The sequence below is a fragment of the Furipterus horrens genome, unplaced genomic scaffold, assembly GCF_987537825.1.
Source record: "Furipterus horrens unplaced genomic scaffold, mFurHor1.1.pri manual_scaffold_8, whole genome shotgun sequence".
Lineage (NCBI taxonomy): Eukaryota > Metazoa > Chordata > Mammalia > Chiroptera > Furipteridae > Furipterus > Furipterus horrens.
The window spans coordinates 31,847,424-31,917,663 of record NW_028327178.1 but is presented as its reverse complement, the minus strand read 5'-3'; the positions used below and the strand labels follow the sequence as shown (position 1 = coordinate 31,917,663).

At 36.5% G+C, this 70,240-nt stretch overlaps 1 protein-coding gene and 1 pseudogene across 1 annotated transcript; both read right to left on the bottom strand.

The window, feature by feature from the left end:
- Positions 1–12,674: 12,674 nt before the first annotated feature.
- LOC150002702 (pre-mRNA-splicing factor 38A pseudogene) lies at positions 12,675–13,764 on the bottom strand (annotated as a pseudogene).
- Positions 13,765–20,194: 6,430 nt separating this feature from the next.
- On the bottom strand, positions 20,195–50,703 carry DSC2 (desmocollin 2). Its single transcript, XM_090285683.1, has 16 exons — positions 50,327–50,703; positions 43,179–43,263; positions 42,140–42,339; positions 41,084–41,203; positions 39,434–39,589; positions 38,013–38,157; positions 36,710–36,876; positions 33,009–33,143; positions 32,574–32,759; positions 30,462–30,718; positions 30,196–30,338; positions 26,654–26,881; positions 24,740–24,976; positions 24,246–24,370; positions 23,108–23,398; positions 20,195–22,450 (listed from the first exon to the last, which is right to left on the bottom strand). Exons 1-16 carry the CDS (start codon positions 50,393–50,395, stop codon positions 22,253–22,255), a joined length of 2,742 nt encoding a protein of 913 aa, XP_090141809.1. The 5' UTR covers positions 50,396–50,703; the 3' UTR covers positions 20,195–22,252.
- Positions 50,704–70,240: the final 19,537 nt, after the last annotated feature.

Here is a 70,240-nt window from a genome sequence, read left to right as displayed (position 1 = left end):
GAATGTTAGTCTAAGTTTTAATAAAAAGCAATGAATTTTTATAATTTAGAGAATACTCTTTATAGGCAGTTATAATAATCACATAAATATAATTGGAGATAAATTTAAATTGCTTTTATTTTTCCTGTATAAATAATTATCTAAAATGAGTTTGTTGCAAATTTACTTAAAATATGAGCTTCAGTTTGAATATAGTTAAAACTGGAATTAATTTTAAATCATTATAAGACATTATACAGCATAAAAGGGTTTCTGAAATGTCTTTATTTTAATACTCTATCCCCCTGAACACTCCTTTGATGTCACTACTAATTATATTTAAAAAATTAGAAATAAAAACTTATTTTCATTTGTTATTTTCTTAGTTTGAAGGGTAACAGTAACAATAATAAAGGCTCAAAAATGGGAAATGATTTTAAGCAGAGATACAAGACTTCAGGAATCCACATGAATTGTAAAGTTCCAGTAGAAAGTGGACTTGACATCCTTAAGAAGAGTTTTCTGTCCCTAGGAGGAAGCTGTGGGCTAGGAAAGGGTAATGACCTGAGGCAGTAGTAGCTGACTCCTGCCCACTGAGCCACACGGGGCCTTGTGCGAATGAGTGCCAACAGGTGCTGGTCTCACCCACTTATTCACCTCCCAGGCTTGCATGCGCAGTGATGTGGCAAGTGTGAGTCTCCTCAAACACGCCTAATAAATACAACCAGAGCAACTAGATGATGTTTGAAACAGATTTTCTAGCAATGAGAAGAAGCTTAAAACCAAGTAAAAGATTGATTTCAATGGTCCTTCTTGTAACACAAAATGAGTTCTAGTATGAGAAGTTAATGCACAATCCCTTTTAGAATATTATTTATGATAAATGGAGTAATGAACAGTAATTGAACCCATTACTTGGATGAACAGAGAGGAATACCACACAAATGTGAAATCAGATGCCAAGAGCCCTTGCAGACTTTAGAAGTTAGTATCACTTAATGTTTGCACTTGCTCTTTTAGAGACAGCTCTTCCTTTAGGCTTGACGGTCAGTTCGCTCTTCCCCACTACAGTTTTCCTCCTCTTGTGACCTCCTCTGCTACTGCCACTCTAGCGTCCAGGAGAGGATGCTGCTCCTCCTATACCACCTTCCCAAACTGTGACAGAAGGCCTCCGCTCATTTCCCAGAGCACCCCTGAGAAGAGCCATGACTTTTTGGTCATTTTTAAAAGACCACTGAAAACTTGAGGATAACAGAAAGCTGAAGCCAAGAGTAACCTGTAACTTTGCATTCTTGCCCAGAACAAAAGCCACCCAGAATCCTTTCCTTTCTCCCCCACTTGTCTCCCCATGGGAAGCACCTCTCCTGGGTTTACTTCCATCCCCATGGAAATGATCCAGACAGCACAGAGAACCTCAAGTCTAGACCAAAATGACCCCTGGCCTCTCAGGGAAGAGAAGTTTCTCCTTCCTCTTTTTCTGCGCTGGGTCCTCAGTTCTCACCCCAGGATTAATTTCTGCCCAGAATGATTGACAGTGAGACCATCCATTCCTGTCAGGAGAAAACTCACTCCCATCCATGGAGGTGTGGCTTTTCACTGTAACCTTGGGAACAATCATACCAAATTCAGAGACTTGTACATTTCTCAAATTTAGAATTATTCAATTGAAGTAACTATGACAACAGTCTAATCCAGGTAGGGTGTGGTGTGTCAGGCTCAGAAAGGTTCCCTTTCAGTCTCTCCCTGTTAATTAATGATTTAAGAATTGTTACAGTGGTTTTCCTCTTCCTCCGCTAATGCCTTTACAATTATTGTCTCTTCTGCCAACAGACCTTTTACAGAGGGAGGAATGGTCTCCAATTGACTTCCCACAGGGCTGAAGGAAGAGTAATTTCCACACCCCAAACAAAAGGTTATTGTGTGAGTGATAACTTCTGAAAAGCTGTGTAACAAAACCCTGCCTGACACAGGGTGAAGTTTCAGTTCTTCCCATTCTGGAATCTTCTCATAATCCTTCACTTTGGTCTCCTTCAGAGGAACATCTCCTCCCAGTGGGCAGAGCTGTCTTGGATATTCTCATGTCCCCAGGAGCTCACTGGTTCATCTGTCTGTACAAAGGGCATTGCTCAAGCATGAAGGCTCCAGGTGTGAGTGGGCTGACGTCCTCATCTCAAGTGTCATTTATCCCCACGTCACTCTCTGATTCACTGCCTCATCAGCCTTCTTCCCAGAAGTTTATGAGGGCCTGCCTTCCCCATCAGTTTGGGAAACAGCATATCCTGCAGCTGAAATGCCTTTTGACTAGCTCAGTAGAGAAGCAGCTTTTCCCACAAGTCCCTCATGGGCACCAAGTTATTTAATTCAGTATTTATTAATTTATTTGTATTAATTATTTATTAACTTAGTTATATAGTCACAAATACCATTTATTCAAGATTTATTAATCTTGACTTTTCTTTTCAGCCTGCTCTGCTCCCAAGTCCTTCTCTTATTAAATGAGGAGTGGCTTTCCTCCAGTGAGCTATTGAGCAAGCCAGTGCCTCAACAATTGGTTCTTTTCTTGCATTGCTTCCAAGTATCACACTTGTGCTTGCCTTTTAGTGTTACAGCCAGCTATACGCTTCCCTGATTCATAAGCTGTGGTCTTGACTTGCACATACCTATATAAGGTTATATCAGATACCTGTCCCACTAAACAACCCTAATACAGGTGTCCTTCTTGAGCACATTTTTTAAATGAGGTGCTAATAGTATTCTTAGTAGGAATGTAGGCATGTACCAGAAAAGTTATTTCCCACTCAAGACAACATTAAGTAGCAACCAGATGTTATCTGGAGAAGCTTCTAAACTGTCTAATGATGAATTTTCTGATCTCAACTGCTGTACTGTTCCAAAAGTCCAGCAGAAACTGGAGACCACTGTCTGCCCCCACATCTCTCACCCGAGAATGGGTGGACAAAAAAAAAAAAAAAAAAAAAAAAAGAATGACAAGTGCCATGGTGCTTACCTTTCTGTAATAATCCCAGGATAATTGACACTGATGTCGCCCAGTCTCAACTTTTTCTTTCTCTTCTGGAACACTGAAAGTCAGGTCTTCTTGCTCCAGAGAAGTACTGAGAAGTGATAAGCATACACACATTCTTATGACATAAGGTAAGTCAAAGAGCATCTTATTTTCTGCCACATTTTCTTATTATACTATATAAATTATTCCCTGAGAATCGAGGTGGTCTGAGCCTTTCTCTTCCAGGCTCTCCCAGTGATAGTGTTCCAAACTCATCTGTTCACAGAAGAAGGAAGTCTGTATTATGGCAACTAGCCAGGAATATGCCAGGTTGGTCTCCAAGTTTGACCAATGACCTCTAACTTACTCTTCTCAATTCTTCCTAAGAGGTTCTTTACTCACCTTAAAATATGATTACAGAGATACTCTGTCGTCGTCGTCGGCAGCCGTCCGTCTCGAGAGACGATGGTGTAGCTTCTTAAGAGTCTATCTGCACCGCCGAGAATGGCTGTGCAGTCCGACTCGGGAGTGACACGGTATCTGTCTCCTCCCGTGTTGAATCGACATCTTGTGATGACGCTGGAGTGTCCTCTCCAGTGAAGCTGAAGCTACAGAGCCTGGGCAGGGTGATATGGAGGGTCTGCTGTTGCCCATGCAGCAGACCCCCCCTCTCTTCGCAGCTGAAGGGTCCAAGGGAAAGACGGAGTCAATACAGCTTGGCTTCAGGTGCGCCGCAGGAGTTGCCGGTGTTGACTACAACGTCAAACCGCCTTAGGGACTCCGGCTCCGGATTTTCTGTCGGGGTTTACTCCCTTAGCCTTTCCCCTGAAGAGGTATGCCGCAAGGCAGCGGAGGTTTTTTGGAGTCAGAGTTTTCCTTCTCTGATGTGCCCTGACTGGAAGATCGAACCAGCGACACTTAGCTCGCAGGCCGACGCTCAATCCACTGAGCCAAACCAGCCAGGGGAAACAGAGATACTAAAGCCATGAAATTATGAGACCAGTTTTAGAGGAATTCGGACCTTGGGGTTTTCCTAAGATGCAGGCTCTTAATTTTTTTTAATGTTTTATTTTGAGTTAGAAATAACATCTCCATCCCCCATTTCTTTAGCCTTTATTATAGCATCTGTGTAATCTGTAATTTAACAAGAAAGGCCTAAGGCTACTTACATGGTGAACATAATTAAATATACTATAGTTTCTGGCCCTATTATTGACTATTTTTATCTGGACTCTTTTATTCTTATTTTCAAAGTTTCTCCCTGGATTTAAGTAAACTTCAGTGGAAGCATATATCAAGGAAGTATTTCTCCCACATACCCATTCAAATCTAGATGTTGTCTGTCTTTGATGAAATATTCATGGCTAGCAAGCTCCCAATGGTTCTGCTTTCCCATCTCAAAGACAAGAATATTTATTTTAATTCTTGAGCTTGGTTTTTTAAATAATTTCCAGACAAACTATGTTATTCAGATTTTCCTCGGTTTACAATAGACACAGTTCTCACAATTTACTTTGATGTCCACAGCCATTGAAAAAAAGAAAAAAAGGTCCCCTATTATTTTGGTATTCTTTTCCCATTTGCCTTCATTCGAAACACTGCAGTGCAGTATCTTATTAATGAGGAATGTATGCCAGTGTTGGAACAAAGCCCTAATTGTCTTTGAGATAGCTCTGCTCACCTCTACTTGATGGTTACGGGTTTTGCTTTTGTTTTAGTTTTTGAATTGTTTCCTTTAGTTCACAATTTATCTACTTTTTGCCTTTCCATCCCACATTCTCAACTGAGACAATGCAAATGTTCTTATGCCAGAGTGGTGAAGGCATGATTCCTGAAGTCACAAGTTTCCTTTCATACCTCTTCTAGGGAAACCAAACAGTTCTGACACTCAAGCTAGTTTTCTTTTCTTTTTTTTAAAGATTTTATTTATTTATTTTTAGAGACAGGAAAAGGCAGGGAAAAAAAGAGGGAGAGAGATACCAATGTGTGGTTGCCTCTCCCGCACCCCAAACTGGGACCTGACCCGCAACCCAGGCATGTGGTCCTGACTGGGAATTGAACTGGCGACACTTTGGTTCACAGGCTGGTACTCAATCCACTGAGCCACAGCAGTCAGGGCCCAAGCTAGTTTAAATAGCCCAAGAAGTGAGTATTTATTTTATCAAGACTATGTGGGAAAATTTTCTTGAGTTATGAACTTTGGCTGGAGACCTGAATGACGGAGGGACCAATGATCTGGAGGAAAAGCATTCCAGCCTAAGGGAACAGCAAGTGCAGAAGCCTGAAAGTCAGAACAAGCTCGGTGTGTTCAGAGAACAGAGAGGAGCCAAGCAATGCTGGAATTGAGTAAGGAGAACTGGCACATGAAATGATAAAAAGAAGCAACAATAATAAAAAAAAAAAAAATCTCATAGCCCTTGTTAAAGAGTTTAGTTTTTATTTTAATCCCATTTGTTCATAGGAAGCCATTGAAGAATTTTGAGGAGGAAGGCAAGTCTGATTCATGGATTTTATAAATTACTTAGAAAACATATCAGAGAAGGCAATATTGGCAGGTGTAGTAGTTCAGGCCAAAGTTAATGGTGGTTTAACCTATAAATGTAGTGATAGAACTAGTGAAAAAAATTGGATTTGTGATATAACAGGATGAGCTGATAAATTGAAGATTAGGATGTAAGAGAAAGAGAAGACCCAAGGATTCCTGCAAAGGACTTTGGACTGAGCATTGGTGTGAACAGAGTAAATAAATGAATTATTGAATGAATGACGAATATTGGGAGAGGAATTGGTTTGGGTTAAGATACTAACAGTTTTTATTGGACATGTAAAGCTTGAGATGTCTATTATATATCCAAGTTAATGTATTTTTATTTAAAACTTTGAGACTAAAAGAGAAAATCTAGAAAATGAGTGAAGACAGATCCCTGATGTACCCCCAAAAAGTTCAGGAGGAAAAGAAGAACCAGATTCTCCTAAACTAAGGAAGAGTAGCCAGTGAGTGAAGAGGAACACTCTATGGACATGGTGTCCCATAAACCAAGGGAAGACAGTTTGTCAACAAGAAGGAAGTACTATATTTTTTGCTCTATAAGATGCACCTGACCATAAGATGCATGTAGGTTTAGAGGAAGAAAACAAGAAAAAATATATATACTGAACCCAATGGTGTACTAAAATATTTAATATTATAAAATATAACAGAATAATATTTCAACCATGTAAAGTGAACAGCAGTCAACAGCAGTATTAAGAACCATCATCACTATCATTAACAAATGAGGAGAGACTTTAAGGTTCAAGTACTCTTCTAGTTTTCTAGGAACCCCAGGTCAGGTAATACACATCACGGTCCATGATGCAATATTTGCTCCATGCACAGACACTTCCCCCCACTTTTGGGGGGAAAAAAGTGCATCTTATGGAGCGAAAATATAGTAATTAATTGTGGCATAGGCTTTTGAAAAATCACATAAGATTAGGGCTGAAAACTGACCATTGAATTGGATATGAAGAAGTCATTGGTGATGATGAAAAAGTGAGTTTTCTTGGCACAGTGGTGAAAAAGTCATGACTGCTGAGAGCCAAAGATAGACTAGGCAAGGTGATAAGGAAATAAATACAGTTGCAACTCTTTCTCAGGTCCTTTCTTCCTTGTACCTGTTGCATTTTGCTTTCCTTAACAGCAGAGCCTGAAACATGGATTTGAGAGAAGTCTATCAGGGAATAATCCTGGAGGCAGAATCAGAAAATAGGAAAAGTGAGAGTGGGAAAATATAAAAGTCAACGAAGGGTGTGCTGTTGAGTTGATTAGTATGATGGGCTCAATCCTGCTGGTGACCCTCTAAGAACTTCAGAGTTGCTTTCTGGGAAGACAGTATATAACCAAGTAATTCTAAGCTACCACAAACTTAGAGGCTCCAGGCAGCACGTGCTCACTATCCATCATGTTTGTGCATCAGATATCTGAACATGGCTTTAGATGGTGTTCAGTTTCAGTATAAGCAGGCTGCAATGGAGGTATTGGTTGGCTGCATTTTCACCTAGAGGCTGAACTGGGGAAAGATCCACTTCTAAGCCCAGTCAGACTCTTGGCAGATTTCTTTAGGCCTCTATAACTGAGGGCTTGCTTTTTGTTGGCTACTGCGTGGGGGCTACCTTTAAGCCACAGCCTCCTGCAGGTTCTAGAAGCCATTCCAGTTGTCACACAGACTTCCATAATATGGCTGCTAACTGCAACTTAGCAAGGAGAACCTGTTCCTCTAGTCTGCTAAAATGGAGTATCATATAACATAATCACAGGAGTGACATCCCATCACCTTTGTTATATTCTGTGGACTAGAAGCAACTCACCTGTCTGACCCTCACTCCAGAGGAGGAGATTACCCAATAATATGGATACCAAAAGGTGAGGAATTATTGGAGGGTCAACAGGAACTTGGTGGTCCTGTGGGTTGTCTGTAACACCATCATTTGGGTCTCTGTTATATCGGTTTTTCTATAAAGAGGGCCAGAGAAAAATGAGGCACTAGTTGAAGGATACCTTGAAGTCAGTAAATTTTATTCACATGAAAGAAGCAAATTGAGTAGTGGTTAAAAACATAAATTCTGGCATCAGATTGCCTAGTTCAAATACAGATTCTATCACATTCTTGTCCTGCTACTCTCAGCTAGTTATTTAACAGTTCTGTGCCTCAGTTTTCTCATCCATAAAATGGGAATGATAGTTTCTAATTTGAGTGAGAATAAAAATAATAAACATACATACAGTTTTTATAACAGGATATGACACATGATAACTACTATATACATGTTAACTATTATTTCCATTATACATTTCTGTTTATTACTGGGAATGATCCAGGTAAGAGAGGATAATTAATGATTTAAGAGATAGAAGTTTAATTTCATAAACAGAGATCTTGAGGAAGTAAAAGATCATGGAAACCAGTGTATTAATGGAGAGGTTGCCTTAAATAGGAGCAGAGAAAGTTCACCCATTATAAAGGATGGAAGTCAAAGTATATGGTATAGTTGTTGGTAGTCTGTTGTAGCGAGTGGTGGAAAGATTAAAAAGTTCCTTTCAGCTTTTATTTGTCACTGAAATCAGATGCAAAGTTATCTGCTAAGTGAAGGTGAATTAGACATTTAAGCAGAGAACAGGTGTAAAATTTTTAAATGATTATACCCATGTTTTGAATTGTTGACTCAAATGTACAATATATATTTTTAATGTTGTGAGCTGGTACACAATTCATGCATATAATCTGGAACAACAGTTTCACAAACAATCCTTAGGCTTTTTATGTGTAATATACATCCACTGTTTCTGTTCACTAATAATGCAGGCAGCCATCCTTCAAATTAATTGGTTGTGTCTCAACCGATTGGCTGTTTGAAAAACCCTTCACTTAGATATCAGGATAGAATTGTCTGTCAAGACTGAGAGTCAACATGGTTAAATGCTTTTCTCCTGAACCATGTTCAGAGCTCAAGTAAAAGTCATAAAATAAGTGGTAAATGGGGTATATTCAGTGACACGGTTTTGCCAAGTGATTACAAAGGAGAAGGGAAAGGAAGTTGGGGGCTCTGGTGATTCAAGCAATGAATAAATAAATTTAAGCTGAGAAAGTAAGGAAATGATGAGGTCAATGAGACTATGAAAAGGTGGTAGGGTAAGAAACTAAAAACTGCCAAAAATATTATGGGAAGCTTTTTTAAGGGAACTGGGGGCGGGGCGGGGGGCGAGAGCAAAAGGTAACTTCTTAAGTAATGGAGTTTGGGGTGTATATTCAGACATATGATACAAATAGAAGCATTTGCAGAGTCCTGGGTAGGAGACGGAGACCTGGGCATTTGTCCCTGAAGGTGTGTTATCAGGGCTGCTTACCAGTTCCAGGTAGGCATGGAGCTAACACCAAACCAATCCAGCTGTCCTTGTCCTGCCCTTCACTTACAATCCCAAATGCCTCTTGACTTGGAGAAAGTTTATTTTACTAATACTGAATGACCATTTCATTCATATTTAATTAACATAGAATGATTCAAAAATTATAACAAAGGGGCTAACGTCTGGCCTAACATCTCATTTCATTGAAGAAACATATACCAAAAAAGGAATTAGGTGATTTACCTGAAGACACAGAGCTGAATTCTAAGTTAAAATAAAAACCCAAAATTTTAAATGCTTATTTTTTTAAAAAAGTAAATAAATTAATCTGTTAACCAAACCAATAGTGATTTTTTTCCATACTTACACCTAAAAGGTATTGACAGGGTTTATATTATTATTATTATTATTATTATTATTATTATTAGAAGAAGAAGAAGAAATAGTGCACCCATTTATAATTATAGCAAGCAAAACTGTATCTGCAAGTTCAATCCTATTCTAGTTTCAGGAAACTATCCAAATCTTTTATTATTCAAGAACTTATATTCTGAAGCCTTGTGAAGAATTAGTGAACTATTAGAGAGTTTTAGAAATACTTTTATTTTATTATGTAGAAGTCTTTTAAATGACATACATTCTCATAAGATTTTTATTTGTGTTATGCACAAAAGAGGAATTTAAATTAAGGTTTATATAAAAACTTTGTGTGAAGTAAAGGAAACATCAAAATTAGAAAATGACTGCTATTTTTCATTAAAAATAAGGAAGTTCAGGCCCCAGATTAGACCACAATGCTACAATGTTTAAAAATTAATGGAGATAAGCATGGGATTCATTGTACAAAGATTAACTTTGTGTCTATGGCAGGAGAAGTAGAGAGAAGTTCAGTTTGTTACAAAATAAACAATTTACTTGGTTCACACTTGCATTCATGCAAATATTTATTCTTAGTCTGGACAGTAATGAAATTTTACTGATGACAAACTAATGTGTTAAAGTAAAATTGTAAGACCAGAAATATACAAGTGCACTCAGTTATAATAATATGAGATGATAAAATATTTTTCTGTTTTTTTCTTGCTTTAATTCAGTCATATTTCCTCTGAATATACTGTGTTCATTTTAGGCTTAATATAGTGAAACTAAGATAAGAAAGGATTTTTCTTTAAAGGTCTATAATCTTCAAAACACCTAAAGTCTATGACATTTTTTAGTTTGCTTTTTATTTCATTATGTTAATTTCCTCCTGATTTTATAAATAACATATGTTCATTGCAAAATGAAAACACATAATGAAAAAGTATTTCCATCACCCCTAGGTCACCACTTAGTATTTCACTATGTTATGCATAGTCTTATATTTATATAAATTTGGATTATACTATATTTTATGCTTTGTCTTATTTAATTAGCCTTCAAAATAAAGTGATTACATGATATTCCATTACCATTATCACAATAATAACTGCTACTTTTTATATAATGATGAGCCAATCATAAAGCTAAGATCCTTTATTCATCTTATTTATGCTAGTTTGTCCTCATTTTACATGTAAGAAATCTGAGGCTTCTGTGACTTACTAAGCAAGGTTCCTCCGGTAGTGAGAACAAAGTTGCAATTTGGATTCATGTCTTTCTGAATGTCCATGATCATTACATCCATTACCCTCAGTAATGGTGCATTATACGTCACTTACTTTCCTATCGTGGGACATTTAGTTTGTTTCCCATCACCCACTTATTTAATGCCACAGAAAGAAGTATCTTGACATATGTGTGAAATCTTTGCACCATCACTTTACTTCCTGAGGATAAATTCTTTACCTGATTTGACTGGTAATTTTGCATCAAAGCTTTGTATTTTGATCCCTCCTCTCATTTCTGGCTTTCTGAACTTACTTTTTACAGGTTCCCCTCCTGTCCTTGGTTTTTAGAAATTGTCCAGTTGGCTGCCTTTCATGTGGCAATATTCTTTACACTGAAGAGTCTTCGCTCTTACTCCATGCCACCCCACCCCATCCCCTACCATGCTTCATTGGCCCCTCTGAAGCTCCTGGCCTCCACAGTAACACAATGAACCTTTCCTGTCACCCTGCCTCACACAGGTTCCACACGGCAGCGCAGAACTGCCAAATAGCTGCCACCTCACAGAGTCTCCTGTGGCACTCAGTGCTGACCCTCCTAGTCCTATTTCTCTCTGGAGATTTGACAATCTTGATTTGGTTTTGGAATATATACAATGTAATTTGTATGTCTTATTGGCTGACTGCATTCATGTGGTAAAATTAGTGGGTTTTTTTGTTTGTTTGTTTGTTTGTTTTTTTAAATAGAGGTGCTTATATTTAATTTTTAAAGGCAGTCACATATAGTTGCACGATAGACCGTAACAGATCTGATGGACAACTTTTATTAGCCAAAGTATCAGCAGAGGAAGAATCACTGAAGAATTTGAAATCATGAACAAGATGCCCAAATACTTTAATATTGCTGCAAAAGTACTTCAGTTCAGTAGCAAGCAGTAGAATGTGAATCCTGCGACCAGATATGGCTTCCCAAGAAACTGGATCCATCCTGTGTGAGGCAATTGGTATTCACAATTCTTGCTGGGAACAGAGCTGCATGAAGTCATTCAATCACTGTTCCATTTTTAAAGGAGGAAAGGTAAGTAGAGGTGAACAGAACTTTTCTAACAAAGATCCTGATACTCTCTTGATTATCAATGCTCGTGAACATTTTTCAGTCCTTTGCTTCTGTGTCCTTAGACCTCTACAAATTCTTGATTCATTTTTCTATAGTGGTTGCAGTTCTTCCTCTCACCAGTGTAGCTCCTGCCTATGATTGTTACTGGCTTTTCCTACATACACACACAATTCCTGGGCATTCTGTTTAATTCTACACATTCATAATTACCTGAACGTTGTTAATTCATGGCCAGATCACTATGCTCAACTCTAGTCCCTATCTCCAACTGTCTGAGGTTTGTCTAAATATACCATAGCTGTCTCAAATTAAACTTCTAAGTTAAACTGAATGCATTATTCTCACTACCACAACTCTCACTAACTTCCCCTGTAAAACCTGGTCTCTTCCAGCTATATTTTCTGGCTTGTGAATGGCACTATTTTCCGACATTCAGGTCAGAACCCTGAGTGATATTACTCTTCTCTCCATCAAACCTTTCAATCTTGTTGCCCTACTGCTACTAACTAGACTGGGATGATTTCAGTTTTCTAGAATAAAGGCTAAACATCTTAACCTGGAATTCAAGGCCTGTGTGGAAGAAACAACGCTATAAGAATGCTGTATAAAAGGTGTTAAATTTTGCTGTTTAACTCTTCGATGCAACTGGGTTAAATGATCCTTAAGAAGTCTTACATTTGCATTCTTTTCTTACAAAACTGCTGCTAATGAGTAAGTTTTCATGTTTACTACCGCTTGCTACTGCTGGGGGAAATTTTGGCACTAATACATTTTACTAACTTGACTTTCGAATGTAAGAGTGGCTGTACAAATCTTAGGATTCTCAAGACAGTTCCAGTCATGGGGCAAACCAAAAACTAAACCAAAGAAAGATGGAAAATGGGTGTTTTAAGTTTAATAACAATAGGATCACTGGGTGGTCACATCCTCAAATCTCAATGTTGGCTGTACAAAGGGGTCAAAAGCAGCCCTTGGGGAACATTATCCATCAAACATGGAATCGTATTCAAAAAGAGATACAAAACTCAGCACCTCTTTCATTAAAAAGAAAAAACAAATTTTAGATTAAAAAAGAAAAAGCTAAAATATTCTCATAGCTGCCTTGGGAGTAGATCTTAATCCTTCTACATAGAGAGATACCTTCATATCTGCAGGATGCCATTTGGACTAAACCCAAACTGAGCCCATTACTCATTTCCTTTCCGGCTCTTCTTGTGGCTTTTCTTAGATCTTTCAGGAGATTTTGAGTGGCTCCTGTGTCTGTGACTCCGGTGATGACCTGGGGGCTTGGAGCGGGATCTGTGCCGTCTGTCTCGGGACCTGCTGCGGTGATGTCTTGGACTCTTGCTCGGATGCCTTTCTCAGCAAGGGGAGGGGCTTCTCCTTTTGGGAGACCGACTCCGCCTTCTGGGTGACCGGCTCCGCCTTCTGGGTGACCGGCTCCTACTCCTCCTATAGCTCAGTGTGGGAGAGCGGCGGGGCTTGTCCAGGTCTCGGTAGCTTCTCCGCCGATGATCAGGTGATGGTACTCTCTCCAGCTTCTCATCTTCCTCTTCTTCCTCTTCACTGGACTCTACATCATCCATGTCCTCTTCTAGAGCGCTAACCCGAGGCTCCAATTGCTCAGCTTCCTCTAGCACATAGCGTTTCTGTAGCCGGGGCAAAAATGATATCACAGACTCTCTCACTGTGCAGTAGTTCATCAATGAACTCATCTACATGCATCAGTTCAAACTCCCCATTACGATTCTGGCTCTTAATTTTCCTATAGTCGTTGTACAGAAGCTCCAGGTACTTGTAGCAATCAATTGCAGTGCCTGTCAGCCTCATGTAAAGTGCTCCCAACATACGGACATACTTGAAGTCTTCATTTTTAATAAACTCAACAATGATATTCTTTTCTGGTTGAATTTGAAGCATCTTCAAGGTCAGACACAGAAAGGGACTTGGCTTTATGTTGCCACCATAGACGCCACCCACAAACCTTAACTCCATGGCTTTATCGACTACAAGTTCAGCTGTAAGTCCAAAGCACTCCTCTTTCCAGTACTTGGACTCATGTATTAGAGTCCGAATGATCTTCTCCACCAAATACTGAGGGTTGGTGCCGTGGATGCTGTGCGCATCCTTCACCGTGCGGTTCGCCATTTTAGAACGCCTTCAGTTCTATTTCCGTCGAGTCCTTTAGTGCGTCATATCGAGGTTTAAAAACAAAACAAAACAGAAAAGGAGAAAGGTGCAGGTGTTTTCATCTGGCGACCATCTTGAAATCGGAAATGCTGCAGCGTGAAGAGATTCCTTCCGCAAACGGCAACGCTGATGGTCAATGATGGTGTAATGGGTCATTTTTACTCTTTGCCATTTTTGCGTTTTACCCCAGTGGCAGGTTATTTTTTGCTCACATATCCTAGCAACCTTGAGGCCCCCCTTTGCTAGCTGACCCTAGCTGTAGCCAAGGACATGAGTATAGTTCTTTTGCCTTTAAAAACCTTTTAGTCTGTAAGGCGGTGCGGCTCTCCCATCTTCTGCTTCTGAAGGTGGGAAGACCCATCCCTGGCCAGGTAAATAAACGCCATAAATTTATTTCTAAATTGCCTCGTGTCCTCTTTGCTCGCAAATGCTCCATAACAATGGCTGCTCAAAATTAGTGTTTTTTTTTTTTATTGCGTGTTTCCTAAGGGTCCTGGTCCCAAGGTCCCACCGTAATTCAGGCTGGGCTTCCAGTTCACTCACCTCTATGCAGTGAGTAGGAACTATGGGGCACAGCGTACATTCTGAAATGGCTAATTTACTGAAATTGTAGAATTTTACTAATCAATGTTTTAATTCTTTGGTACATGTCTATTATTTTGCTTCATGTATCTTATATGAAGAAGCGAACTTAAAACATTTCAGTTTCATAAACTTCCAAATAATCACATAAACCCAGTTATGAATCCCAATCAATGGTTCTCCAACTTTAGAGGATGTGGAAGTGACTAGGAAGTTTATGGAGAAGTGCAGATGTCCCTACTTCCTCTCACCAGCATGTGGTCCCAGTGATTCTGAGTGAAGAGAGGATCTTTACACCAGAGTGATTCTGATGCAGATGATCAATGAACCATACCCTAAAAAAATAGTGCAAGCAAATGTTTCAGCACGTTTACCCTAAAATCTGTCAACTATAAAAGAAACAGTATTCTACTTTGTCCTTATTCCTGCATCTTGACATAATAACAAAAAGAAAGTAGACAACTAGCAGAAACTCTAGGGTTCTAATCTCTTAGCTATGTCCAGATTTTCTGCAGGGGCAGGAAGGAACAGTCACAACGGAACTAAAAATTGGCACAAAACCAACCTTAACTTTTCTCTTCATCAGCTATCACTTCACAGGGGCCATCAGTGAGAACCTTCTCTTTAGTGTCATATGTATCTAGAATTTGAAATGTACCAAAGAGGTTTATAAGTAAAGAACAATACCAAAGCCGTGACATAGTATGACACAGTAATATTCACCTATTAAAAAAAAAAATGTGTTTTTGTTTCTTAAATAAAATAAGGTCAAAGTGCTCTGCTTATTCCAATAGTTTGCTACACCAGAGCATTAACTTATCTTTATTTTCTGTTTCTTTTTTTTAGCATTACTATATTATTTACATGAAGACTCTTTTGCTTATTTAATTTATATGTATAATATATATATACATAATCCTCACCTGAAAATGTTTATTAATTATTTTTTAAAGTGAGACAGAAAGGGAAAAACATCAATCAGTTGCCTCCCATACACACCCCAACAGGAGATGGAACCTGAAACCTAGGTATGTGCCCTGATCTGGAAATGAACCCCAAGCCTTTTGGTACACAAAATACCGCTCAACCAACTGAGCCACCCAGCCAAGGTTGCTGTTTGTTTATTTTAAAATACAGCCGTAACTGGTGTGGACCAGTGGATTGAGCACTGGCCTGCCTGCGAATCAAAGGTCTGCCAGTTCTATTCCCAGTCACAGGACATGCCTGGGTAGCAGGCCAGGTCCCCAGTTGGGGACATGCAAGAAGCAACCACACTTTGATGCTTCTCTACCTCTCTTTCACCATTCCTTCCCATCTCTAAAATTAAGTTAAAAAATTTGAAAACAAATAAATAAATATACAAATAAAATGCAGCTGAGTGGTGTATCTGTTTAATTTTTTTTTTTTTAAGTTTAAAAACAGTTTAAGTTGTTCCTTAGCTGGTGGAGTAAAAAACAGGGGGCAAAGTGAGGAGAGAATTTTCCTAAGAAAGAAGATCAGAATATCACTTTGTATGATTTCAGTCTTCAGACTGAGACCCAGACCTGAAGGAAAGGAAAAAAAAAACCCATCCAATTATCAAAAAATAAACAAACAAACAAAACCCTGTGAGTATACCCGTCTTGCTATTTACCAAGCCTTGCCTTCATTAGTTGGATAGCTGTCTGACACAAGTCTGGCAGAGAACAGCAGGAAAGGGCTTCCCATCTTGCATGTTACCTTCCAGGCAAAACGATCAGCTCACAGTACAACGCAGTCATAGCCTCCAGGGCTCAGAGCTGCCAGTTTCTTTTCCTCTGGTTTCCATCTGAAGTTTTTCGTCCCAGTGCATAGGAGCACCGTGGTGTCAGGGTACAGAAAGTTCTCCCAGTCTAATCTGAGGAAGCTTTTAGATCTGCACCGCCTTTCTTGCCTTCTAATTTCTCAAGACAGTTTTTGAGTCAAGACCTAACTTTCAACAGTTTATAATTAACGTGGCTTTAGCAAACCCTTAAGAATCATTTCTTGAATTCCTAAAACATAAGTGACTCTTAGTTGTTCTACATCAGGGAATTACTAGTAAGTGTCCCTTTAGCAAAAAAATTTTTTACTACACCGTTAAAAATTGTTGACAATGACACAACTGTCACGAATAAGATTTTCACAGTGGTCAATGAGTTTCATGTTGAAGAGTAAATGGTTCTTTAAGTAAAGCTACAGTCTAATTTTGATCAGGTACCTAATAAGTATGTGACTTCATTCACCTATTCATACAACAAACAAACTGAGAGTCTACTGTTCCGTGTGCTGGGTACACAATGGTGAAGGAGATGGACAAGTACCTTTGGGGTTTACATTTCATTGTGGTGCAGCTGGTTATGAGAAGGTCCTGCAATTAGTGGAGGTAAGGAGTGAACCACAAGATCCAATAGGGTCTGCCACTCCCATCACCCCAAGGGAGAAGTTTCTGCTGGTTGCCTCTTTTCTTTTAATGATTATGTTAGGATGCGGGAGAGAGGACTATTCGGGATCACACGACGTCACCACCTCACTTTCCTGCACTAAGTTGTGAATGCATATGTTTGATGTTCTATGAATTCAATGTCTCTGTTGAAAAAATAATTCAGTGTTGTATCTAACATACTAATTATATCTATCGACAATGAAGATTTTATGTCAAGGGAAAGAAATGTAGTGAGCTAAGGATCAAATAATGATGTTATTTTTTTTTTCCTCTTTGCAACCTATGCAATACAGTGCGACTCATCAAAATGTACTGATGGTTAGAACTGATGTGCAAATATGAACACCTTTCTTTGTCCTCAGTAAACTTCCCATATGAAAAGAAACACACACATACAGGCACACAGAAATGTACTCATATAGACACCTACACAAATACACATATAAATCTATAAGTAAAATTATACACCAATGTGCTCTAGACCAACAATTTTCAACCAGGTGCCACAGCAAGCACCCTGATGTGCTGTAAGAAGTTTTAAAACATGCAATACCTGAGTATTCAGTCAGGGGCACTGACCTTTTTTCCTTTAGACAGTTAAATAAAAAAATGACAACAGCCAATTCATTTGCCAGGGGTAAATGAGTCAAAATTATACCTATTTTTTGTTCAATCAGAAAAAATATAATATATATATATATTTTTTTTTGTGGTGCAGAATTTTAATAGTTCATGTGTACCATGAAATGAAAAAGGTTGAAAATCACTGCTCTAGATACATAAGTGTCTATCATTAGAGGATATAGTATTTGAACTACATCTTCCAAAATTCATATTTTCATAAAAGAAGAAGTAAATAACAAGTGAGCAAAGACATTGCAAATGGAGGCCTCATCAGGGGCAAGACACAATGTCTGTGGAGGGGTGGAGGAAGATCAGGATTTGTATGTAATTTTGCTTTTCAAATTTATTCTCTGAAACCATGGAAGGCCCTTAGGCAGGAAAATGCCATGTTCTTTGATGGCAGCTGGAAGGAGGGAAGAGACTGGAGGCATCAACACTGTGGCAGTTGAATGATGCTGGGGGTTTCAACTGGGATCCTGGCTACAGAAATATATGAAGAGAGGTGTGGAGGACAGTTGAAGTACGGGACTCTTCGTGGTCATGAACGCTTGGCTTGGGAGTTGCAGAAACATAACTTCACTCACTAGAATTTTCCAGTTCTTTGGTATTATCTGGAATTTTTTTTGACCACTTAACATGTGCCAGGTATCATGTGATGTGTTTTACAGGTGTTGGTTCATTGCATAATCACAGCCACTCAGAGCTACACTGTGTCTTGTCCTATATTAGTGTGTGGGTGGATGAGTAGCTGATTCATCTTGAACCTTCCCATACCAGCCTTATATGGCTGTACTGTGAAAGCATTAAATGACTATATGCAAAAAAATGAATAAACAAATGAAATTGTGTTTAAAATTCTGAGTGTGGGGGGCAGTTTGGAGCAACAAGTAGAACCTGATTTGATGTCGTAACTTGTCTTTTTGCACAAGTTTATAGTACTAGGAGATTAATGGGTCTGGCAAACTGAGTAAAAGCTATGGATCTAAATAGATACTGTGTAACCTCTAGGAACTTCACTTACTCAAGGAGGTAGAAAATATGATGGCTCTAGGCACACAGAGGGAGGATTCTGCTTTCAGGATGTTACTACCTAAGGAGTTGACCAGGGGATGAAAAAAGTAAAAGTAAAAATAAAGCAGAAAAGGATTACAGGGAGATCCCAGACACAGGCTGCACTGAACTAACAGCAGATCCCCCTTGATTTCCTCCTGTTGAAACAGCACCGTCCATTTCTTAGGGTAAGTCTCTAAGAGTTTGATCCTTATTTGCCTCCTGAGGCGATATATAGCTGATTAAGAATTTTACCTGCAGTTCTGTTAAGTCTCAAGGTCTATCATACTGATTTGTACGTGCTGTGGATAAGATGTAGCTCCCTGAGTGCCAAGAACAAGAGACCTGAAAACTATTATGAGCCATGAAGTTCCCAAAGGCCATCCCAGTAAAATAGTGGTCAAGCTTTTGGGAAAGATGAATGCAACGTCAGGGCAAGACGTCAGCTGTAAAGCAAAGTGGAGACTAGAGCTATGATGATTATTCCCAACTAATAACCTCTTCTCATAAAATAGTGGCAGCTAACTTACATACAAGGGGGGACTCCCTCCCCAAACAGAACTATCTCCTGGGCCTCTTGTAGTACAGGCTTCCCCCGCCGGGTGAGTGTTCTAGGAACCCATCTGTATCAGTGTACCAGCTGCCGTTGAGAGAGGCTGCTTTGGTTTCACTGAATTTTTTTGGAGACTCTTTCAATGCATTTGCCCATTTCATGATGGGTGACTTATGAGCTCACCAGCCCACACAGAGCTGAGTGTTTAGCAGTTTTTGACTAAAAACAGCAGGACCCCCATGCCCCACCCTCCTTATTCACCTGATCTCACCCTGAGTGACTCTTTGTTTTGTTTCCCTGGATGAAAAAAGTCCTCAAAGGGAAACATTTTGCCATGTGAAAGAGGTAAAACAAAAAACGGCAGTAGCACTAAAAGGTATCAAAATAGACAAGTTCAAAAACTGTTTTGAGCAGTGGAAAAAATATCTTATAGGTGTATTGCATCAAATAGAGTACTTTGAAGGTGACAGAAGTTTAAACATGTAAGAATAAATGCAATTTTTATAAATAAATTCCTGTGATTTGTGTCCCCCTCGTATATTGAGTGCTAACTCTGTGCCAACTCTTTTCATAAATTAACTCTGAACTCTGACAACAAAACTATGAGGTAGACTCCTCTAACTCCCTTAGGCATGTCATACGAGTGAAGAAACGAGACTCAAAATGTAAGTGACTTCTGAAATCCCACAGCTAGTATGGGTGGAGTGGGGAGTTAGCATCAAGGCACTCTCTTCAGAGTCTTTGCACTTAGAGTTACATCAGCGACTGCCTAAGAGACTTCAACTCCCTCAGAGACAAGCCCATTTCTGTAGAAGGACAGCTAGGAGAACAGCTCAGGAAGAGCTTGACGGAGGAATCGTAATGCACATATATTTTCATAGGGCTTTAGGATTTGTGCCCATTTTAAGAAGTGGAAGTGCTTCTTTCAATCTAATTAGTATCATAGTGTCTCAAACTAGGCAATCCATTGCAGATGTTTCAGCAGTCTTTGCAATGTTCAAACATATAATTCCCAGTCAAGTGAGCATTAGGATGAGATACATATTCAATTGACAAATATTCTAAAGTAAAAAAAACAAAAAACCTTCCAATTATCTTATATTTTAATTGATTTTTGTTGATATGGAATACGTTGTACGTGTGACTCATTTAAAATCATTTAGTATTACTGGGGGTGTCTTTTAGGTGGATCACTCTGTGTGACTTTCATGCTTAAAAATCCATTTTTTATTCACATGTCATAGTCACGCTAGGAAAGGCGTTCTATTATTATTCCCAATTTTATGATAAAATAAAAGCAGACACAAGAGAAATTATGCAACTTAACCAATATCCCATAGTATCACAGCCTTTAGAACAGAAAAATTATAACAATGGACCAAATAAAATTCTAGAATTCTAAAAAATATAGAACAGGATTCTAAAGAAGAGACTCATTTCTCTAAGAAAATAAAACTCCATAAGCTCTTATCACACCCATAATTAACAACCTCAAACTAACTTTTAAAAACTACTTGATTTACTTTATCATACCCACCAGTAATATACAAGAATTTTTTCATAATTTATTAAAAGTAACTGCGAAACAGCATATTTGACTGAGCAGTAATTAAACTATTGAAAAAATAAATTTATTATTGAATAATTACCCAATGTTAATCCTTAAAAGTAATTGTTATCAGCCAACCTTGTGAATTCAAGATAGGCATATTACTACTAATCATAAATATTAGAAATACATTTAAAATGTCCATATAGTTAGCATATATAGAAAATTAATTAACTGAAATCAGCTGTAAAACCTGACCTGGAATTTGGGTGACTATTAAGTTTAATTTTATCTAATTATCTCAAAATTTAAATAGCTTGCTCTATATTGTTAAAAACTGTAATCTTAACATATTAAAAAATAACTTTACAAACACATCGTATGACTAGCCTTGTCATAAAAAAGTTATAAAATAGCTGTTTCAGAGAGCTTTCACAATCCTTGTGTTTCAAAGCTTATTTTAAAAACCATCACTATGTTGTATTTATAAACTATATCCTTCCATTAAAGATATGAACTATAAATATTCTATTATATACAAAATAGCCACATCCCAATTTTAATTACACTATTCCTTTTGTTAACATGGAAAGTTGCACCTAGTTTAAAAAAAAATCACACATTTCTAAAATTTCAAAGGCAAAATTAAAGGTTCTTTGTTGAATGTATAATGAAGCAAACACCAGGATATCTGAAACAATAAAGTCAACATTACATTGATTTTTAAGGCAAACCAAGAATACATGCCCCAACATAAAACAGAAACAGAATAACTCACATTACAAGAGAAGAAAAAGAGATGGCTTTTAAAAATATTTAGATTTTCCAACCCAAGTAAGAAATTAAAAAAAAAAAAAAAAAGAGGAGAGGAGAGGAAGAGGGGGGAGAAATGAAAAGGAGAGGGAGAACAGAGAGAAAGAAAGGGAGGAAGAGGGAGGGAAGTAGGAAGGGGGAGAGAGATAGGAGCGAGAGAGAGCAAAACCTTGCAGGAGTAAAAATACATTCTTAAAAGCATTTTTTAAACTTAAACTTTGCTGACAAGGTAACAGAAAATGTAGATTCAGTGCAAGATTTTATATAGAACACAACCTAGAAACTCAATTCCATCAAAATGGAATTGTTCTAACAGTCAATTGTTCTAACAGTCAGTGCCTGGTTGGGAATCTCCCTTTGTGTTATGAAGAAAGGTCTTGTTATTTGAATAAAACAATATCAAGAATGTTTAGAGAACAACAGTCTTCAAGCACCTCACAAACAATTAATTAACTAGGTAATTAGAGATCATGTTAAAACAAAATCTCTACAATTTGCTATTAGGTTATACTTTAAGTAGTCTATGATATAGACTCAAATAAATTAATTTGATTGCACTATAGATTGGCCGTTTTCATCATACCTAAATGTAAACAATAATGCAGACTTCCATAATATTTCTAGTTCTTTTGGTATCCTTGGGTGAAAGACAAGTAATTGTAAACTATACCAAGAATCGGGAAATATGTGCACTTACTTACAGCAATTCTCAGTAAATGTGCATTTCCCTAAAGATATCCCATCAAAACAAGGGGGTAGTCCCAATATACTGTCTTCTTTTTTTTTTTTTTTTTTTTTTTTTTTTTTATGGCTTTTAATTAAGAAAAAAAAAAGGTGATAAAGCCACTGGCTTTCATAGACTTATTAAGATGCACTCATGTCTTTATGCATGCTTCTGCTAGTGTCCTAAATTTGGGTTCCAAATGATCCAAAAATTCAAGCCCATCTTCTTCTTGCCGTTCACTGCAACAGCCTACAGAGCCAGCCACAGATCCTTTTCCTTCATAGTTGTACGTAAGGGTGTAGTCTTGAGCATGTTCATGACTGTCATCCTGATTACACAACTGCACCTTCTGCCAAGGAGCGAAAACACAACATATCTTATTATGATGATTTTAAACACCAACACTTACTAACAAAAAAATAATGGCTTTGATTTACCTTTGATTGTTAAAATTTTAATCAGTGTGTCCTCTAATGGATTCCTACATATAAAAAATGCACATGATTGGTCTGTATCATAAATCACACTATAAATTCACTACATAGCATGTTTCTAAAAGCCACACATGTGACATAAGCACGCAAGTGTCACTTGAAATCATTACTTTCCCTTTCAAAATTATGGCTGATGTGAAATGCATCCCTTAAACTGATCTGAAATTGATGTGGGTTCAGATCTTCCCAGATATGCACAGTGACTGTACAGGCTGGAATTGTCTGGTATGACACTTTTGATTTATAAGATTCAACTTGTCAGGTGGAAAATATTAACAAAAAAAATCACAAGAAAAATACCTCACATTATTTCAGTAAGAATCTAAAAACCAAACAACTTGTGAGGAAAGTATCCACTTCACATCTGAATGTAGCTAAATCAAAATCAAAGAAAACAATTTTCCAATTAGTAGACTAATAATTAAAAATAAAGGTCAGACCATTAAATTATAATCATTTAGAAAGCTGAAAAGAGATGAAAATAGGTTTGCAGGACACTCAGGGAAACTCACTTCACCAAGGCGGGGCTGAGTGAAATTATGCCACTCGGAGTACTTGAATCTGCAGTTGTCCATCTCCAGGTGACCTCCCCTGCAGGGATTCAAGGTGTGCTGGCCACCGGCCTGACATGGCTGCAGCGTGTGATGAAGCCCCACCCCTTGGCATGATTCCAAGGTCTGCTGTCCTCCTTTCACCATTTCAATGGTCTCCTGCCCTCCATTTCTCACTCCTGATCCCACGGTGCCACAAATGCCCTGACCCGAACTGCCCACAGTATGGGTTGTGAAGCCATTTACAGAATACTGAAACAAAAACACTTTGTGTTAAGGAAATACAAAGGAGAACAAAAGAGAGAAAGAAGGAAGAAGGAGGAGGAAGGGGGAGGAGGAGGAGAAGGGAGGGAGGGGAAAAGGGAAGAGGGGGGAGGTGGAGGAGAGGGAGGAGAGGGAAGGGGAAGAGGGGGGAGGTGGATGAGGGGGAGGAGGGGGAGGAGGGAGACCTCCAAGTTTTTTTTTCCATTACCTCCCTCAATGCCAGCAACCTCTTGTTTTTTAAATCTTTTCTGCTCTAATCATCAATTATATTTTTTGTAGGGAATTGCTTGTTCTTCATTGACATATTAGGCTAGAAATCAAAGTTGGGTCAATGCAGTCACTTGCTGGCATTGCTGTTTCATATATTTGACCTAAGTCTCTTTTCTAACCCACATCAGAGTCAGAAAGACTCCATTAAAGTTCTTCTCACACTGATCAAAGCCTATAGTCATTTTACTGCTGTTGTCAGGAAAAAATTTAAAACAACTATGCTAGTCATCTGTGAATAATTAAATGAAACATTTTTATAACACAAACAGCAGTTTCAATATATAAAAAAGACTGGGCCTAAAGTTGAAATCATAAAACATTTGAAGTAGAAAATAATACTGACATGCTAAAGAAATTTTATTTTTAAGGAACACACAGTAAGGCTAAATTGAAATGCCATCTAGTACCATGGGAATCAATGTCATTTTACCTGTTCCATGGGACCGATGACATTTTATATATAGCAAGTTACCTGATTTCAAAAGAACTTTGTTCAGAAAAGATAATGATAGTTGGTTAGGCCAATTTATCCTTCATATTCATTTTTAAAAGACAAACTACTTACCACTTTGTCATCTCCAGGAGCTTCAGTGTTTGACACAATGAGATTTTGCTGGGCCAAATCCTCAGGAATTGCTTTTGGCTTTTTGGCTCCTCCAGTAGCCCCGCAGACTAAGGTAAATAGGATACCTGGAGGATGAGAGAGATTACTTGAGTTTACCATAAAACAATGTGAAGTTATAAATGTATGACCACTAATACAAAGACAGCTTTCCAGTAAGTGCATATATATTGGCTTGTGTCTAAGTAGCATACAATAGAAAAGACTGCCCTAACCAGATATGCCACAGAAGCACGTTAAATGTTGTATTTCTGTGTTAAATTTTATTTATGCTGAGATAACAAAACTATAAATAAATGCACTTTCAATATGTACATTTGTGTTATATAAGAACACAGGTATATATGAATGAAGAGTGATAGATAACAGTGCTGATCTAAGGATGTGTCTTTAAAGTTATTTTAAAGGCTATAATTTGAGTTCTTTTAGGTACTCACAAAATAGCAAGGCTATGCCCAATAATATTGCCAGAATGGCCCACTTTCCAAGTTTAATTTCGCCTCTGCCAGTCCTTTGACCCCCGCGAAGCGTGCAGTCATTTTCAGTAACACAGTCACATAGTAAAACGTTTAACTGCGTGACATGTGACAGGCCATGTTTATCTGTAACTCTGATAGGTACTGTATATGGTCCAAACGGAGGGTCATTTTGATACAAAAGACGTGCTGCTGTATCTGAAAGAAAATAAAACCAAGCATTATAGAACATCATTGATTCCTGAGCATAAATAACTAGTGATAAGACAGTCATCCAATTTCTCTACCAATGGGTATTCTGGATGGGATGGCACAACTTTCTAAGATTGTAAATGTGAATGGACTCAGTAGTTCTACAGCCACTGCAAACATATTGCATATAAAAGTTTATCTCTGAGGCCTCTTAAAAAAGGTCTTTTGGTTATTGTAATACTATATTTATTGGTCTGCAAATAAATTATTCCTATTCTAACTAATGAACTCGTTAAGAGATTGGTCTTTATCACACCTTTAAAATTTTAATGTAACACTTCAGTGTATATTCTCTTCTATACACGATTCATCAGAATATTATTTCATAATCATCTCATATTCTAGACACAGTGCCTTAACTTGCCACCACAGCTTCTATTTAGCCTTATTTTTCTTTCTCTATCTTGTTTTCATTCCCTTTATTCAAGAGCCCCTTTTCTTTTTCTCCTAATTTGCCATAATGGGAAATTGAGAAATATTCATTGACAGTCTGGGGTTGAAAATTATTCCAGGGCATTTTAAACACAAACTTCATTCAGCTTCATGGATCATGAATCCGGAAAGCTGGAGCACAGGGAGACCAGGACCTCATGGCCGGTGGGCAGTACAGTCAGGAGACAGAGAATGTGCTGAAGGGTTAAAAGCTGACAGAGGGACTGATGCAGCGGTGGTATGGAGCAAGGTCTCTTTTACTTTTGCCATTCTCATCACCATGGATATCATTGTGCTTAAAGTCAGAAGTATAGACTAGGAGCCAAATTGGGGGAGAATCCCAAGTAGAAAGCCATAGATAAGAAATGGCCAGAAGTCACTGCAGCAGAGAAAAGAGAAAGCACTGTGGACACCGTGACATATACCCAGATCCCCTTGTAATCAGGACTTACTGTCCTAGCTGCTTGGGAGACAATCAGCATATTTAGAGACTGTGCCTTCCTGCAAAAAGTCATGCCTCTCAGGGTAGCCCAGCCTACTGACCAAGCAAGGAGAAAGTAAAGAGCCAATTAGCTCACTCCACACTGGGTTAACTGAGACTGCCCTTAGGCCTGAGCTGCAGCTAGACCTCTTTTTTCCTAGTCCTGCTTCCCTTCCTGTCACAGTCATTGATGCCAAGCAAACGCTTAAATATATACTCTGTCAGAGAAACTCTGTCTCAGAGTTGCTTCCTGGAGAATAGACCATAGACCTCCAATATATGGGGACTCCATTACAGAAGCAATAGCACGCCAAGAATCTATGGAGGTGGGAGTTACACAAGTCAGGAAGTGTGTGTGTATGAGGAGCAAAGATGAAAATAAAAATTCACGTAACTCCTAAGGGAATCCTTAGCACCAGAGAGACCCACTTCCTACCACACCAAAACTGAGAAATCAGCCTTTTTTCATTAGTAGTTCCCACATCGTGAATTATTCTTTTATTTCATCAAGAAAGAAGTATGTTTGGGTTGGGGGAGGATGAGCAGGGTAAAGGGGGTCAAATATATTATGATAGGAGGAGATTAGACTTTTATTATTCACCTGTAATTTACATAATATTACCCCAAGAAATTTAATTTAAAAAATTAGAAAAATGTATTTTAGATGTCCAGATGTTGAAAAGGACAAAGTAATGGTTAGAAATACATACCATTAATTTTTGTCAGTCTCCACATTGTCTGTACATTTGAATCAGAATTACCCTCCAAACTGAAGCTAAAAGGTGGGCCATTTATAGGGTCATCAGGATCGAAAGCAACAAGCTCCGCGGACGACATGACAGGCTTGCAGATTACCACTGTCCTTTTTAGTATTAATGGGCCATTATCATTCACATCTGCAAGTATAATTCCCAGTGTCCCAGTGCATGTTCTTCCACCTAGAAAATTGAATATATAAATACAATTTTTAAAAAGATTTTATTAATTTATTTTTAGAGAGAGGGAAGGAAGGAGAAAGAAAGGGAGAAAAACATCAATGTGTGGTTGTCTCTCACACGCCCCCAACTGGGGACCTGGCCTGCAACCCAGGCATTTGCCCCGACTGGGAATCGAACTGGTGACCCCCTAGTCCACAGGATGGAGATCAATCCACTGAGCCACGTCAGCCAGGGCTAAATACAATTTTTTAATGTTTTGAGTTATCACTAGAAAATTGTGCATTAAAAAGTTTTTAAAAAATATTCATTAGGCACCTGTAACATATAAATGACAGTGACAAGCAGTCATGGGTTATGACTTTAGGAAATGTTAAAAGTAAAATATCACTTTCAAATGGGTTGTACAGACAATAACTGCTACTGCAATCAATTTGTCGTTCATTCACTAAATAGCCACAATAGACATGGAAACTATTATGGACATGAATTTTGACTAACTTTTAAAAGGAGAAAGGAAGAGAGTATGAACAAGGACATTTCTGGTATATTTAAAAGCCCAAGGAAATCTAAAAAGGTGGGAAAGCACAGGATGCACACCTATATTCTAGACATAATGAAGGGAAGTCAGGGAGATAAGTTTTATTGACCTGGCATACTTTCTATCAGGGCATAAAAATCTCACCTCTTAACCTCTCTTGCTCTCATGCTATGTGGTGCTTGTTCTCTCTGAGAATCGGGGCTGCTGGATGTCTTGTGCATTTCTTTTCATTTGGGTCCACACACACAGTTGAAAGGGCAAGTCTTACCAATCAAATCAGGTTAATTGCATTACTCCTACAGTGTTTGCTCTTCTACGTCTGTACTAAATGCTTCAATTTCCCCTCCATGAAATATTTAGAGTTGCTCATTAAACTACAGTCTTTTTGCACATTGTAATTAGTATTGTTATGGAATGTTAACCCTAAGATTTTAGGTATCTAGTTCAGTGTTTCACAGCTGTTTTTCATCTGTTGGTGAAATAAATAATACTCTCTTACACTGGAATGTAGGCATGCAATGCTTACCTTCTAATATCAACATTAATATCATTCTATATGAGTAAGTACTAATTCCAAATATAGTCATGTCAAGTGGATTCCCCATGGTCCCATGATTTATGTGCATGGAGCTCTCCTGTTAAATGTTTAAAAAAATTGGAAGTACATTCTTCCCCAAATTTTGAATACACAACAAATATTGAAACTTAAAACCCAGCTATACAGAGACGATACCTGGGTGAAATTGCCAAAAGTTCAGACTGAGAAAAAAAGCAAAATTGAACTCAAATTCGACTTTTTTTAGGTAGTTATCTTTAGGAGGGAAGAAGCTAGCAAAAGCAGAAAGCATTCAGTAAAAATGAATGTGTTGAAAAGTAAAGTCAGAGAAGTCTTGAGAGAGAGTTTTAAAAAGAAACAAGTGCTGTGGAGAAGTAGGAGGCTCGGAAGAGAGCATGGCTCAGTGGTCAGTGCTCCCGAGGAGAGAGCATCTTTCATTAGGAAGTAGCAGTAGCACCCAGGTGAAATTAGTCAGTACAGAGTTTAGAAAAACATAAAAAACAGGAAGGAACAAGATGTGTATTGTGTATGATCTCAGTTCATAAAATGAAAACATATTTCCCTACCTTCTTCAAAAAAGAGAAAGAAAAAAAAGAATGGGAAAGGCCTTATTACACATTTATTTTATACTACAATGATGATTAACAGGGCTTCTCAACTAAGTTCCATAAAGATGTTTGATCTCTCAATTATTTTAACTCCTCCGCAACAGTAAAGAATGTAGAAAAAATTTATATTCATAAATCTCTTAATATCAACCCCAGCTGGTGTGGTTTAGTTGGTTGGGAGTCTTCCCACAAACCAAAGGTCATGGGTTCAATTCCTGGACAGGGCACATGCCTGGGTTGCAGATTCAGTCCTCAGTCAGGGTGCATACAGAAGGAAGCCAATCAATGTTTCTCTTGCACATCGATGTACCTCTCCCTTATTTTTTCCTTCCCTTCCCCTCTCTCTAAAATCAAAAATAAAAATAAAATGAAAAAAGGCTTGGCTGGTGTGGCTCAGTGGATTGAGCGTCAGCCTGTGGCCCAAAGGATCGCTGGTTCAATTCCCAGCTGGGGCGCATGCCTGGGTTGTGGGCAAGGTCCCCGGTTAGGGGCGTGCAAAAGGCAACCACACATGATGTTTCTCTCCCTCTCTTTCTCCCTCCCTTCCCCTCTCTCTAAAAATAAATAAATAAAATATATAAAAATAAAAATCTCTTATTTCAACAATAACTTTTATGCCATCTATCAACAAACCATTTGCCCATTACTATCAAAATGTAAAACCAATGGGTTTGTGTTTCATATTATTTTTCTTCTTTGCATTTGACCAAAAAATATGCCTTACCAAAGGCACATGAGAAGCTGAGGTTTTAACAGTCTTTAATTGGTTGAAGTTAATTAATATTGATTACTTTACCAATTTAATCAACAAATATGAGGCATTTCCCATTAATTTAGAGGAAACTGGACTATCTAAAACATTTTCCAACATCACTTCTAAATTCTAATTTTGCAAGCTACAGTGTAATAATTTAATTATTATAGTTAGCATATTTATTTTTAAAAGGCATAAACTTCAAATATTGTAGTAAAATTATATTTTATGCACTCAATGAATCTCATACATAATCATTGTGCTCATATTTCTCTCAGTTATGTAGGACTCACAGAACATAATTTTACAGTTTATATGACTATATGGATTTGTATTGTTTGTCTTTCCAATTTTATAATATACTTTTAATCATGACTTATTTTTATATAATGCCCTTACTCAGAATTCTAACCCCCAAGTATACTGTTAGTTTCCTGTAAGGAGACAGAACTGTTTTCTAGTTCATGTGGGGCAATAAGTATGTTCTCTCTATAATATATTTTTCTGTCAAAGTACATGTTTTAACAGGTATGAGTAGATAAATTCAAGCTAATTTTACTGAAGTAATTGTCTCAGTTTTTAATGATTAGTTAAGCTTTATATATTGTTAAAGTTTCAAATATTTCTATGACTAAGTTATTTTATAATTACATCTAAAACTGCGGGTGCTATTAGAAAGCAGACCTGAGTTAATAAATTACAGCAAACTTCTCAATTACTCTATACTGCATGTCATCTCAGAAGAAATACATTTGGGAATGTACACAGCTGAGTTAAAAATGTATGTTGTTGGTTTAACAGCTGAGGATGCATGTAGTTGAGGATGTTTTGCAACTGGTTTAAAAACAAAGTTCTCACCTTTGTCTGATGCAAGGATTGTAACATTATATATACCATTCTGAAGGGACTCTGCCTCTCTATCCAAGCTTCTGAAAGTTGTGATTGATCCTGTATTATCATCAACAGTGACCCACCCTTTTGGATCATTTAATTTCTTATACCTGTTAATATGAATTAAAATAACAAAATGCATCAGAAGCCAAGTTAGGACACTGGTGTCAAAATAAATTATAAATTTAAAAAACATGTTAAATTTGGAGCTAATTAAATTGAATTATAAATACCTGATGCCGCTGCTACTTCTTGTTTCTGGGTCATACGCTTTATACCCACTGCTCTTTGTCCCCACTGGCGCATTTTCCTGAATTCGAACAGTTTGCAGTGGAGGGCGACACTCGGGGCCCTCATCCTGATCTTTGACATTAACAGTAACTGTAGCTGTACTCATGGCTGGTCTTGAACTAGCTTCTTTAAAATATGGAGCTTCATTAACAACACCAATTTGCAGGGTCAGCTGTTGTCTTTCTTCATAATTCAGTGGCTACAACAGCAAGTGTGTTAGAAATCAGTTCAAGACATTTACTATTTGGCAACACTAACTGGTGTATATAACCAGCTAAATTTGGAAATACGTCAGTGCTGTGTTGGGAATAATCATGAGAATACTCAACATGTACCCGGAAATGAGGTGGTCAGGGGAGGAGGGTAGTCCTTTAACTGACTTAATATTTGGGGAGCCAGCAAGACAAAACAAAAACACAGAAATAAAGAACCCATTCCCCAATTACAAATTTAACATAAATAACACAGGTCTTGATAACAATTTCAAGAAATATGTAATGAAAGTGCTTCAGAGTTAACACTTGAGATATGACTTAGGAGCTCCATACCCTAACCAAGAGTTGTTAGCTACTCCATTAATTTTGGGACAGCTTATCCTACCCTCCTGAGATGAATAAAGTTATTTGTACCTGGTTTAAGGTAGGAAACGTGTGTCAAAGTTCATAAAACATATTTGAGAGAGAAGAGATAAGAAAATAGAGAGCTAACGGACATTACACTTTCCTTTTTTCTCTTTCCCATCCTAGTTATTTTCCAAAAAACTGGTAGTACCAAGTTTAATGGAAGATTTTTATTTTGCTTAATATGTTGTTGCAATGAGAATGGGTGAAACCATTTCCTAGTAGATAGAATTGTGTCAAGTCTTAAAATAGCAAGGATTAGGGCAAGGGGTGGGTAAAGAAAGAGACAACACGTGAAAGACATTTCTTTGTTATTTGGAAACAAAGGGACCCCAGACTGCTGCTAATCATCATTGTAAGAAAAATGCATTCATCATTTTTGATCCATGCTCCCTGTGAATATGTACAAAAGGGAAACTCCACAGACCCAGGACTGAATCATGTTCTGGTTTAAAATGCAGCAGATAAACGCCTAGGACTCTTATCTGAAGCCGCTCACTTTGTGGACTAACTCTAGCTCCTGAATTAACAGCGAGTTCTTCTGAGATGCTGAAGAATAGTATGAAAAAGAAGTTTTAGACATATGTACAGGTTTGAATGGTGAAAGCTTCTCATTCTGAGCCAGGAAACTAAGGATGTAATATAGACTGAATGCAGAGGAACAGATCTACAAATAGCCTTCCCGTGGTGTTAACCAGGAGCAACTCATCATTTGGGAAATCAGGACATGGGGGCTCCTTGACCCAGCTACAGAAAGAATGGGCTAGGAACATCTGGCCTGTCCCACTGGCACTGCAGCCACACTAGTTTTTGATTTGTTAAGAGACTGGTTACAAAGTAAATACTATTATATTATTTGAACATAAAAAATTTTTTACATCATGCTTTTATATACAATTCCTCAAACTAGTAATTTTTAATTAATTTATGAAGGTAGAGTTGTTTCTGAAATTGGAAGTGCTACTTGTGGACTATTGAATCAACTGGCAAAAGGTACAAATCTCAGTTATAAAATAAATATGTCATGGGGATGTAATGTACAGCATGGCGATTATAGTTAATAATACTATATTGTTAGGAGAGTAGATCTTGAAAGTGCTCAACACAAGAAAAAAAGTCTTTTGTAAGTATGTGTGGTGATAGATATTAACTGGACTTTATTGTGGTGGTCATTTTGTAATATATAAAAGTATCAAATTATGTTGCACACCTGAAATTAATATACTGTTATGTCAATTATACCTCAATTTAAACAAAAAAGTTCCTAAAATGAATACATTCATTCCATTATATATAAAAAACACAGCATTTACATTTATCTATATATCTATTTTATTCCTACATTTACTAAAATTCCTTTCTTTTCATTAATTGTAGTATACTAAGTTATAACATTATAAGACACAAACAACTAGCTTACTAATTTATACTTACCTTAACCACACACAGAACTCCTTCATTGGTTTGGGGATCTGTTACAATTTTAAAATTTCCATTTTCGTTGCCTTTTAAAATGGTATAATTAGCTCTCCAATTAGGAGTATTAAATAAGTCCTTATCCTCAACGCTAACACGTAAGATTTCCACATCAACTTTATTTTCTTCCACTGATGTCACATACTGAAATAGTAAGAACAAAACAAAAACGTTTAATTAGTAACTCTCACAAAAATAGAACACTGTGTGAATGAAGTAAGCCTGCTTCTTCCAATTTCCAAAGTACTATGTTTACAAGATTTTAAACCCTAACTCCAAATTGCTGTCTAGGGGGATACTTCATTAGAAATCATGTGACATGGATGGAGATGTGCATATTTAGCAATTAACATTGGGTTGCACATTTTTCTTTCATTAATATCATGTACTTACAGAAGTGCGAGTAAAGGTTGGCAAGTGGTCATTCACATCTCCAATATGAATGATGCAAGTTGCAGTGGTCTGCAACCCAAAATATTGACCATTCATGTCTTGTACTTTTATTTTCAATTGGTATTTATCAATTAACTGCAAAAAAGTAAGAATTTAATTAGTGTGTGAAAGCAACATTATAACTGAAATCTTATTTTATACTCTACAATTTTCCTTGCATTATAAATTTAAGAGGTACACTCTTAAATGTTATAGCTTTCATGTGCTAGCAGAAGAATAATTTCCTCACTAATAATTTTTAATTAATTTTTGAAAATAGAGTAGTTTCTCAAGGTCAAAGTACTACTCATAGATTATGGAATCAATTGGTTTTAGCCTTACTCAACAGAAAGAAAAGATACAGCCCTGGCCACATTTAAAATTGCCTAGTAATTAATCAAAATCTTCATCTCCTATCCAAAACACATTCTCATGTTCAAAAATACATAGCAGTGACTTTTATACCAGCCTTGTAAGAAAACAATGAATATTATTCTGTAAAAAAAGATTGATTTTAAATATTTACATTGATAAAAAAGATAATTAAATTAGCATGAAAACAAGTGTCTAGGTTATGTCACTTTCTGTCCCCAAACAAAATAAAATCTGGCTCTTAAGATATTTCATTCATCAGAGATTGCAGAAGACTTATCACTAGTTTTAAAAAAATGTGTTTCTCCTCATAATGGTTTTATTTATCATAAGTAACTGAGATATAGAATGATTATAAACACTGATAATAATGCCTCTAGACTGAACATAAAGAGACTTGGGTTCTACTCCCAACTCCCAAAATAATAAATGTAATCTCAAGCAGTTGGAAAATTCTCCTTACATAGGTTTCCTCTTCTATAAAATGATGATAATAATACATTTCCTACAAAATACCTCTCTTTACATAAGACAAAATAATATGTAAAAAACTTACACAGCCACCTCCTTCCTTTAATTTCAGCACCTGTTAAACATTCTTGTTTTCATACATTTCCTAAAAACTGAAATTTCTCTCAGTCCCTATGCTTTTTATACACCACATTTTCTTATTACTCTTCTCTCATAACCAATCACCTATGTTGACTTGAAAGGTAACAGTCTTATTGCATTAAAAAATTTTAAAAACCTCATGCTAGTACACTTTCAGGAGGAAATACATATTTTGTTTGTAGTGAGTTAAGACATTGGAAATAACCAAGTAGTTAATAAAACAAAGAAATGAACTTTGTGGGCCTAAATATGAACTTGTGATATTTTCCAATAGAAGAAAAATTCTGACGTTTAAAGGGCTTAAAGGGTTGAAGATAACAGATGAAGACTGGAATCCTGGAGTCTAAAAATAGCTCCAGAGCACTCTTGGGGAAAAGCACTCCAAAACTCCTTCATTAGTTTTTCGCTGATTCTATCAGACAGATCTATTCAAGATGATGATAAAAGAAAAGAATTGGTTTATAATCTGCTGTACTTGTGCACATAAATCCAATGAAGAACCTGCATAATATGTAGGACTCTAACACTAATTCATTCATTTATCCAGAAAATAATATTCTATTCTTCACAGACACATACAATAAAAATTAATTAATTTATAAATAATAAGAAAAATAAGTGCCAATTTCATTAGAAATTTCTTCATGGATACAGTAAAAAATGTTTAATTTTATTGAATTGCAACCCATATCCATGTGAAGAAATGGGAGGCATGCATAGAGCTCTTCTGCTGGATAGCATTGGCTGGTATTCCTCTTCAGGAAAAGTACTTGTATGATTGTGTGATTTATGAGCTGATCTAGCTGTGACTGTGTTGTGTTGTTTTGTTTTGTTTATAATAAAATACAATCTTTATATGAAAGACATCTGACTATTCAGATTGGTACATTCAAAAAACTACATTTTGTCAAACATAATGTGAATGACACTTTAAAAGGAAAAAACTATTTATTACTAATAATAAACTGGGGTGTTTAAACAAAAATAAGAATTCTAGAACATTTTTATCAAGCCTCGTGAGATTAATGGAAGTAAAGAGTTGATTGTTCAACATTGTTTAATGAAATGTATTCTGCATAACTTAGCAAACCCATATGATGAATGTATGTTACAAAATCATACATGCATGAACTATCCACACAGTATGGATAGACCAATGGGTTTTAATGTAACAATGTATGAAAGTTCATTGATAAGACTTCAGAATGCACTTAGCAAAAAACATTTATGAAAATACCACTTGTCAAGTTTTGGTGTAGTATCAAAGATGAATATCCACAAAGATCTGAAATTACTATTAAAATATTTAATATTCTGCTCTTTTCTAACTTTGTATCTGTTGGGTTTTTTTTTTTTTTTAATGTACATTAGCTATTACTACCTATTATAGTAGACTCACTGCAGGAGATATGGGAATTCATCTGTCTTATATAAAGCCAAGTATTAAAAAGATTTGAGAAACTGCAAAATAATGCCACTATTCTCACTAAATTATTTATTATTTTGGAAAATGCAATTATTTCTCTTTATAAAAGTTTTATTTATGTTAACATGCAATATATCCATTATTATTTTAACTGGGTAATTAAATACATATTTTAAATTTTTATCCATTTTAAATACTAATGGGTAAATACTGATAAATATAACCCACATAAAATGTCCTTGGAATCTTCAAAAATACTTAATATTGCAAAGGGATTTTGAGATCAGAAAATTTAAACAGCATTGGTCTATTCCATGAAAGATAAAGAGAATAAGAAGAAATTAATCTAATATGAAGTTTTAGGAATCAAAGAAATACCTGATAAACATATAATACTATATTTTAAGATTAAGGATTACAAATATGGTAAGTAGGCCAGATAAACTGCTCTAAGAATTCAGCTGAATATATGTTTGATGAAGGAGGTAACAGTTGAATAACCAAGTGAATAAATTACTAAATTATGACAACTGCAGCAAAATGGACAGAATATAAAAGTGAAATACTCTTGAAGGTAATATCAACATGCTTTGGAAAGTGATTTTATCTAGGGGGCAAGAGGAGATACCAAATTTGGAGAACATGATTTCAAGGACATAATAGAAAAGTGATTAATAGGAAAAGAATGTATTAATGTAATTTTGACTAGAAAACATGAGAAGGAGGGCATTTTAGAAGGAAAGAAAAGTTCCATTTTAGATATAGTGCATTTTAGGTATCTCTAAAATATCCAAATAAGTACTTGTAGCAGTAAACCGAAAATGGTAAGCCAGACTAGAGAGATATAGTCTTTCATTTAACCTCTGCAAGGGGAAGAATGCAAAGAACTTTCTAAGGAAGACGTGATGCAGGCAGAAAAAGAAGCATTGTTATCCGTAGATAACAAATTTCTACACATTTTCCAAAAGTTTCACTTTTTATATCTGATATTTGTTTTTAATACTACAAATATTTATATCAGGAAATTCAATTTTATAAAACACAATTCAGGAGAAAACAAATTCGTTTCAAAATTAGTGCACTGCAAAGTTAAGGACCTCAATTAACATAACTTAAAATGCTAATTTTTCTAAAATTAGATTTGCAGCATACTTTTCAAAAACACATTTACAGGTGATATACAGACATATGCAGGTACTATTAAATAGCAATGTGGCAAGCAAATAATTTGTTAACATTGATGTTACTTTACCTCTCTGTCTAGCTGAGATGATGTTGTGGTAATGACACCTGTAGATGGATGCATAAAAAACAGGGTGGGTGACACTGGAAACTGCTCGAGGATGGAGTACTTCAGGAGCGTGTGAAGCGTGCCAGGTTCATCCTTGTCAGTTGCACATACCTGTCCCACGGTGGAACCTTCATATTGAAAAATCCTCTTTAATTTCCAAAACTTTCACATTTTCAACTTTCCCTTTATATCATTCCTTTCCATCTACTCTGAAAATGTTTTGGAACACTTATGTATCAGAGTAATGATAGTTTTTATAATAATAATAGTATGATAATAGTTTGTAGATTTTCATATATAGTATGGCTTTCTTTTAAATATTTCAGCAGCCTAGCATTTTTTGGTATATTTTTTTCTTTTTTAATGTATTGGGGTGACACTAGCTAATGAAATTATACAGGTTTCAGGTGCACAATTCTACAACACATCATCTGTACACTGTATTGAGTGCTCACCACCCCAAGTCAAGTCTCTGTCCATCACCATTTACCAGAAGCCTAACATTTTGGAATTTGGTGACAATATCCACATTTACTGTTTTTAATATATAATTTTATAAATGTTGATAATATCCCTACATGGTCTTTGTATTTCTACACTAAAGAGTTGTAATTTTTCTTTAACCTTTTTCTATTTGCAAGCTTGTACTTAAATTGACCATATGGGTAAGTTTTCTCTAAAAATTTTTGGTCTAGTTAGATCTTTCTAGAGGGAAACTAAAAAACTGCGTTCTGTCTTCCAGATGCAATGGTCCATTCTCACAAGATGAGAAAACATTTGTATTATTCTCAATGACCTTTTATGATTGATTATGTCCAGAATATTGTCAATCATTCAATCACTACAGAACATCAATGGATCTCTTAAAATGCTGAGACTTCAGTTGCTCAAAGCTTACTCTTTTTTGGAGTATATTCTCTGAAAAGTATTTATGTTATCTCAGACAGGAAGGCAAAGTAACATTTACTGAATAACTCCTATTTTTCAGGCACTGTGCTTGGCGTTATATGTGTATTATGCTTCATTTAATCTTCAATCTTGCATATTAATTCCCCATGTTACAGATAAGGCTTGTCAAAAATTTTTTAAATCACCCAAGGCCACAGTACAGAGTGAACTAGTGAAAGAAAGGGTAAAATTCCCCCCAGAGCAGCCTGACATGTAAGTCCTTTTTCCTTACAGCAGGATAACTGGATTTCATAGGAAAACTGAATTATCAAATTGAAACACCAAGTTGCCACACACTGTTAAAGTGGGTACTCACCAACTTTGCTATGTTCAGCAACTGTAAAAATGTAAGTTTCTTCTGTAAAAATTGGGTAATTATCATTTTCATCCTCAATTTTGATTACTAGGGGAAGTGGAAGTTCTGGAGTATATCCATCGGGAGTTGTTGCAAAGGCAACTATCTGTGAAAAGAGTAAAATACGAAGAGTAAAAATAATCTATCAAAATATTGTTCAAATTAGTGTTGGCTTTAAGGTGTAGACTGTTTAGCACTGCAGTATGAGGTTTACCATTTGTTATTGTATTTGGACATGGACATACCTTGATGCCACAAAAGGTGGTTAATTTCATGGTGTAGTATATAGCATTTTATGTTTAAATTTGTCTAATATAATAGCAGATAATTTTGGTCTCCTCACCATTGCTGTATTGTTATTCAAGAGTGTAATTTTTTAAAAATTATTTTCCAAAAACAGTCTTAAGGATTATTATGTTTTGTTTTGTTTGAAAGCTTTAGGTCCATGAATTTTAAATACACTTTTCTGGATGTTTTTTAACTTTGGCTTCTTCAGATTCCAAATATCCCATGTGCAGCTAACTGAGATGTTATCTTGCTTTCTAATACTAATGATGACTTTAGGCACATTGATGGTTATATTTAGATTACTGTCTTCATACAAATGTTTTTGTTTTAAAAAAGGAAAATCAGAAATAGAACAAATGAATGGCTGTAAATTATATGTGAAATAGAATTTATTTCTTTTGATTTTATAATAAATTTCAATTCCAGTTTTTCTCGGAACAACTATCATGGAAAGAACAGAGCTACACAGGTACTTAGAGGGCTATGTGGTAGCAAGTCTAACCCTAAATATTTAATTCAAAGTTTGTGTGTCTATTCAGTTAATTTGGTCTACTGGTAAATAATTAATAAACCCAAAACAGATGTAAAATAATTAATATTGAATGAAGCTAAATGACCAAGTTTTGTTGGAAAATCAATAAATCAGGTTAAATTCTTACATTATTTATCTCATTTCACCATGGGAGGTTACCCAGATGAAGAAAAGATTGAATAATCTTAGAGAAACACTGTCCGTAGTCCATACTTGCTCCCCACAAGTGAATTTTCTCCCATTGCAAAGGGAGAGTTAATTCTAAACTTCACTTAAGCTCCCACCTCTCTCTCTACCATAAAGAGATTCACAGTTCTTTTCTGTCAACTAAATAACTGTTTTTGAAGTGGTACTCTTTTTTCTTTGGAAAAAAAATAGTAAAACTATAATACTAAGAACCTTCTAATAGAATCTATGACATTCTTTTTGCCTCAAGCCAAGGCTGCACTATCAGGTGCACAGACAATGAAGTCAGCAAACAGAAAAAGGTAAATGAATTGAGAATCAGAAAAAAAGTCAAAGTGACTAATTACTAGTATAGTAAATAAACTTTAGACTTTACCTCAAAAGACTCATACTCCTCACGATCTACAGCACGTGTACAATACAGGTTTCCAGTATCTCTCTCTATATAAAATAAGTTTATGGGGTTTCGGTCCACTCCAGGCCCTCTTAAAGAATAGTAAATAGTGTAGTTTCGTGCTGTATCAGATTCAACCTAAAAGGTAAACATTGACACGAGACAAATTTTTGTTTCAGCAAAACTTTCATCTATTTCTATTGAAATAACTAACTGCCATCTTTATTTATTATTATGTATGTATAAAAAGCAACAATAAAATAAGATCATCTTATAATTGAGATATTTCAAGAGTAAGGCATGAAGAAAACATTGTAGTAGTATCTTAGTTTCCCAGAATAACTAACGAATAATTTAAAGGCTAAATGATACCTATATGGACCAAACCTCTAAGGTTTTTCCTGTCCTAGGAAACAAAGTATTCTGAGCATGAAAAATTATATTGTTGCCATTAGAAAGAAAGCAAACTTGAATTTTTACTTTCTACAGGGGTAGGAAAAGTAAATTTACAACTGTAATACAAATAAATAATATAATAATAAATATACAAGAATAAAGTCTGTGTTTCACATACTCACAACTGTAAACTGACTTTTGCCAATTCTGTTAATATAACAAGAATGTCTTGTATGACATCGATGTAAACTGGCAGCCAAGGAGAGTGGACTGGAATGTATATGTATGAACAATGGCAACTTCACTGTACGAGTCAATGGGGGTGATAGATGGCATTCAGTGAGCATGTGTATTGTGTGGCCGTTGCATTCAAGATAACTGAATAAGCAGAGCAATGAATCTGCATCAGGTTTTACATTAAGTTTGAACATTCCTCCATGAAAACTATTCGGATGATTCAGAAGGCCACAGCTATGGGCAACTGGTGATTGGCAGCTTCATCATAACAACATGCCCGCTCATGCATCATGTCTCATGCTGAGTTTTTTGGTGAAATATCAAATTACCCAGGTAACTCAGGCCCCCTACAGCCCGGAGTTGGTGCCCTATGACTTCTAGCTTTTCCTAAAACTCAAACCACCTTTGAAAGGGAAGAGATTTCAGACCTTCGATGAGATTCAGGAAAATACAACAGAGCAGCTGATGATGATTGGGAGAACTGTGAGGTCCCCAGGTGCCTACTTTGAAGGGGACTGAGGCATCATTGTCCTATGTACAATGTTTCTTGTACTTTGTATCTTCTTCAATAAATGTCTCCATTTTTCATATTACATGGCTGGATACCTTCTGGACAGACCTCATATGTGTCTTTCCCATCACAGCATTTGACCTTTTATCAGCAATTTTCTTTCTTTCTTTTTTTTACAGAAGGTGTTTAGGAGTTTTCTAGACTATACCCAGGCTCTGTAATACCCTTGCGGATATGAAAATTCATTAAGATTTGTTTGAGGTCATTAGATGCGTTGTACGATTTTCTTAATGACCTTTGCATGACTAAAACTGCAAACAATATATGCAGGTGTAAAGATATATATTTATATCCATATATTGAAGCATATGATATGCATACACATTCACTCATATATTCATACACTACTATCTTTTAAATAGTCATTGTCCAATTTTTTTTTTAATGGAAACCATAGACCTTCACAGTACAAAAAAAGTAAATTGTACCTGTTTAAGAAAAAGTGGGAAAGGGCCCAAGGAATTCTCCATCATTGAAGAAGGAATTGGAGCCCATCTTCTCTTGGCACGCCTTAGCACTGTTTCTTTATAATGATTTTGCTTTAGTACCTGAATTTAGAAAAAAAGAAAAAATATAATAAAGTCAACAAGCATTTTGTTCTCAAACATTAGAACATTGATACATCTTTCTCCTCTCATGAGGGTTAGCTGGGAACGTATATGACCAAGGAAGAGCTTGAAAATAAAACTAAATGTCAACCCTGCAAAAAGATAGTGAAGAAATAACTGCCCTGTTATCACAACAATCCCCATGAGACAATAACTTGATAAGCATATGGAAGAAAGAGAGGAAATTGGAAGCCTAGAAGAGAAACTGAAAAAGAAATTACTCTTGCCACATTGCCATGCAAAACATGGAAGGAGAGATATGCAAAGAAAATAAGTAGACTACATGCCCTTCTAAGTTTAGCATAAGCATCGACCACTCACCAAAAATTAGGAAGAGCCAGGGAACCAACAGAGAGATCTGTGTCAGAACAAGGAAAGAAAGATAGTGACAACTCTCAGATGGCTACAGTGAGTATTGGCCAATGATAAACGGAAGTTATTTCTCCCTGGGTGTCACAAAGTAATAACCATGGGTGAGGTTCAAACCTCAACCAAAAATAGTCATCTACTTTCTAAGACTAAAAATTATACTGTCTAAGATAATACAAAGCTTCCAGAGACTTTCAAAACTTGTCTTTAAAAAATCTATTCTATAGTAAAGATCAACAAATGTTTCCTTGTGTCTAACCTCAAGTTCTCATACTGTAGCAGATCTCAATTTCTCTTTTTATGTCCCAAATAAAAAGGAATTACAAACTCGAATTAATCCATGTTACAGAATCCTTTTTCCTTTGAACACTGTTAAATGCATCACGGTTTTCATTCATCTTCAAGCTAAATTATCCCATATCCTTTCTGATTCCACATGTTCCCTGGTAATGTTAGTTGCACCTGAAGAAAATACTTCATTATACTTCATTTTGTAGTTTGGCATACCTTTGTTTGATGCTCTAAAAGGACAAGTATTTTCTTTTCTTCTTGGTTTCCAGTGTTGGAAAGTGATATGGTAAAATTTCTCTTCTCGGACGACAAAAGAAGAGCCTTTGTTGTATAGACTGAACCATCTTCTAGAATTTGGAAATCAGGATCACTTGAGTGAATTAGATTTGCAGACTTAAAGCATTCCTTCAGGTTAACTGTAAAAAATACACAGCAATTATTTGAAAGGTAAAACATAACAATATATAGTTTTAACAGTAATATATGCCTGGGGGGACAAAAACTTAAAATTGACTATACTGACACTTGTAAGTTTTTTATTTTTAAAGAACCTATGAAACTCTATGGTTAATTAAATTGTGCTAAACACAAATAACACACATACATCACTTCTAATAATGTATGCTATATCCTTTTATAGAAGGGACATTTATTTTGAAATAAAGGCATGTAAACCCCATTATTTAACTATTTAAACCAACACCAAAAAGTTTTTCTTTATTAATTCTGATTAGGTAGAGAGCAACCTAAGTAAATCTGAAGTAAGTTATACAGAATCTAGAGGATTAAAATTGGCGGTTATTGAATTAAAATATTATTGAACTCTTTATGTCTAATATTAAATAGTCATCATATTCTGTGTTCACATTGGCCTGATCTTTTCTAATAGTTGAGTTATATAAAAGTTAATTGCTGAAAAAATAATATGTGAAATCAATGCAATAAAATGTCAAAATATTTTACGACAAAAATCCAAAAACAAAACCATTAGACTTAAGAAATAATTTCAAAACTATTTCTCAATTTCATAGAAGCGTGTTAAAACCTTCTATTAATGTAAATGTTGATAATTTTTTATTACTCAAGCTAAACCTTTTTATTTCATATAATCATGTTTTTCAATTAAAAAATATTCCTTTCATCGGAATCATACCACATGCATTATAAATGATAATGTACTATGTGAGTTCTAAAAGTTATACTATTTTTACAGATCATACAAATTTGGATTTCACGTATTTTGGCAGTTTCTTACCTCTACCAATAAATTTCTCAGCATCCAGTTTGGAGGGAACATGCAGTGTCACTTTTTTGCAGGCATCACAGGCAAATGTTAAGACCTAAAAAATCAATTAAATATTATGCATTAAAAAAAAGATATTTTTAGCCCTGGCTGGTGTGGCTCAGTGGATTGAGTGCCAGCTTGCTAACCAAAAGTTTGCCGGTTCAATTCCCAGTCAGGACACATGCCTGGGTTCCGGCCAGGTCCCCTGTTTGGGGTTTGCAAGAAGTAACTAATCATTGTATGTCTCTCACACTGATGTTTCTCACCCTCTCTTTCTCCCTCTGTTCCTTTCTCTCCAAAAATAAATAAATGTTTTTTTAAAAGATACTTTTTATGTATATATAGTTTACATAAACTATAAATTTGTATAATTATAAATCAGTTTATATAATTAACAAAATAACATAGAAAACATACACTGGCATAAAAAAGTCAGGAAAAAATTGTGTCAAGGGAAAAGAATAAAATAATAAACTAAAAATCATGACTCGCTCCTTCGCTGAGCATGTACATTCAGAGACTCTCTTACCTTACTAGGCTTTGTTTTGTATTCTGTAAAATAAACTTAATAGTAATTTCACAATCTGAGTAGGTATATTGAGGAACCAACAGCCTACACAAGAGAGTGCTGAAACTATTAGGCAAGCAGCCCAGGTGAATAAATAGGAAAGAGAAACAAAAACAAATTTAATGAGGCAACAAAATATGTCAATTAATTGTCAATTGCTTAAATGAGCTGTAATACCAAATCAGTAATAGCCTAAATAAAACCTTAATGCTTTTAAAGGGTAGCATTAACTTATTGCTGTGGATGATTTGTAAAGTATTTATTTAATACCCCACAGAAGCAAGCAGATAACTTTAAAATATAAACTTATTTTGAAGGGGCATCTTCTCATAAATGAGAGTCATTTTAGAAAATATTTCACTTAAAATTTTTCAATGAGTAGTGACTTATGGTGAACCAATTCCAATACAATATATATTTGAACACACTGGAATTTAATTTCATTTTTTCTGAAATTTTACAATTGATGTTTCCAAAATACTTACAATTTTTCTTTATAGTTTAACCAAATGCAGATTTTAGTAAAACTAACATCTACATCACTATTTACAAAGTCCATAAACATAAATTAAAAAAAACAAAATTTAGATAAAAATGTTTACTTCCAATATATATTAAAGAACCTTTAAAAAAAAGAAACTTTAATTATCTAATTTTAATTACATATGAAGAGTCAGGTAGAGTAGGAATTTTGTTTCACTTGGAACTTGGGGATGGACACAATGAAGAGAGTGTATTTGAACTAGAAATTAAAAGATGAGAGGGACTGTCACTAGTTGCATAGTGACATAGAAAACCGAAGTAGAGTCAGCTGACTGAGGATTCAAGTTGACTAAAAACATACATCCACTTACTCATTCAGCCAACATTTACAGATTGCTTACTAGGTGCTAGGCAGTGCTCAAAGGCTACAGCAATGAACAGAGCAAAGTCCTTGAATTTACTGAGATAACATCATGAGAGACAAAAAAAAAATTAATACACAAATGCACAAAGGTTACAAAATGGAGAGAGATAGATATTACGAGAAAAACAAGACAGGAAGAGAGGGTGACAGAGGGAAGAACAGAAGCTTGAATCAAATGAGGAAATAAACAAGTTCACCAACAGAAGAATCTTCCAGGTAGAGCAAAACCAAAACAAAGGCCCTAGAAGGGGACTTCACCTGTGTCTTGGAGGAACAAAACAGAGGTCATCATAGTAGAGCACAGTGAGAGAAGAATAATAGGAGATGATATTAAAGAGACAATGCAGAGGCATATCACGTAGGCTCTAAAAGGCCATAATAAGGAGTGCAGAGAGAAGCAGCATCAGGTTTAGAAGCGGTAGAGAGGCATAATCTGGCAAGTGTTTATATATAACCATTCTGGTGGCTATATGACAACAGATTCTGCAGAAGCAAGAGTGGAAGCAAGGAGACCAATTTGGACGCTACAGGAGGAATCCAAGAGAGGAAGGATGGCTACTTGGACTAAGGTAAAAACAGAGAAGACAAGAAAGGCTGGATTAAGACAATACTTTGACTAAGTGTCTTATACATCCATCCATTCATGCATTCAATAAATATTTATTGAATCTCTATGTTCAGACACAGAGAAGTAAACATGGTCTTCACAAAACACTCAATTCAAAGGTAAGGCATATTTGTAATTTTAATAAAGTAGGGAAGTATGGGGTGCTATGGGAGAGAAGGGAAAACTAGCCTTCTGTAAGAGCCAGATAATGGCACCTGAAGAGTGGTTACAAGTTCCCCATGTCATGAAGAGGCAGAGTTTGCATATTCTGAAGAGAGAAAAAATATGCAAAGGCCCAGAAATGACACAGACCTGAACAGGAAAATATGGAATAGCTGGTGCATGTAGCATGGGGAGAACAGAAGTTTAAAGTGTATTCAGAGAAGTAGGTGTGGTCAGATTCTGAATAGCATTAACAAAATATATGGATCTTACTTCCTAAAGAGAATAACACCAAGATTTGTTTTAAGCAGATAAATTACATAAGAAGCTTCTGATCTGAATAATGTAAGTCTGACCAGTATGGATAATGAACGGGAAACAATTTTCATTTCCAATAATGGCAGGTAGGTCATTCAGTCAAACCCTGATGCCCAAACTGAAAATGATGGATACTTTCTTTTGTAAGGAATTGTTAGGCAGAAACTGAGTATAAAGCAGGGACAAAGAGCAGTAACTAGAAATGACTTTTGATCTGAAAAGATTTTACTCTTGTTTTTTTTTTTTATTCCACAGAAAGGAGTGAAATCAAAGCACCGGCTTGTCTAAGATCTAAGACAAGAGTTGGCCACCTTAACCGGGGATTCCAATGCAAAGCCTTCATTGCAGGGGTGAGCTGGAAGTAAAATGGCCCTGGCGTGGATCTGTAATCAACATTCATATCACTTGGCTTGGTCTGGGAACCTCATGCCATTGACTAACAAAGTCCTGGCATGTGATCAAAACTCTAGATGCTAAAAGACATTTGACCAAATTCAAAAACCACTCTTAGATTTTCTTTTTAAAAGGCCCCAAGATAAGAATTGATAATTACTTTTTCAATATGATTTTTATATTACATTATAATCATGACATCAATGGGAAAGCACAAGCAACAGCCACAGTAAAGTCAGAAACAAGTCAGTATTTACAATTAACATCACATTAATGTATATCAGGCAAGAGAGATATTAGATGACATATGAATTAGAAAGGGGTGAAAAAAATCTTTTTTTGCACTTGATATGACTATTTATTTGGAAAACCCCAGCAAATCAACCAATATATTATTTTAAAACAATAAGAGAATTTCAGTAAAGGAGCAGCAATTACAATTAAAATATAGAAATCATTAGTATTCATACACATAAATAAAAGCAGTTAAATAATATAATGGGAGAGAAAAAATCATTTTCAAAAGCAATAAAATAGAATGTCAAGAAGTAAATGTAACAAGAAATATGTAAAACCTATTTGATAAAAATCTGAAAATATTTCTGAAGAACACAAAAATAGACTTCTACAAAGATATGCCTTTATTTTGAAAAAGGAAAATAAACATAAATATATTAATTTTTACTATATTATAAATTTTATGGTCCTAATAAAAATCCCAGTAGTATTTTTTTCTGGAACTAGACAAGTTGACATAAAAGATAAAAACAAAATATCAATAATTAAGAATAGACCAGAAAATTATGAAAAAGAAAAGCAATGAAAGGATATTAGCCCTAGCACATATTAAAGGATACTATAAAATCTCAATAATAAAAATAATGCAACATTGGTACATAAAAAACTGAAAGATATTAGATGCATACAAATTGGGAAGGATTAAGTAAAAGTTTCTATTTTCATTTGTTATAACTGTATACAGTCCATAAAGGTAGTAACTTTTTGTTAACATTCGTCAACTGTGTATGAGTTTCTATTTCTTCACACTCCTGGCTACACAGCATGCTGTCAAACTTTTGGATGTTTGTCAAATAAGAAATGACATTTCAATGTAGTTTTAAATTCATCTTTTCTTATTATGAATGAGGCTGGAATATTTTCATGGGCCATATTTATTAACTTGTGAAATTTTTCATATGTTCTTATTACACTTCTTGATTTAGAAGAGGACTTTACATATTAGATTAACTTTTTAAAATATGATCTATAAATATTTTTTCCACCTTGTCAGTTATCTTTGACTTTGCTTATGATGTTTTTGTTTCATCTGATATAGTTTCTGGCCATGGATAAGTGTTTTTGTGTGTGTTTCAATATAATTGATTTTCTTGATTTTAATAAATGGCTTTTGAAATCTGAGCCATAAGTAGGCCTTCTTGACTCCAAATTTAAATAGAAATGTATCATGTTTTCTTGTTATCTATCTGGTAACATATGTTATATTTAAATCTTTCACATGTTTGAAATTTTCTGTGGTGTTCTGCACGAGTCACTTGCCAAATGACTGCCTAGATCAAGTACTATAGTCTCATACCACATATACATAGTATAGCATTATATATATACATATATCTCCTTAATGAAGTAATATGACATTTATCATAAAAAAGCTTTCTATCTAGTTATATACAACCTTTATTGAGGGAAAAGAGAGCTTGTGACCAAATTTACAGTCACTTAAACTTTTATCTGGCAACCCCATTTCTGGTATTCTATTCTATTGATACACCTGCCCATATATGAAATAACATATATACAGGTATATTCATTGTGACATTATTTGTAATAGCAAAGAGCAATAGCAGAGGTGATGGATAGCAATAAAGATATTCATGAGATATTTCTGAATGTAGATTTAATGGGACTGAATGATGGTTTAAGGGAGGGGAACAGTGAGGAAGGAAAAACAAACAGCTTCAGGACTTTTTACTTGAGGGACAAGGTGCATTGCAGTGTCATTTATTCAAATACAGGACACTAGAAGAAAAGCAACATTGTTTGGAAAGATAAATGTTGTGTCACACATCATTGTAGGCAGAGAGATATAAAGGCCTATTGTTCAAAATAAATTTAGTATATGGAGGCACCTGGATGATATCTTAGGGACAAGACCTAGAATAGGGAGTTCGATTCTGAATGGTCAGGAATAACAAAAGAAAAGAGGAGTGAATTTCAAGAAAAGGCTCAATCTACAAGGTAGAATTGTATAAGGAGTGATTTGGATTTAGCAATAAAGATGTCTGATTATCTGAGAGAGAAAAATTTCATTAGATGTTTAGACAGAAGCTAAAGTTCAAGTGGTTAAGACACATGTGAGGTGAGGCAATATTAGGAAGTGGGGATAAGCTGATGTGTGGAATGGTGAAGGATTCCTTGGTTGTATTCGGAGCATGAAATGTAAAGGGTGTCCCCCAAAGCCACGCTTATTTAATAATAGCTACTCAAATAGTCTTTATGCATCTATCCCACAAGACTCACAGCCACAACTACCAGCTGAGGCTGGCAGAGCTCTGCAGGAATACATGGAAAGCATCAGAACACTAGGCCTTCCTTCCAGTTTGAATGTAGGAGAACAAGGGGTGCAATAAGAGCCCATGCTCTTTTTGTCTCCACCCCTCTTCTGGTCTTTCCTGCTTTGAAGCTAAGGAAGGCCACAAAAATGGGGATTATTCTATGTATTTATTCACTTACAATCACTTTCTTCTAAAGAGGATCTGAGATTAACGCAGAAAGTTCTGTTGTAAATATATACAGAGCAATGCTATTTGGTGGCTGTGACTAATCACCCCTTTTTCCTTCAAAGAACAATGACCAGTGGTGTAAACAGAACTGGCAACTTTATTAGGAATCTAACCAAAGTTCATTCCTGGTCATTGACCACATATTTCGTGACTGTTACTCAGTTTGTTCTTGGTTTCTTCAACAGTAAAGTGTTAACTGCTGTGCATGTGGCCTTTTCTATTTTATTAATGTGCCCCAGGGATTTAGTTAACAGTTTTGGGGTCCAAGGAGTTCTAAGGACTTTCTAAGAATAGAAACAACTACAATTTCATTGTTTACAAATTAAAGGAATTTGCTTTCAAATGAGAGCTATAGAGAAGGGCAAACAATCCAACTATTTCAGCCCTTCAGTTCCACCACAACCAGAAGGAATCTTCCCTTGTGTGCGGTAGTCCTTGAGATTTCACAGGAGTCTCAATGTCACAAGACACCAGCGACCTGAGCACTTTCTCATATCCGGTCTACTTAATGTTCCTCCTTTCAGGAGACCCAGGAAGTCCAGGATGAGCACCTCTGATCCCACACTCTCTCAGGGACTGCTCCCCCGCACTGGATTTCTGCGCCTTCTAGTCTCCAAATGAGATTCCAGTCTCTTCTTCCAGGGAGGGTGGAAAGAAGGCTGTCCTGCCTCAAATAAGGCCACCCCCTTATACCCTCAGCTCTGGGTGCGTAGGGTCTTCGCTCTTGTGTTTTGTAAAGTGGGAAGGAAGTGAGAGGGCAGGGGGGCAGAAGAATCCAAATGCCTCCGGGTACAACAGATCTAGATGACCAATTTCTCCAACGTTAAGGGGAAGGTAACCTCACAGGGTGAGAAAAAAATAAATAAACTACAAATGACCACCTAGAGCCCCCCCCAAACCCCCCAAAGCGCGTAGTTCTCTTTCACCCAAAGACCGTACTTCACGTCGCGTCCGCCCAGAGGGTGCCCTCTTTAGTTGTCTGAACCTGCACCAAGGCAGAAGCTACAGAACCTTTCCAGGAAAGTCGAGAGGCGCACAGGTGCAACACTGGCACACGGCGCTTCTTCCTCGTACCCAGAGGCCACTCTTTCGGATGGGCGTTTGCAGCTGCTACCTTCGTCTCTACCTGCCTGCTCTGATTTTATCTACAGGATACACCCTTCTCTTCCCCTTCGGGATCGCGGCACCGGGGCACCATCCTTCCTGTCTGCCCTCCCCCACCGCAACCAACTCCATTTTTTTAGAGATCCCAAGGCCCACGAACTCCACTTTGCCCACCACCCCTGCTCCCAGAGTGTCCCCCTTGGTCCCTAATTGATTGGAGCCCTCTCTAGGTAGCCGGTGGCGCGGGCAGCCACTCACCGTGAGGGTCAGCAGGAGCTGCCGGCAGAGAGCTGCGCTCCAGGAGCGCGAGGCTGCGGCTGCCGCCATGGGAGGACTCTGGGCGGGTCGCGGCCAAGACACCCGGAGGCCCGGGTGGGAGGGATCCGCGGGGCAGAAGGCCACGGCCGGGGCGCGAGCTGGGCCCGCTGCGCAGGAGTGGTAGGCGGTGCGCGGGGAAAGACGCTTTTCTTCTAGGTTTCTCTGAAGCCTCCACTTCTTACTCAAGGGGCCGAAGGTGGGGCCCCAGACGCGTCGGAAACACACCGATCGGCCCCTCCTTAGTATTTTCTTAAGTCTTTATTTAAGAGCGCACCGGGTGGGAACTCCCTCTCGCCGCCACCCTTTTACCTGCGCTAGGTGTTTCTCACCAGCGGACGTCACCTATATGCCCCATCTGCCCCCCGCCCCGTGTCCGCCTGGAGGATTAGTAGGTAGCCCTGCCCAGCAGAAGCCCTGACTCTACAAAGACTCACTCCCGGACCGAGTCTGCCCCAGGTAAAAGGCGAGGGTCCAGCGCGTTCGGGCCGAGGCTCCGCCTCTCCGACCGCAGCTGGTCAGGGGTCGCTGCACACCGTCAAAGACCGCCTGCCAGCCGCAGACGCCTGGTTTCTTCCTGTCACAGCTGCCGGGCTCGCCGGTTAGAGGGCTGACTCCAGGAAGACTATTTTACAAACTCTTCGCTGAAGCAGATTTACTGCAGACATCCACGTGTAGTTCAGACAAGGTTTTCAACTGTAACACACATCTTTTTTTGAGGTCTTGGAGGTTTTTATTAAAAATTTCATGGCCAATATGACAGTGATACAAGAAAATTACCACAAGTTACAGGCAAATATATACATCTTCAGGCTACAAGAAAATAACAAAATCAAGGATAAGTTAGTACGGAAAATGCATTGCTCAAGGTCCTAGATGTTGGCTAAATGTGGGCTACTACTGATTTTCTCTAAAATCATCTCTTGTCTCAATTAAACCCACCACCAGCCTTCTTATAACTTATTTCCTAAACCAGACCCCTGGACATCTAGTGGAAATATCTCCCTTCCTTTCCTGCTACCAAAACCAGAGTTTGTAGGGTAAATAATAGTAATAATGGGACAAAATTTGCATTTTGACTTGAAGCATACTTAAACCAGATGAATTACTGCAGCACTTAACTTGGAAGATTAAAACATAAAAGCAATATGCTTTCAGCTTTTCAAAAAGCAATGACAGCACATTCTGACTCATCCTTCTGCATTTGTTTTCAGTTACTGACTTAAACCAGGAAATTCTGACCACAAAGGAGAAACTTGTCTGTTCCATTTCATTTAGTTTGTCTCCTCAAGGATGTTTGGAGAAACCTGTTTGAAAAGCCAACCATGACACACCATTTCAGTTCTTGAAAACCTGTACCATCCCAATATCATTATACACAAAGCCAAAATGTCAAACTACACAGACCTTACATTCTATATATTAGTCCCATGTTCTCTTTAATCAGTGAATAACCACATAATGAGCTGTTTTATTACCTTCATATTTATAAACTTTACCACTGAATCTTTGCTAACAACATAAGCCTGGATCACCAGCATGAGACTATGGTTGACATCCTTCTGTTTCTCTAATTTTTAACCCTCATGTTTTCCAGCAATGATTTCATAAATGCACATCATCCTATTCATGATGATATCATGATCTCTAGCATGAAGCTTTCCAAAGGATAAAGAAGCGAGCTAGTTTTTTCAGGTTCTAGAAATTGACTCAGGCTATCATCATAGTCGTTGACAATAGGACAGTTCCAAACTCTTGCCTCCCCTTTAACTTCTAATGCCTTTAAGGGTGGCTCATGTTTTCCTCATTCCAAAACAGAGTGGAAGGGCAATTAGGAAACAATTCATCTTAGATATTCATTTTCATCTTTCACACTAGATAAGTGATTGAGGCTATTAAAATGGTGATTATATTTTCATTGTTTCATTATGACACTTTTTTAAACAAAGGTGTGAAATGTATACTATTTACTCAAAACAAGTGGCCCAATTTTTTAAATATATTTATGTTAGACTATATGGTCACTGAAATGAATTTCTCTACACAATTTTGAAACAAGGGGTACAAATGTGAAGAAACAATGAAATGTGGGTAAAGGATTTGTCTTTTTTTTTTTTTTAATGTCTTTTGACTGTGAAGGTGATTCTGCTGACTTGAAATGGTTTTTATTGTGCTATAATACAGGACACATTAGACCCAAAGTCAGGAGCAACATCCTCGATGTCTTGGGCTGCTCAAGTAACCTTTCAGGACTCAGCATACCCATTTGTTAAGTAAGATAATCAAAGTAAATTAAACTAGTTTAATTTCTGAAATTAAACTAGTTTAGACTTTTCATGGTTGACTCTGGGAAAGTCAAAACTAGAATTGTCCATAAAGAAAGGAACAAACAGCAACTGAAGGCCCTTGGGGCACATCTGTGTAGCCTAGTATCACAATTTCCTAATTTTGGAAACTGCAAACTAAACATATTAATGGCAGCAAAAAATCCCACCCAGTCACTGATGTGTACATAGAGACAGCTCTCCCTGAGCTCCCACTGCTGGAGGGAGGTGGGGGGAGGACCCGCACAGGTGCTTGATCTTTAGGGTTAATCTATCTTGGAATGGTATATGACAAAGAATAGAACCCAAAAGCAAAGGAAACACAGTCCAAGGAGGGAATAAAACAAGATTAAAGAGCATTGTCTTGTTACTTTTAGGCAAGAGTACACAGGGAAATGTCTGATAACCACAATAAAATGAGCACAATAAGATTATTTGATATGATGCATGATAAGCATACAGAATAAAGCCTGGCATATTCTAAGTGCTCTGTAAGTGTTAGATTGGATAACTAACTTTCTCCCTTGTCCACCGTGTCTCTACAAGGTACTCATGTTCCCAACTCCATCTCATCTCTATGACAGCTCCCTAGTATTGATCTTCCAGTACCTATATTCAGGTTCTGGTCTAGGGCTGAACTCCAGTATTAATTCACTGACTACATTCGAGTCCTTCAATTTTCTTCCCCTCAACACAACCCCAGACCTTCTCTGACACAAGTAGATAAACTATGTAACACTAAGATGAGAGGCCACAGTTTGTGCTAGTTGTGCACTTTCTGCAAACTTGGACCATTTTTAAAATTATATTTTATTGATTATGCTAATACAGTTCTCCTGATTTTCCCCCCTTTGCCCCCTTCCTACCCAGCACTCCCACTCCCTCAGGCAATCCCCCACCATTGTTCATGTCCATGAGTCATGCATATAAGTCCTTTGGCTACTCCATTTCCTATACTGTACTTTATTTTACATCCCCATGGCTATTCTGTAACTACCTATCTATACTTCTTAACCCCCTCACCCCTTCACCCATTCCCCCACACCTCTGACCCATCTGGCATCCATCAAAATGCTTTCTGTATCCATGATTCTGTCTCTGCTCTTCTTGTTTGCTTAGCTTGTTTTTTTACATTCAAATCATTGATTTGATATATATGTATTTTTGCCATTTTATTGTTCATAGTTTTTATTTTCTTCTTTTTCTTAAATAAGTCCCTTTAACATTTCATATAATAGTTGCTTGGTGATGATGAACTCCTTTAGCTTTACCTTGTCTGGGAAGCTCTTTGTCTGCTCTTCCATTCCAAATGATAGCTTTGCTGGGTAGGGCAATCTCAGCTGTAGGTCCCTCCTTTTCATGACTTAGAATATTTCTTGCCAATCCCTTCCAGCCTGAAAGTTTCTTTTGAGAAATCAGTTGACAGACTTATGGGAACTCCCCTATAGGTAACCAACTTCTTTTTTCTTGCTGCTTTTTAAGAATCTCTCCTTATCTTTAACCTTTGACATTTTAATTATGATGTGGGTCTTGAAGTGGACCTCTGCATCCATCTTCTTTGAGTCTCTCTGTGCTTCCTGGACTTGCATGCCTATTTCATTCACCAAATTAGGGAACTTTTCTTTCACTATATTTTCAAGTAGATTTCCAATTTCTTGTTCTTTCTCTTCCCTTTCTGGCACCTCTTTGATATGAATGTTGAACTGCCTGAAGTTATCCCAGAGGCTGCTTATACTACCTTCATTTTTTTTAAATTTTTTTTTCTCTCTGTTATCCTGATTGGTTTTTTTTTTTTTTTTTTGTTCCTTATGTTCCATGTCATTGATTTGATTCTTGGCTTCATCTGCTCAACTGTTGTTTCCCTACAAATTGTTTTTATTTCAATTTCTGATTGGATCATTTTTATGTTGCTGAGGTCATCATTAAGTTCCCTGAGTAAGTATCCTTATAACCAGTGTTTTGAACTCTGCATCTGACAGGTTGTTTATCTCCATTTTGTTTAGCTCATTTTCTGGAATTTTGATTTTATTTTCATTTAGGTCATGTTTCTCTGTCTACTCATTTTGGCAGCTTCCCTGTGATTGTTTCTATGTGTTAAGTAGAGCTTCTTTGACTCTGTGTCTTGGTAGTGTGGCCTAACATAGTAGGTGTCCTGTATGGTCCAGTGGCACAGCCTCACCTATCACCCAAGCTGGGTACTTGAGATGCGCTCTTCACGTGGGCTGAGTATACCCTCCTCTTGAAGTTGAGATTTGGTTGCTGTTAGCAAATGAATGGGAGGGATTTACTCAGACCAGTCAGCTGCAAGGGCTGTCTGTGACCACTGACCACCAAACTCCACCCTCCATGGAGGATCAGCTGTTCAGGGACAAGGTGGTGGTGCTCAGACATGGCCTGTTGCTGTGCACTGGGTACGCTGGCCCTGGAGCTTCCCTCATGGTGCAGACCAAAGTCAGCCCTCCTGGGGCCACCGTGCCTGAGCTATAAAGCAATCTGAGATGGCTGCTACTTGTGCTAGGCTTGAAGATTCCCAGGTGAAGGCAAGCTGTGAATCTGGGCTGCTTGCTGCTAGTGCCAGGCCTGGAGTTCACTGAGGCCAGCTGTTGCTTGTTTGAGAGGATTTAGGAAGTTGTGAAGCATGAGACAAGACCAGCTATTCATAGGGAAAAGCAGCTGGGGTGGGCCCATAAGTTGGGTAGGGCAGAGGCTCTGGGGATCTCCAAGGCAGGCCAAACAGTGTTAGCAAGGTTGATTGAGTCCTAGAGATAGCACCAGTGCTGGCTCTGTGGGGGAAGGGTTTAGAAAAGGGACAATGGCCTCTGCAGGCCTTGATACCAGATATTTCAGCTTCTCCTTCTATGCCTCTGGTGCCTTTCAAGCTGCTACCCTGGTGCTGGATCTCAGAGGGAGTGAGTATGAGTAGGTGAATCTGTGTGTGGGTTCTTTTAGAGGAACTGCCTGGAGATCCAGCAGTTTCTGCCACTGACTTAATCCCCAGTGGTTTCTGCAGCCAGAAGCCTTGGGGACTTACCTTTCTCACACTGGAACTCTGGGCTGGGAAGCCTGGTATGGGGCAGGGACTCCTTGCTCCTGACATATCCCTCCTGAATTTTTATCCACAACACATGGGTGAGGGACCAGCCCGTTCTGCACCTGTGCCCTGCCTACCAGTTTGAATGGATGTGGTTTCTTTAATTCCATAGTTTTCAGATTTCATTCAACTCAATTTCTGATGGTTCTGAGTGATGGTTATTCTGTATTTTAGTTGAAACTTTGATGTGGTTGTGCGAGGAGGTGAGCCATGTCTTCCTATGCTGGCATCTTGACTGGAGTCCTGGACCATTATTTTTAAAATAATCATTTTATAATGGGAGAAAATAAATTTAATTGCTGCCTTTATTAAAAATAAAATATTTATTGTTTAATGCTGTCTATATTTCTTTGAAGTTCTCCTTTCAAAGTTAGCCTCAATAAAACATAGTATACTAAATCAATTTTTGTTACTTTTCAAAATATGTATTTGAAATACATGAGGAGTAGTATATAAAATAAACTGTAAATCAATTCTTATTATAGTACTTTTCACTTAGACCCTCAATAAAAACAAGTCAGTGAATGAATTCTTAGGCAAATGTGCGGAACATTACCAGAGATGGTTTACAAAGTCAGGTTTACCTTTAATAGGTTTTATTGATATAAGTCCCTCAGGAGTGCTATGAATGAATAGGTCCTTAAAATTACAAATTTTTCAATTGTTTTCTCTACTAATGAACTGATTCAACATTTATGAGCACCTATTACGTCTCAGGTGTTGTTCTCTGCATTGGGAATGCTGTGGTGACAAGACAGAAAGGGCACTTGCTCAAGGGAAACACCTAAGGAAATATTTTAAAAATGGGTAGGACAAGCCTCTCCACCTGAGATTTACATCATGCTGATGCCTTTCTAAAAGAAAAGAGAAGATTAATCTCAAGTTAAGTGCAAAATGATGTATAAGCAACATTCTGTAAAGGATAAAAAATGGCCAATATAAAAATCATTTGTTGATACCTTTTCATAGATTATGAAATGTTACCTTCTTAAATGGACCTAGAGGCAAGAAACCCACTTTTCTGTGAGCTAACCTAGTCTAGAATGTAGTTTTTCTTGGCTTCTTTGACAGCAGTGTCTCCTGTTTTCTTCTTCCCTTGTCGTCTGTGTCTAGGCATTCTTGCTATCTGGCTTCTAAACATGGCTACACACAAACATATCTGTATTTTTTTCAGACTCCTGTCCAGGCTCCTTATCATAGGTGCTTTAGGTACATGCTCTGTTCTCTGCCTGGAATTTTCTTCCATCCCTGTTCTGGTTAACTCCCATCCATCCTATAAATATCAACTTTTATTTTCTCTCTATCTGGTCAAATCCTCTCTAATAAGGTCAAATTTTCATTAAACAGCTTCCTCTTCATTGGAGCACTTTCTACAATTGTAATGCTAAATTTGTTTAATTAATTATTTGTTTAATTAATTATTTGATTAATACTTGTTTTTCATCAGAGACTCTACCTTTTCATGACCTCAGTGACCCATCCTTTTTGGTAACCCTTGTATCCCCAGCACTATACATCATGAATCCTGGCATGTTGTAGAAATCTAATAAGTATTTGCTGAATGAGTGAGCAAATTAATAAATGAAGCATTGTGGGGCAAGTAATTATTTACTTTTCTTTTTCTATTTTTAATGTTATTTTTAATGATTAGTAAAATGATGTCTTGGGTCAGATTTGACAGGGTGGAAGTTCCAGCCAGATCTCAAACATGATGGGCATGTATGAGTATATCTGTTAAAATGTGAGATGGGATTACCAAGAATTTCTAGTGTGTGTTTGCGCAAGAACAGAAAATATAAGATAATGGATTTTTAACTCAAAACCCAGAGATAAACCATTTAATAAATGGAAACTTAATAGCTGGTAAAATTTGCAGTAGCACACAGCACTGAGAAAAGAAGAAATTATTTAGTAGTGGAATTGGGAAAACTGACTAATTATTAAAGAAAAATAAGACTGGTCCCATACTTAACACCACATCCAAAGTGACCTCCAGATGAGTTAAACTTTCCTGTGATGACAAAGACATAAAGTTAAGTAAAGACAATATAGAATAACATCCATGTGATCCAGGAGTAGACAGAGATTTTTTAAATAAAACCCAAAAGAGCATAAACCATAAAGAAATAAAAAGATACATTTGGTTACATTAGAATTCAGGCTTTCTATTCAACAAAGTACACTATGAATAAAACTCATAGACAGATGAAAGATTGGAAGAATAGTTTAGATATTACAAACTGACAAGTGAATAATATCTATAACATACAAGCAACAGGTCCTACACATCAGTAAGAACATGACAGGAACCTGAACAGAAAAATATTGGGTAAAGACTATCACGAGACATTGTACAATAGAGGAATCTCAAAGCTTTAAGTATATTTTAAGAAATCAGAAAGTGCATGCTAAAATCATAAAATATCCCTTAACACCTATTGGGCTGACAAAAATAGGAAGCTATTTCTCCCTTGTCAAAGTTATTCCCTGGTTAAATCTAACTCTCCACCTTCCCAGCTGCTACACACTTATAGTTGATTGTGGCTAGAGATAAACTCATGTCCAAGATCAGAAGTTTCACTTTAAAGTCATGATCAATATCTTAAATAGACCTCAATACTGCCCTGCAATCATACTCTATTTGCCAAGTCCATTCGCTCCTCCATTCTCCTTGGCGATATTTTCATACCTTCTTATCTCTGCTCAAAGTTCATGTCCATCCTCTTCTATCCTTACTTTCCATTGCTGACTTAGCTTTCTATATCACAGAGAAAATAAAAACTATCAAGGAGAACTTTTACAAGCTTCCCCACATCTATCCACCTGCCTACAACTCTACCATATACATGGTCTTTTCTTTGCTACTATGGAAGAACTGCCTCTGTTTATGGCTAAGGTCAACTGCTCCACTTGGGCATTCAGTCCCATCTCCTACCAGCTCAAGGACATTGTTCTAGAAATTGTGCTCCTTCTTTCCCATATCATCAATTTCATCCATATCTATCTTTTGCAATGATATAGAAACTAAACTAAACTTAAAAAAAAAAAAAAAACAGAAGTCACTACCTCCCTATATCCTATTTTTCTCTCCAGATATGACACCCTGTTTCTCTGCTCTCCATACAGAAAAAGTTCTGGGAAAAGCTGTTCTATATGTACTGTCTTCAGTTTATTTCCTCTTTAGCTCCCAAACTCCTTCTAGTAAGGTTTTCTCTCCTAGCAGTTAACCAAAAGTATTCTTAGAAAGTTTGCAGTGATGTTCATATTGCTAAATCTAATGGTCATTTCTCAACATCCTATTTTCTTAATTGCAGAGAGTTGTTACAACATCCCTGAAACACATTCTTCCATTGGTTTCTGTTTTTCTTTTTTTCCCTTGTCCTCATCAATTGATTCACTGCTCCAGGACTCAGTCATTGGGTCTTAATTCTGGTCCTATCTACCCCTCATCTCCTTGTTGATCTCAGCTTTCAGATTTTAAACACTATTTCCGTGCTGATGATTGGCAAATCTAAAGCTCTATCCCAGACCTCTCCCTGAACTCCAGGCTCCACCCATCTATATGAAATCTTAGCATACGTGTCTAACAGGCATTACAAAATTAATCTTTCCACTTGTAAGCTCTTGATCTGCTCCATTAAAATGCCCACCCTATAGTCTTTTCCCTTCCATTTAATGGCAACTCCATCCTTCTGATTGTTTAGGCCAGAATATCTTGAGATTTCCCTGGCTCTTCTTTTCCTCTTATGCTCTAAATCCCATCTGTCAGTAAATCTTATAAACTTCACCTTTAAGAGATACTTGGAATCCACTTCCTTTTCACTATTTTCATCCAGTTCAACCCACTGTCATCTCTCACTGTTAGTCAAAAAAACCTCCTAATTTCTCTTTCTATTGCAAACACTACTTACTTCAGTCTATTTTCAACCCAGAACCCTGATAGTCCCTGGTAATAAATAACTTGGAGCACGATATTTGTCTACCCAAACTCTTCCAGAACTATTCCAAAAAATATATTTTAAAGTATGTCCTCCAGATGTTTCTCATCCCACTTAGATCAAATCCAAAGTATTTCCAATAGTCCCCAGAGCCTTACACACTCCACCTGTGTCTCTCTGACCCTGGCTTTTACTATCCTACCCCCCTACACTGTGCCACAGCCACGTTGGACCCTTGCTCTTCCTTGAACACGCTGCACATGGTCCTCCCAAGAGGGAGGAATGCTCTTTCCTCAGATGGCCAGTGTGCTCTCTCACCTGTGGGTTTTGACTCTTGTGTCTCCTTTTCAGTGAGGCCTTTCCTGAGCACCCGAATTAAAATGTCAATCATCTGGTTTACTTTCTAAGGATTTTAACTAAGACACTGGTGAGTTTACTGTGGTTCTTCTCCTAAAAGGTCTTTGTTTCCTGCACCATGAGGCTCTGAAAAGGCCTCTCTATTTATCACAGGGTGTTGCCCTTTTTTGTTACTTCCTGCCTCATGAAGGTTTAGGATTCATTGAATGTGTTGAAGGGACAACTGGAAGTACGTAAAACCCCTTGAGTCTCTACTTTTGTCTCTCCAGCAATACACATATGCTACAAGACCCACCACTTTCTCTCTTCCCAAGAGGAGGCCTTCTGCTTTCGCCCAGACTGGATTCTCAGCAGCCAGCTTGTGTCCAGTGTCTTCAAATGCTCCCTGAGTAAAGTGTGAACTTTTCTTACAAAAGATAAACTCACCTTTCTCTGGTGTACACCTCTCTGGAATAGTAGCCTCTCTAGCTCTTGCTGATTCTGCAACTTTCTGATAGCTCAAAACAGATAAATTCTGTATTTCATCCAGGTTTTCTAGTTGGGTTGGTGAGAGCATTGGTCTTCCACAAACTACTTCATCCTACCTCCTATCTGTCATAGTTTATGTATTTTCCTTTCTTAATCTGTCTATATTAAAACGCAATTTTCATGAGGTTTTACATTGGTCTCTCCATTCAGTGCCTATAGCCATATCTGTCACAATGTGGACCCTCAGTAAATAGCCACTGAATATAATTCATAAACTAGTTATTAACAAATTTGATGGTTATTTTGAGATAATCATATGTAAAACATTGGCTATAAGCAAAACAGAAATTTATTCTAGGGTCTCTGAGAAGGAACCCCACATAAAGGCTTTTATCCTTCAGAGCAACTACAAATAAAGCATGTCAGTTTTATGTAATTTCAAGTTGCAGGAAGCATATGAAAATCATTAATAAACAGGGGTCATATACATGAGGCTCAAACTGAAAATAATGAGCCCCATAATTCTTAATTACAAGCACTGATTTGCAATTAAGCTGCATTTTATGTAGACAATCCTACAGAGCTTGCTCCAGAGAAAGTAATGGCAGGGATCATTTCCATTTTGGAGAAGCCAGGTGTGTGTGTGTGTGTGTGTGTGTGTGTGTCTTCCTGCTTTACAACCCCTCCAAGCCATCCTCTGTAACAGCGCTTTCCTAATTGTGTTTCTTGGAACTCTCATAGTTCATGTTTCTTGCTTGTTTGTTGATGATGTTGTTTGCTAGTTTTTGGTTTTTTTACCTCTGTTATTTGCGATCTGACCAAAGTGGTGTCATTATTCAATTCATAAATCTGTCTCTTCTGTAGTGTATTAGTTTTCTATTCTTTGTATGCTCAGGTAATTGCAGAATTCTGGGTTTGATATATGCTTGAAAAAATAACGGATAATACTATTAGTAACAAAAATAGGGGCAGCAAGAAAGTGCTAGCTTATGAAGGAGTTAAATAATTTGCTTTCAAAGATACTGAATTTGAGATTTCTGTGAGCCATCAAGCTGGAAATAATTAGTAAACAATATGAATGCGAAGTTCAGAAGGAACATCCAAACTGGATTATTATCAGAATATGGATACTTAGGGTAACTAAAAATGGAAGCAATCCACCTACTGAACCTACCAATTCTGATGTGAGACAGACCATTTTGTGCCTTCCTCTTTCCCACAGAAATTTACCAGCTGAAGATTAAATTTTAAATGAAAATTTAAATATAGAAGGATCTAAATATGTAATATATTTAACACAACTTTATAGAAAGCATATTTTTCTTTTAGGATTAAGAAGCTATAAACATTTTTCTATTGTATTATGGAAGGCCATTTCAAAAGAACTGTTCAGGGAGTAATCATTGGTCAGACTTACATTTAAATCCTGACTCTGTGAAAACCTGACAATCCGATCCTAAGTCACCTAAATTCTCTCAGCCTCAGTTTTCTTATTAGTAAATAGGAATAATGACACCTATTAATATTTTTAAGGAGATAACACTTGTGAAAACATTCTGTAATGATTGCATATAACAAGTGCTCAATAATTTCTTCGGCATTTATTGTGTTCCCTCCGTTGCCTGACACTGTTCTAGGCATGAAGATTTTTGGTCCCTTGAAGCTTACACTCCCATGTGGGGAGGGAAGAAAAAGCAATAAATAACAAACATAATGAGGAAGCAAATTATATGTCAAATGGCAACATAATCTATTTTAAATGGAAAGTTCATGTAGTGCAAATAGCCACCAACTCCAGTGTCTGCAGAACACAGAAAATAAAATAAATGTCAGGTTGGTTAAAAAGAGCAGAATTTTAAAGATATTCTTTTTTTGAGAAAGCTGAGCACAAAAATGTCTCCCCCTAAACCTACCCCTAGAAAACCATAGTACAAGCACCATGTTAAATGGCAGTCAATAGCTTTTCTATCTGAAATACAAATGTCACATTTCAGAGGGCACTGGGAAAGTTACTTGTCACTTCCAGCCAGTTGGTGGCCTTTGGGAAAATGAACTCTGTGTTACCAGACCTGCCAGTTTTTCAGGAGAATCCACAAATTTATATATTGGGCGAAATTTTCTGATTTTTAATATATAAACTTATTTATATATTTTTAACTGTCAAAACTTTATTTCTCTTCATTCCCACCCCTCCTTGACCTGAGAATATAGTCAAGTTTTTAAAAATTTATTTATTGTTTTTTTCTATTACAGTTGTCCCACTTTTTCCCCTACTGCTCCCTCCCACCCTGCCCACCCCTTCTCCCACAGTCCATCCCCACCCATTACCGTTGTCCATGTCCATGGGTCATTTATACTAGTTCCTTGACTAGACCCTAGCCAAGTTTTAATATCTGAAAAAAGCTGAGGTTATACTTATGTGACTTTTAAAAAAGTATTTTACTTATTTATTTTTAGAGAAAGGCAAAGGAAGAGAGTAAGAGATGTAGAGAAACGCTGATGTGCAAGAGATACATTGATTCACTGCCTCTTGCAAGCTCCAGTCTGGGAACCTGGTCCACAACTCAGAAATGTGCCCTGACTGGGAATCAAACCAGCGACGTTTTGGCTCGTGGACTGGCACTCGGTCCACTGAACCACACCAGACAGGGCTATTTATGTGTCTTTTAAAAGAAGTTTTTGTTCTGCAATATTTTATAAAACTTTGCAAGCAAGAGCATATCTCCCCACTCTACCTATACAGTTGCATATAATATGTAATAGTTACATATATGATTTTTTTGCTAATGATTATTTTGACCTAGGGCAGGGTATCATTGGTTAAGAATAAGAAACAGTATTCCTCCTGCCTATTTGCCCTCCAATTACCTCATAGTATTATTAAATATTTTCCTTAGTTATGGTGCCCCAATCTTATTCAGTTGAAAAACCACATTATTCGCTTTTTCTTGCAGATAGAGATGGACATTTAAGTTTTCCCAAGGGTATGTAGACAGCAGTTGTTGAAGAGGACATCTGGAAATGCTTCCTAAAAAATAAATCTTCCCCTCTCTTCCTTTTATTTTTCCTGTGATGGCTGGAATTGCATTAGCCATCTTGTGATTGGGAAGAAATTTGTACAAAGGAAGGTTGAGCAGAAAAGTGAAGACTCTAAGGACACTGATGGCATTCAGAAGCCTTCATACACATCTGAGACCCTATTAATGAAAATAAAGTTGTGCCTTATTTAAGCCACTTTATTTCTGTTACCAGGTCACTGAGATCATGTGTTTGTTTGTTTGTTTGTTTTAAGGTTTTATTTATTTTTATAGGGAAGGGAAGGGAGAAAAAGAGGGAGAGAAACATCAATGTGTGGCTGCCTCTCGCATTGCTCCCAACTGGGGACTTGGCCCATAACCGAGGCATGTGCCCTGACTGGGAATTGAACTGGCAACCTTGTGGTTTGCAGGCCAATGCTCAATCCACTGAGCCACATCAGCCAGGGCTGAGATCATGTTTTAAAATACCTTTTTTATGTAGCCTCAGACAAAATAATAATAATAATAATAAAATTTGTTGACTTCTATTTTCTTATATATTAATTAACTGAAAAATTAGAAGATGCCTCAGGCTATTAGAGTGCAACCAAACATAGAATCTCCAAGACTTAAGGGAACACAACTTTTTCACCCAATTCACAGGAACAGAAGATCAAGTGGTAGAAACAGGATAGTAAATTTTAAAACTGTATCTTTAAAGAAGGCGTTTTCTTTTAAATTTTTAATGTAATGCATTGATTAAATATTAAACAGTGTACATATACTAAAACAAACAAGCAGACAAACAAACCTTGTCATGCACAGGTGTAAGGAAGAATGCAATGATAAATAGAACATCATCCTTGCATTGAAAAACATCATAGTTTGGCTGATAAAATCAGCAACTAAAATTCTTTGAGTAGTTGAAGGAATTGAAGTATTAATAAGTGAGGTTCACTGACTTGTTAAAGATCATGCAATAGGTTAACAAGTCTCCTTATTCCTAGACCCGTGGCTTTCTACAAAGTCAGGCTTCTGACTTTGGAGAGGATAGAAGGCAATATTTTTAAGTGACCCAGAAAAGGTGTACCATTTTTTATTTCCATGAAATAATTAATACTTAATTTGGCCTTGAAACTGTTTAGAGAACACTGAAATGTCTTCAAGACTAATCATTTTTGAAATCTTAGCCAAAAGAAAAGGAGTTCCCAAGGCAGATTACATTTATTGGTTCATGATTTACATAAATCAACTACTTCTATCCAATCTGTATTCTTCCCCTATATCAGATTAAATTCAATATATTTAACAGAACACCTAAATTTTCACTGTTTTAACTCACAAGGTTTATTCACTCAGGTGAGCAAGTGTAGAGGCAGAAGTCCAGAGCGGATTTGGAGGCTCCACAAAGGCATCAGGGATCCAGCCTCCTTGCATCTTGATGCTCCACCATTCTCCACAAGTGGCTCATGGCTTCTAATCTGAAGCATCACATCTGTGTTCTAGAATCAAGACATATGATTAGGGGAAGCAAACAAAACAGAACAAAAACAATCTGTCAGCTGAATTAACTCTTTTAAGCGACATTCTCAGAAGTCTTATCCACAGCATTTCACTTGCTTCTCACTGACTGGAATTTAGGACACACTGCATTTAATTCAAAGGGTTTGGGAAATAATGGTCTCTTAGCTAGGCACATAGCCACTCTGAGTAAAATCAGAGCCAAGCCCTACCTCTAAGAAAAAACTAGGTTAGGGGTTAGTAGGTAGGTAGACAGTGGCTTGGGCCACAATCCCCATGGAATACCAAGGGACATGTGTGGTCAATAGTAAGTGTCCTCTTAATGTTTAACTTGAAATATATATATTTAATATTAAAACATCAATACCAAATTAATATTTAATATAATAGCCAATAATCACTATAGTTAATAATTACTATAGTTAATACTTATTTCATTGTTATATATTTAATATCAATTAATATTAAATTAAAACATTAAAATTAAAACAATTCCGAAAATTTGTCTTAACTTTCTTCTACCTGATTTCCCAATATGAAACAAAAAGACATAATCATGACAGATACTTAATATAACACAACTCATTCTGACGGGTTCTTAGCCACACCTATGATACTCAAAGTCAGCTACACCCAGAAAAATAAAACTTTAAAATCGTACATGATGATAAACTGCCTCTGTAAGAAAGGATACATGAAGACACCGATTTGCCTAAATGATCTCAGGATGCTGTGTGTTCCTTAACTATCAGGGTTTTTATTTAGATTGGTTTTCCAACATAATTCGGCAAATTTGTTGGATAGACCTGACCAAAAATAATTAATGTCAGCATGTGATTTTTTTCCTTAAGTATAGGTTAACAAAACTAATTTACTAAGTGTCAGTGAACATACCATTTACTTAAATTTGCTTACTTTATGTGTCATGTATACCCTCCAATGTATGTCACTGTTAGGTACAAAGTTCAGAGAGTCAATATCCAGATACATAAAAAAACAGAGTAGGTGGGGTTCTGCTTTGTGAGTGGTGAGAGGCAAGGTGGTCTTGAATTTGGGTCACCAGGTAAGCTGGAACAAGTTTTCTTACTATACAGTGGGCATAGACCTGCTGCCCAAGGCTACCGGTGTCGTAACTCTAATTGGCTAATTGTGTTGTTCACCTATTAGACACTGCATGTTCCTCTCAAAGGATCCTCTCTGTTCAGTGCTTATCAAAGTTTCATGTGCAGTTTTGATGAGATGCAGATTCTGATCCAATAGGTCTGAGATGGGGCCTGAATTCACTTTCCTCACAAGCTCTCGGGTGGTGTGAATTACACTGGGTAGCAAAGAGCTCGTAGTACTGAAGTGAACTTGATAGGACCTTGAGAACACCTGGAGAATTTCATCCTCAGAGTTTCCTAGTTAGTGGATCTGGAGAAGGAACCCAAGAACTAGCATTTCTAATAAGTTACTGGGTGCTGATGCTGCTGATCCAGGGATCACACTTCAAGAAACACTGAAATTCAAATTAGAATTTCAGTATGGATCTCAAAGAGATAAGAAATATTGTAGGTATAGAACAGTACCCTATCCCTCTTGTAGAATACCTACAATAGACAAAATACCTTTGTGAATTTTGACTTTAAGTTTTATATAAATGAATAATATAAATGTCATCCCCCCTTAATTTCTAAATTTTCTATATATACATATTTTAGTAGAGGCAAAGCCAAACGAAGGAAATTCTTTCATTTCCACTTTGGAATAGAGAGTTCCTGTTAGTTTTTCTTGCACTATACCTGGCAGGTAATAATTCTGCATGACTTTTTCGGTGTGAAATCTAGGTGAAACGTTGTGTATCTCAAAGGAAACTTTGAAGTATTTTTTTAATATTAACAATTCCATGTTATTGCATTTAAAGATCCCTAAACACGGGCAAGTAAAAACATTCTGCAATTACAGATATTAATTGTTGAACACTGACAACTAAATTTTTAAAAGTTTGAAATTCTGGGTATTCTCAGGCCAAATACAGAGGAAGACCACACTGCACTTCTTCTTGTTTTGTTTTCCCCAAATTTATGAAATATCATCTAACACTACAGGTTGGTTTTATCAAAGGAAATTTTATTCCTATCACTCAAAAAAACTTATTTAAGTAGAGATTTTTAAATGATTTCATGTGAAACATGTATTATGAAGTCTATATATTTGAAAATGTTTATTGTTTTATTGTTAATATTTGAGGTCATGTGGCTTTAATTTTTTTATGCAACACCATCCTTTCAAAAAAGTTTTAAATATTATTCTTGATTAATTTATTGAGCCCTATATAATATACAAGAGTCTATCCATGCTTAGTAATGATTTCTCCTGCTGTAGCTCTATTTTCTTTTCTCTATATAAGTAGAAAGACAAATGCAATGTCTGGGCCAATGCAATGTTTCTTCAGATATATTAGAAAAGCAGATAAATGAGACCAAGGGACATGAAGTATTAAGTTGGCCAAAAAGTCCGTTTACTTTTTTCCATTAAATAAGACATTTTATTTTCACAAATAACCTTATTAATTTGGATATTTTGAGTATGTTGGCTATCTCCCACATGGTATAATGTTGATTTTTCTCAACTAATGTCTCAATTTGATCGTTATCAACTTCAACTGGTCTACCTAACTGTCCAGCAAGAAATCTCCAGCATGAAACCTTGCAAACCACTTTTGACATGTTTGATCAGTCTTAGCACCTTCTCCATACACTGCACAAATCTTTTTTTGTGTTTCAGTTGCACTCTTTATCTTTCTTGAACTAATAAAGCATAACATGCTAAAAATGTTGCTTATTTTCTTCCATCGAATTATGATAATTTTTTAAAAATGCATGCTGATATGACAACTGTCACAATGCAATCTAACAAAATTGCTTTGAATGAAATTAAAGACAACTAAGTGATACTAGAGCCACCTTATGGAAAAACAAACTTTTGGGCAAACCCAATAATAAACATTGTTTGTTTACTTAACGTAATTGATTATTTTCAACCAGTACAAGACTTTTATAACCAACACACCATAAAAAAGGGAGTTAGCTTTTCTTTTCTATGACAACAAAAATTCTCAACTCTAAAACACCTATTGTGGATATTTTCCAAATAACAGCATATTCTTTTTTTTTAAATAGACATATGCATAGATACCAAATTTTATAAAATATTTTTATTAAACTCAGGAGAAATTAAAAGTTCAGTAAAGTTAAGAAAGTATTTAATGAAGCTCATTGATAAAAATTATATTAATCTTTATTTGATGTTCTCATGGCATTTTTTCACATTAAATAATTTTAGATCTGAATCAAAATAGAGAAAATGTAATTGTTTATTTTACCTAACTATAGATTTAATTATAGAAAAACAATTTGAAGATTCAATTATTGACCATTAATTTATATGAAATAATCCATAAAATACAATATTTTATTAATACATTAAATTTGTAACAGTACAGTGAAGTTTCAGATATTTCACCAATTATACCCTTAACATTTAATTTTGAGTATAAACAGAAAATGACTTTGAATTTCCTATATAAATCAAAAGACAGTCACAGTTCCTCTGCGAGATATATTTCATTGATAATATTTGAAAACATTTTAAATAGCCAAAACTTCTTAGTATTAATTTATTTCCCGCACTTTCTAATAATTCTGGTAATACTTTTAGAGTGTCTTCTCTTTCTGACCAAGAAATCTTCCTTTGGCTTTTACTTGTATTTTATGTTCAGACATAAACTTTCTCTTCTATATTTAAACAAATGTGAAAAATAAGAATACATAAGTGGATACATAGAAATTAATGTTTGGCTAGCAATTTTTTATCTGCTCAGAAAACATTTTGCACCTATATTTAAGAATATAACTTATCATGGCATTATAATCTACTTCCAAACTTTTAGTATTATATTTAAAAAATTACAAACCTGTTATCATTGTCAGAATAACATGTATGCCAGAGAACATAAATTGCATTATGCCCCCAAATTATTTCCCTTACAATGACTATAAAAATAATAGGATGTGGATGGCTTATAAAATAAAATCTTATGTATTAAAACTACATTTTTGTTCTGGTCTAATTTCCAATTTCATGTCAAGAAGCACCTTTGATTAGAAACTGCAACTGAGAAAAAACAGACTAAACACAAAAATGTTGAACAGTAAGCAGTCATTTTTTCAGTAGTTAACTAGTTCATAATTATATGAAAAAAGTTTCCATTTTTTAATTGTATTTTTAATCCTCACCGAGGATATATTTATTGATAGTTAGAGAGAGAGGTTGGGAGAAAAAAGGAGAAACACAGATGTAAGAGAGAAACATTAATCAGTTGTCTCCCATGCACACCCCAACTAGGGATTGAACCCACAACCTAGGTATATGTCCTGATCCAGGATGGAACCCGAAACCTTTTGGTGTATGTGACAATGCTCCAACCCACTGAGTCACTTGCCCAGGGAAAAACAGATTGTATTGCATGAGAAATTTGTGTGATATATGCTGTTATTGTTTATAAATGTATAGTTTGGGACAGAAGACTCTTAACATATTACTTAAATATGTTTTGTCCAAATAAATAATATATATTATCCTATTAAATTACTATGCATTTAAAATAATTTATTAATTCACATGTTCATCTATCATTCAAAAAATACTTGGTGTTGCTTTAACAGATTTCAGTTTTAACATATACATTCCAGACATGCTTTATTTCTGATTTTCCACTTTCTTACAGTAATTACAAATGCAGGCTGAGTATTAAGTTCCAACATAAATGAATGGTTATTCAATTTTTAGCCTCTTCAAAGGTCTAAGTACTGTGAATCAGAATTTCAAGCCTAATCCTGCTGTGCTTGTTCCACAAATGCTTGAAGATTGTGGACCTGTGGCAAACTAGGGAATGTATGTTCTTGCCAAGTTATTTCTATTTTTTTTTAAGTAATTATGTATTATAATGAGCAGAGAAAACATATTTGTGAGCCTAAGTATATGAGCATCAAGGCTGCATCTCTTTCATGGAAATACTTTCATGCGATCCTTATAAAATCTCTGTGGCTCAAATGACTGTGAACTTATTCTGGTCTATGTCTTACCAATAGAACTAGAAG

Bases quoted from the DNA above. Each gene is read 5' to 3' on its own strand.
- DSC2 (XM_090285683.1), bottom strand. From the start codon at position 50,395: ATGGCGGCAGCCGCAGCCTCGCGCTCCTGGAGCGCAGCTCTCTGCCGG. The intron at 43,264-50,326 runs GTGAGTGGCTGC...TTGATTTTTTAG, and splicing joins AGCTCCTGCTGACCCTCACG to GTCTTAACATTTGCCTGTGA. The intron at 23,399-24,245 runs GTAAGTAGTTTG...TTTTTGTTTCAG, and splicing joins CTCCTGGAGATGACAAAGTG to TATTCTGTAAATGGCTTCAC.